General features: G+C 34.9%; 7 protein-coding genes and 1 non-coding gene across 9 annotated transcripts in view; 6 read left to right on the forward strand and 2 right to left on the reverse strand.

Moving 5' to 3' along the window:
• Positions 1 to 6171: 6171 nt before the first annotated feature.
• Positions 6172 to 8872, forward strand: LOC119636317 (vitamin K epoxide reductase complex subunit 1-like protein 1). Its single transcript, XM_038031619.1, has 3 exons — positions 6172 to 6592; positions 8473 to 8585; positions 8655 to 8872. The coding sequence occupies exons 1-3, from the start codon at positions 6426 to 6428 to the stop codon at positions 8870 to 8872; spliced, it is 498 nt and encodes a 165-aa protein (XP_037887547.1). The 5' UTR covers positions 6172 to 6425.
• A 4407-nt stretch (positions 8873 to 13279) lies between these two features.
• Positions 13280 to 16244, forward strand: LOC119636432 (pro-resilin). Its single transcript, XM_038031763.1, has 2 exons — positions 13280 to 14484; positions 15432 to 16244. Exons 1-2 carry the CDS (start codon positions 13426 to 13428, stop codon positions 15951 to 15953), a joined length of 1581 nt encoding a protein of 526 aa, XP_037887691.1. The 5' UTR covers positions 13280 to 13425; the 3' UTR covers positions 15954 to 16244.
• On the reverse strand, positions 14431 to 21386 carry LOC119636431 (arylsulfatase B). The gene is made up of 9 exons (XM_038031762.1): positions 21066 to 21386; positions 18412 to 18571; positions 18255 to 18342; positions 18025 to 18191; positions 17742 to 17963; positions 17198 to 17510; positions 16703 to 17137; positions 16452 to 16648; positions 14431 to 14494 (listed from the first exon to the last, which is right to left on the reverse strand). The coding sequence occupies exons 1-8, from the start codon at positions 21204 to 21206 to the stop codon at positions 16465 to 16467; spliced, it is 1710 nt and encodes a 569-aa protein (XP_037887690.1). The 5' UTR covers positions 21207 to 21386; the 3' UTR covers positions 14431 to 14494; positions 16452 to 16464.
• A 1976-nt stretch (positions 21387 to 23362) lies between these two features.
• Positions 23363 to 23435, reverse strand: Trnar-acg. Its single transcript has one exon. It is a non-coding gene; the product is annotated as a tRNA-Arg (tRNA).
• A 6663-nt stretch (positions 23436 to 30098) lies between these two features.
• On the forward strand, positions 30099 to 55104 carry LOC119636146 (pyruvate carboxylase, mitochondrial). Of its 2 annotated transcripts, XM_038031328.1 has the most exons (8): positions 30099 to 30117; positions 46915 to 46972; positions 48592 to 48710; positions 48766 to 50275; positions 52412 to 52459; positions 52851 to 53248; positions 53304 to 54593; positions 54667 to 55104. In XM_038031328.1, exons 3-8 carry the CDS (start codon positions 48612 to 48614, stop codon positions 54913 to 54915), a joined length of 3594 nt encoding a protein of 1197 aa, XP_037887256.1. In that variant the 5' UTR covers positions 30099 to 30117; positions 46915 to 46972; positions 48592 to 48611; the 3' UTR covers positions 54916 to 55104. The 2 variants fall into 2 exon arrangements, with proteins under 2 accessions (XP_037887256.1, XP_037887257.1); XM_038031329.1 differs by lacking the exon at positions 52412 to 52459 and having other exon boundaries at positions 54667 to 55103.
• A 3296-nt stretch (positions 55105 to 58400) lies between these two features.
• On the forward strand, positions 58401 to 59799 carry LOC119636496 (proteasome subunit alpha type-3). Its single transcript, XM_038031864.1, has 3 exons — positions 58401 to 58421; positions 58478 to 59046; positions 59110 to 59799. The coding sequence occupies exons 1-3, from the start codon at positions 58401 to 58403 to the stop codon at positions 59279 to 59281; spliced, it is 762 nt and encodes a 253-aa protein (XP_037887792.1). The 3' UTR covers positions 59282 to 59799.
• Positions 59800 to 67024: 7225 nt separating this feature from the next.
• On the forward strand, positions 67025 to 68580 carry LOC119636609 (nuclear inhibitor of protein phosphatase 1). Its single transcript, XM_038032082.1, has 6 exons — positions 67025 to 67150; positions 67213 to 67427; positions 67494 to 67711; positions 67778 to 67852; positions 67916 to 68381; positions 68438 to 68580. Exons 1-6 carry the CDS (start codon positions 67122 to 67124, stop codon positions 68542 to 68544), a joined length of 1110 nt encoding a protein of 369 aa, XP_037888010.1. The 5' UTR covers positions 67025 to 67121; the 3' UTR covers positions 68545 to 68580.
• Positions 68581 to 69980: 1400 nt separating this feature from the next.
• Positions 69981 to 71416, forward strand: part of LOC119636424 (WASH complex subunit 1) — a 1765-nt gene continuing 329 nt past the window's right edge. The window contains exon 1 of the mRNA XM_038031756.1: positions 69981 to 71416. This exon is cut by the window's right edge and continues 329 nt beyond it. Coding sequence (XP_037887684.1) covers positions 70166 to 71416 — 1251 coding nt within the window. The 5' untranslated portion in view covers positions 69981 to 70165.

Here is a 71416-nt window from a genome sequence, read left to right on the forward strand (position 1 = left end):
TGTTTATCTGAGATTACCTTCAAAGGGTGCCTGGACTGCTTCGAAGTCTATCGTTTTCTTTTTTAAATAAAGATTTAGATAAAATGTCGAAGATATGCTTAAGAGTATTTGTTTTATTCTATCATCTATTTTTTTATTCTTACTAATTATAATAGAAATACGAAATAATAGACATATGAACGAATAGCAACAAAATATTAGGCTTTTGCAAGATCAACTACAACGAAGCTTTTCGTTAAAAAAAAAGTTGAAGTTCGTGCTAAAAAATCCAGACCTATCTTGTGAGCTTATAAAGACTTATTTTCGTAACGTTCATGGCAAGTCCTTATTTTATACGAATTTTCATCATAAAATACTCAAAAGAACGCCTTAAGGGCATTTTAAAAGCTTATCTTTTGTATAGACGTTAAAATGGGAGCGTGTCCCTGCCCTTAATTACTTCCTTGTTCGCCAAACTACAATGCATTGCACATTTTTGCCGAGACATATTAAAAAAAAGGGATAATTTTTTCTGAACAGATTATTATACCGGAGTTGCTGGAAAAATGGTCCGACTTAGGGCATTTCGTTTTTGATTGAAAAATCACGGTGAATTTGTGAGCCATAGGTTGAATGGAAAAAGTCATGGACGGGCAATAAATAGACAGACAGTTACACATGCTAATACGATGATTGTGTATCGTGTCGCTGTGTGTACGTTGCATATATCCGCATACCGCAGCTAAATACACCCTCACCAGACAATAATGGAAGATGTAATGAATAGATGAAAAACCACATCGAAGTATCGATATGCTAATAGCACGTATCATTAAGCATTAAGCATTAACTTAATCTCTTTCTGCATCTTAGACAAAGATTACAATGAGCAAAAAGCATTAAGCGCAACTAACTGTAAATGATCACTACTGTATTGGCGTTTGACTCCATGCGCTGTTTAATTCAGTTTTGTATGTTTTGTATGTACATATAGATATGTACATCTATATACACATATATACATAAATATATATATATATATATATATATATATATCTATATCCATAGGTAGGTATAGATATATTTATATATTAGTTTGGGGAAAAAGAAATCCATTATTTTTATATGAACTTCAGGACTTTATTTAACATGCTCCGGATTGTCCGATTTGGGGCAAATATGCACCGTTTCGTTGTATGATTTGTTGCCATTTTAAAGGTAACTTCAAAATGCCGCTCTCATAGAAGTCCTATTGGTCTCTATTTGCAAAAAACTCTAGTAGTCGATTTTCACAATCCTCCCTAGATTCCAATTTTTTATCATTAAAGAAATTTTGCAATGCAAGAAAAAGATGATAATCGCTCAGTGCAGCCATCTACCGAAAAAATAATGGATTTCTTTTTCTCCAAACTAATATATTGTATGAATGCTTGGCTTGTTCAGTTGCTGGAGTTGTGGTTTTTTCTTTTTCTTTAATATTTATTCATCTTATGCTTTTTACTATCATTATTTTTGCTTATTTAACTGAGTTAAATGTGTGTCAAGTATCTCAATCCCTTCTAAACTGTCATTTTTAGTACCGTAATCATTGTACGAATGTATGTTGTGTGTTTTTTCTTTTTCTTTTTTTTTTTTTTTTTCATTCCAAATGTTTTTGTTTTTCAGAAACTGAACAAATAAATAAAAAATATACGAGATGAATAATAATTGCAATCGTTAATTTCAATTTTAACAACTTATGCGTTTCTCACCTCAAATCTACAGATAATAGTATATATTTACGTGTGTATTATGCTTTAAATACGACAGCAAGGTGAGAAGAAAGTAAACAACAACAACAACAGCAACTTGGCAATGTATGAAGACATGGTGGTAAAGCTGATCTCTAAGAATCTAAGAAGAAGAACGTGTTTCATAAACATACACCACTACAACACTACATCGCTAGTTGTACTGAGTATGCTAACATTGCACGAATTAATGTAACACCCCGAAGGAGTTACCTTTTATTATGTATTTATGATTCAAAATCATTTGCTGAATCACTTTAAGCTTAATGAAAATAATGAATTACATAGTGAGAAGGCTGTACATGTGTTTGGTTAGACCCATACTCGAGTACGCCTCTGTTGTGTGGTCTCCTTCATATGGGTGCTGTGTAGATTCAATTGAATCTGTTCAAAAGCAATTCTTGCCGTTCGCCTCTTAGGAATTTGAGTTGAGATCCGATCGCGTCTCTTTCCGCCTATGAAAATAGGTTGCTTCGGTTGACCTTACCATCTCTTATGAAACATAGAATTGTTCTTGACGTTTCTCCTTCATAATCAAAGTAATAAGTGGTGCTATGGACTCGCCCGCATTACTTGGTGAGATAAGCTTTAATGTCCCTAACCACCGTTTCTCTAAGCACTTTATCTTGATTAAGCTTAGTCAATGTAAATACAATTATGAGATGTTTAACCCGCTCAGAGTTGTTTGCAGACACCTAAATGACGTCTATCACGTATCCTCTTTATCGGACTCTTTAAAGTCCATTAAAGCTACACTGCTTAATATGCGTGATTTACCGAAGTCGTACTTAAACTAACATTCCACCCCTTAAAACTCCGTTTTTTATTTAAAATAATATTATGCTGGTTGCCAAGCTTATGCTTGTTTGCAATGGTTCAGGGATTCACTTGCAACCTGGATCTCTTCTTGTTGCGGGAGTGCTTCTGCGCTAGCTGTGTACAAGCTTGCCAACTTTTTGCATGCTTGCGATGACTTAGGGGTTGATTTGCAATTTGATCCTATACCCGTTGTGGGTGTGGCTCTATGCTAGTTGTGTACAACCTTTTTTTCCTTCTTATTTGTTTTATTATACTTATACTAAGTTTTAATATTAATTAATTTAAGTTAATTAACCTCGACTATTAATTTATTTTAGTTGAGTTTCATGTATGTGTAAATAAAGTAAATAAATAAAATAAAATAATTTGCGAATGCGATAAATGCTGTCTGAATTGCGGCAACACATTGTCAAAATTAAATTTTTTTTTTTTTTTTTTCAAAATTCCTCTGTTACACAGAACAGAATTGCGGATAGAGGAGGAAGGAAAAAAGCAGTAGCCTTTATATATGTTTGAGTTGAAATTGAAAACATCGCGAATGGCGGGAAAAATCACTGCAGATAAATCGTTCTAAAGAGAAACATTGTTTTTTTCGCAACTAAAGCAACTCATTTTTGATTTTATACTATCTTAGAAAGTGCACTAGAGAGAATTATCATTGTGAAAGAAATAGACACATGTGTGTGCGTGTTTAGTTCACTTAATCTTTATCTCAAATTACTATCATATATAAATTTTCAGGACAAACCGTTAGCTAGTAAGCCTTTTTTGCATATAAGTCTTAAACAATTTCCTGGGAATTCCTCTATGCGGTGATATCCAAAATATAGATCTGCGTGGTCCGAATTTGGTAAAGTTATTACCATTATAAAACAATTTTCACCATGTAATATTTTTACCATATAAAGATTTAGTTTTCGTAGGAACGAGAGGGAATTCAAAAAATTTCCCCAACCGATCGAAATTTCCAATAACAAAGTTCCAATACAAATTTAAAATTCCGAAAGACTTTTGTCAAGAAAATTTTGGAAAATTGTAATTTCTTTGAGAAGTGATCGGAAAAGTGGACCGATCCAAAACATTTTCGCCCTTCGCGTTCGCTCTTGTATCAAAGTACCGTCAGTGAATGTATCAAATTTTAGAAACAGAAAATAATTCCAAATCGATTGGTATAATAAAAGGTGAGTCTATCTTAAGGTCTTCTGAGTCCTTACATATGTCAAGCAAACTTGATACACTGTATACCACACTTGGTGTAGGGTATGATAAAATTAAATTGAAAATCTTTTTTTAATATATTCACTATTTAAATCCTACTCGTTGCTTACGGTTATTAAAAGCGAAAACTAAAATGTTTCAATAATTTAGTCTAATCAGCAAAGCATTGAATGTTTAAATTTGTTTTCTGATTTATATTGCAATTACCTGCGAAGCGTTGGGAAACTATTCAAAAATATGGTTTCAAATAACGTACACTACTGTACTGCATCGTCCGGTTGAAATTTGCGTATACATATGCTTATCTTTTTTTACAGTACGCCTTGGACAGTTTGTGGTCGAAGATTATATTGTGCTTGTGTGGATGTATATGACATCAAAAAAAACTTGAAATAGATCCACTTTTTTGAAATGATTGAATCACTTTCCAAAGCGATTTACGCTTGTCAGTCTCCCTGTCTGTCTTTTATTTTTGTGTTTCATCTACAGACCACAATTTTTCCGATATTATTATGAAATTTTACGCAAAGACACGATTAGGACTGGACCACATTTTGGACCAGTTCCCGTAAAAAAGCTTAAATTTGAGAAGGTCTTATATGAATGCCTTATAACCTGATCTAGGGTAATGAAATGTGGACCATGGTGGCTATTAAAGAATTCTTTTCAAATTCAAGTAAAACTTCTTTCTTATGCCACAACGTATACGCCAAGCCTTGCCTCCTTGCAGTATTTTTTTGAAAAAGGCTTAGGATAAGATTATTTTTACAGATACTTATTGATATTCGAAGCCAAGGAATTCCCTATAATCTCGGGTAGCCATTGTTCGAATACAATTTGCCGATACATTAGAATGTTAATAGTTTTCGCTTTGTCTAACAGCATTTCATCATTCCATTGAGGATATTTTAGTTTTAATTTTCGAGCTGTATGTGATTATGATTCGGCAAGAAAATTGCATAGATGACAACGGTGTAGGGATTGTTGATGACACGCGAATAACTGTTTATCCGTATCTGCTTCCTTTATAGAGCAAAATTTATGTATGCCTTCATTCAGGCACTAGAGCTAATAGTTCATCTCCATGCTTAAGAGAACTTGCTGGCTTCAACAAACCATCCTTGTAAGAGAATGCATAAGCTTTTGTTCTTCATCGGCAGGACCGTACAGTTGGGAGAGATCTAGAGTAGCCTTAGCTTCATGAAGCTATTTGGAATGCATTTGTAAGTCTAGTAAGTGCATGACAAGATTAAGTCGTTTTAGATAAAATACTTTCTCGGGAACAGCAAACGTGCAGTTGTCCCCAATTGCTAGTGTACTTCGAACATAAGTCAGGCTTGGAGGAGTATCCATGTCACATCTTAGGACGAGCAAAACTATCTTATCATTCAATTACATGTCTGTGATGTATCATCATCATTGAAAGATAATTGTCAGCCGTTGCTCGTTTCTTGTTTTTTTTGGTTCACAATTTTCAGTTTATTAGGTTTTGATATCTTAGTTTTTTATAAGCAAAAAAAAAAAAACATTTGTGACGTGTTGCTATTTAAAAAATAGGCGCCGTTTATCTTTTTTTTTTGTTTTCTCTTTTTTTTTTAAGGTAACAATATGTACGTAAGACACTCTGTAGGGATAATCAGACCATTGATTCATTGCAGTCTTGTGGCTTTGTATTGCTAAACTATTGCGATTGAGAAGCCTTTTGTTAAGAAAATTAAAAAAAAAAAATAAAGAAAAAAATGAGTGAAATACGTATTTTGAAGAAAAAATATGATTTGATTCCCTTTGTGTTTGCTTTATGTAAATTGTCACTTGAGTTCGTGATCTCATAAATCAGGTAAAAGAGAAAGATAACTAAGTAAACTTATTGCCACACGATTAGATTAGATTAGTTAGCTTCTAAGCTTCTCTCGTAAGCTTTTGACATAACCTTTTTGTTCCGCAGAAGTTAACATCTAACACGGTTATATATATTGTTGTTGTTGTTGTTTTATTTTTTATTACAGTTCATCTAGAAAACAAAAGCAAAAATATAATCTAATCGTGTAATGGTGGTGTCGTGTTAAAATTAGTGTCACACATGCCGTTATGTTATATTGAGTATGTGCATGAAAAGAAGTGGAAATAAAAACCGAAAAGACACAAAACACACACATACGCATACATCTTGCAAACGCTTTGCTTTGCTTTGCCTTTGTTTAAGAATTCAAGCATAAAATAAAATTTCAACACTTGTTAACTTTTATTGCCTACAAATAAGAAGATAATAATCGAACACAGAGAAGAAAAAAAAAAAAAAACAAACAAGAAAAGTTTAATATTAATAAATTCAAAATTTTATGTGGGAATTTCCTTTTTTCCGACTGACTGCAGGTGTCAATAGAATTATACGAACGAAAGAAGTTTGATAGATAAATTACTGCGCATGATCTTAATCATGATAACTCTCATGCAATTCCGATGAAATCATCATCAAAAAGGAGGAGAAAGCTTTTAAAAGAGCAACAATATCTACAACAAAAATCTACTCTTGGCAATGCCTAAGGAATCTTTTCAACCACAATTAGTTGCTTCTCACTCCTTTTACGGATTAAAAGTTTCTTTTATAAATTTGCGGATATGGTTTCGTCAATGATTTATTTAAAATTAAGGATATGCTGCTTCATTGGCCTATGTCTATCGATCTATGCGACTTATGTGGAAGTGAAAGCAGAAAATATTAAAAACTATAAGGCCTTGTGCGATTTAAGTCAAAAAGTTAGCTGTACAGCGGTATTCAACACACCGTAAGTTAAACAAATTTTTATAAAGCATCCGCTTTAGTAAATGATGATATGACATTTTGAATTTATTCCTTGTCCGTGTTTATGGTATACATTACGTTTACGCTAGCCCTCTAAAATGGTAACAAGCCGTCGAATAAGTGAAATTAGAAACTGCAATGAGAATAATTTATTTATTTATACATATTTAAAAAAAAAAAAAACAAGCAAAAACCCTATAGTGACACACCCCCCGCCCACCAATTTTTGAGATATTTCGATGAAATTTGGTAAAACCGTTTTTTTCTTAAAGACGAACGCTATTGAAAATGATTTTTATTGGATGTCTGTCCGTCCTTCTATGTTTATGCACAAGTACAGATCGTCATTTTTGAGAAATTTCACTAAAATACAATGTTTCGGTCAAAGAAGGAACGCTGTTTGGCTAAAGCAGTCAATTTTTTCGCCCACTTCCCATATAAGACTTCATTTTAAAAAGCCGTTGTAAGAATAACTGCGTTAGGCGCGAAGAGGTTGAGTATTCGTGTCGTTGACAGCTATAATATTCAATGAATTTTATCAATTCGTCTTTTCACTGTTTCAACTGGGAAACTTTCTTCATTTTCATGAGTAAAAACATTTACATCATGTCTATAGAACTTGTAGGATTCCTGGGCGAAAACCTAAAGTGATTATATATATATATATATCTTGAAGTGATTATATATATATATTTGAAGTGATTTTTTTAGAGAGCAAAACAAATGATAGTTGGACGTCAGAGACCCGAATCATACCGTGGGTACATCAAGCTTTCTCCGTCAAGTTATTTCAAATTTTGCCTATTAAGGATATGTGTGGTGAATCATTGTCCTCAGGAACATGTAGAAATCGATTCTCCGGCAAGGTTGCAACCCACTAAACACAACGCGCGAATTTGGTCTTTGCCACCAGTTGGGCAACTTCATTCGTCTTGAACCAAAATCTTTTTCGTATATTATTATCGTAGGTAGAGCCATTTTGATGGTTCGAACGTTCGGTTTCGTTTTAGCAGGAATTCGCAGATAAAAACTCAATGCATTAAAGTTTTCACTGTTTATATATACGATGCCCAAATCGAGCTTCTTTTTGTAGTCTAGGGCGAACGCTTCAAAACTGTTTTTCACTCAATATTTATTTCCTTAGCGATTTCATTAGATGGCACTTATCGATCCTTATCAATTTCTTGAAGAACGAAGAAACTTATCAACGAATTAGCGACCAGAGCATCACATTTTTCTCGACACTTCGAAATCGGAAGCAAGCATTTGCATATTGTTGATTCTGATAAAATATCCCCATCATATAGATCACAAAGTTTTTTTACATGAGAAGCTTGAGAAGCTTTATCGCCTTAATTAAAGTAATTTTATAAAATCCGAAGCATTTGCGTTAATTTTCAAAACGCTGCTACTTTCTATGGAATTAACCAGCAAACCGTAACGTTTCTTATTGTCATTAACTACGGATTTTCACACGTGTTGTGAGACTGCTTAACAAGATTAACTTTACCTAGGCAATGCATTAGGAAAAATGTCGCGGGCTTCTTCCTCGATCAATCATATTATTTCCGAGGCAGGTTAACTGCTTCGGGTCCTGAATGCTTTCTCGCAAATTAACTTGGTTTTTAAACTACAGATCTTTTTCTTAAGGTAACCTTAAAATGCATTTCGATTTCGATAACCTAACATATTGCGCCATATCGTAAAAACCTAGGTGTATAAATACTTTCATAAAAAAAGATCGAAATTGGTCCTTAATAAAGTTGTAGCTAATGTCAATGGCAATAATGATATGTAACTTTATTTCTGAACGGGAGGAGAGAAAATTTTGCAAAGTCGAATCTCTCTTTTTTTTGTTTGCAGTTATGGAAAAAGCTTTGGTTTGCTCTCTTATCTCTTTAATGATATTCCAAATCGCTGGAATCCTCCAAATGGTCTTTTAGGCACCGTGTACTACGTGAGCTTCATTTTTTCAAGTGAGTACATGCGAACTTGTAAAGAACATTTTATTATTATAAAAAAAAATTCTTTTTTTAACTTTGCAGCTTTCTTCGAACATAAGTCTCTCTTCAAATTGCAAATGACGCTATGTATTTGTTCAAATCTGTTGACCATATATTTGGCATATTTATTGTATTATATTTTACAGAATTTTTGTGTGATTTGTGTATCGATTTATGTGATAAATTTTCTTTGTTTATGCGAAATGTTTAAAATTTATAAGAAAGTGTGGTTAGTTAAACAAAATAAAAAAATCAAATAAATATTTTATCAATTTATCAATTGTAATCAAGTATTTAGAAGGTGGAAGTAAGGTCCTAGCATTACTGCAAAACTTTTGTAAGCTTCGCATTTTTTCCTTACGTATAAGTTCAACACTATTGGGCTGCACAGGCTTGGTCATTCATTGTACATTCTTGGGCGTATTAAACGTGTTTTTTGACAATTACTATGTTTCTGCGGTAAACATTCCCCGTTCGCAAAAATGAAGGTATTACCCACAGCTTTCCCGAAGAACTTGGAAGTGACGTAAATTTTTCCAAGGACATGTCTATAATATTGTTTTGTAAATAGAAAAGATCAGGCGCACCCTCTCCATATTAGAGAGCATGAAAACTTAGTTCTTTTTTTTTCTTTTACTCTTTTGGAATAACGATGATGGATTTTAAGGACCCGGTCACGACCGAATATAATTTTCTTGCTTTTTATTCTTCAATTTTACGCTTAAGGGCGATAAGAAGACTGAATTTTTGGAAAACTATTTCGTTACTATTGTTTACAGTTGGGAACGGTCACAAATAATCTTGGTGTCGAACGCGGTCGGACGCTCCGTTATTAGATTCCTTGCCTAATAGTGTAGCTCTCGCTCTTCTCGCCCAATAAAAGAGTTGCCAGTAAAGTAGTCATTCTTTTAATAAACTTCACAAGAAATGAGAGAAAAAAAAAAAATAAATAAATAAAATTAAAAAAACTTTCAGCAATGATAAATGCAAGGCCAACAGGTAAGAAAACTGTGGTCGCCTGTGCCCGAATTTGCCATATGCACCACCTTTGTCTTAACAGCAAATCGGCGAAACAAGTGAAAATTTCAATGTTCAATATTACTGAGTGGCGTTGTCCGATTTTTGTACAGGTACTGTGTGGTCAGCTGACTGTGGTAGTCTATGAACAATTAAAAAAAGCAGAGATGTTATCCGTTTGTGTTGCATTCTGGGCGTGTCCCTTAATCGATTTGACTCATTTACAGTATCAACCAGCGTGCAAAGATTTCCAATATTTTTGTCAAACTCGAAATTGACATCTTAATTTCTGCAGCCAGGAGAATGCTTACCCCTGACATTCCAGATAGACAGACGGATATTCTATAATTCGCAAATTTCTTCTGATCAAGCATATACATGTAGGCTTTCCTCGCTTAACATGATACTTGTAAAGCACGGTTTCAATGCAATGCCATTTCAAAATATCGAATATTTTTGTTTTTCAATTAATTTTTCGAATCGATCTACAGGGCGACCCAAGGACTAACGCTATTGAAAATGGTTAGAATTGGCTCACTTTCTCGACCACTCTCCATGTAACGCCCTATTTTGCAAAATCGTAATATGGCTAAAAATTCCTCCATCTGTCATAGTATTTGGACATTGTAAATTGGTTTGAAAAATTTCGTTCGACTGGAGCAAAATTTTTGAACCCTCTCTCATATGAACGTTCCTACTAAAACTGTGTCTTTATACAGTAAAAAACTACAATTGCGTATATTTTTTGGTGAAAATTAGTGCATAATGGCAATTCGACATAGAAATCAATCGCGCCGAATTTGGACTAGGTAGGCCTATTTTTTGGATACCATTGCATATAAGGATTCGAGAAATATCCGGTCTTTCGTGAAAAGTATACCTTTGCTTGAAAATTATTAAGTAACTTTTGGTGTATTATTAACGAAATAACTGAATAACTATATCACGCGAAGTGATGTAGGGGATCGAATACTCGATCTTACCCGAATATAATGTTCTTAATTATTTTTTTATAGAAACTTGAAGGTAACTTACGAAACGAAGTCGAAAAAAAATGAAAATATTTTACAATTTACGATTTCGTTTCAATATAACACAACACACATTGTATTAATTTATTCCAAGATATCTTATAAGACGGTTTTGACGCAACACGAATAAGATGTCGGTACAGTGTGGTACACACTTTTTTGGTTTATGTTTTACCTAAGCTTTAATTAGATTATTCGATGTGATACTTGTCATGGTTCCGATATAACGCGGTACAACTTAACCGTGTTAAGCGGCAAACACCTGTATAGTTTATAACTTCCCGACTTCCCGACTTCCCCTTCTTGCAGGCTTTCTAAATCTTTTGACAATGTGAATAGACCCCTGTCTTTTGGTGGTAAGTATAATAGCGGAAATAATTGAATCAGCGAACGTGACGATATTTATAATTCTAATTCGCATTCCCACTTGTGAGTAGGATATATAAAGTTTGTAAGAGTCTATGCGACAAATGTCTGCTGGACCATTTGTACGACTCCTACTCATAAAAGGTCTTATCTTGAAACCCTATGAAGCGTCGCACGACATATATTTTTATTTCTTCATATTTTTCGATTAAAATTGGTGAACAACACAATAAACCAATACGCAATATTTGGATGGAATGGGGCCCTTTTTTGAACGGCCTTTCGTATGAATGTTCATTCACAAAGTAATCACGAAAAGTAAGCCTTTATGTGGCGACAATATCTGACTTTCAGTCTTTTATGATAAATATTGGCAGCAAAGTTTTGAGTTGCCATGTAAATTTGCTGCAGTCCGGACCACGTACGTATCTGTCTTATTTCCTTACCTAGGTAGGTACAATTTTTAATATTTTTTTTCTATGACGAAAACAGGTAAAGGAAAAGCTCTGTCAAAAAAACTATGAAATTTGTCGAATATTTGCATTTTGAGCTTTTTGACTTTTGAAGGCTTCCTCTGGTATTATAGGTGTATGTATTAGATGAGGCGATGTAGAGTATTTAATGATCGGATAGAAGATATTCACTCCGTTTATAATACAATTTGGACTTCGGAGGGATGTTGCCCTATGTTCTGTCTTATTCTGTTCAATTTCTTTCTTCGTGAGCTTATCCTAACGTCCTTGCCATTTATCCACAAATGTGTATGTCTTGGACGCCTCTTACTTTAAACATTAAAAGCTAACATAAAAGTGACTAATATTGAGAATTTGTTTGCAGTCAGTGATGCTTATTGATTTCTAAGGTATCAATTTTCTGTTAAATAATTTTCAAGACAATGAATGGCTCAAGGACGTCTGTTGCTATATGAGGCAAACTTTACACATTTTCTCTTGAAGTGTAATTTTTAGCAGCAAATTTAACTAAACTTAAAATCTAGCGTGAATTGCATCCATTCGCGTACGTAGGTTTAATTTTATTGTTTCAAAGTATGGGTTCCCCTCCCTCCATTTACGTAAATAGTTAAGCTCGTAAAAGTCTTATGACTCCTTATTATAATAACGGTACGTGTGTGTATCTAATGAGCCGCAATGTTGACGGTTGCCTAATGAGATGGAAATCTAAAAATAATTTTAACCGTTGCATTAATTAATATTAGAAAAAAAGAGACCTACGTGCGAATGTGACGGTATGTCTGCATAAATACATATGTACATAAGTATGTGTAAAAATATATATGTATGTATATATATAAATTATTTTTAAAGATTATTTTTTTTTTTTTTTTTTTTTTGCAAAACAATCTCCCAGATTTGTCAATAGCTCCTACTTTGGCAAAATAAAACTTATGGCTCTTGAAAATATGACAACAAAATCTTCAACAATAACAACAAGAATAACAACAACGACAGCAACAACGAATATTTTCAATGAAAATCATCAAGGAGATCGTTATAAAAATTAAAAACAAAACTAGACAATAATACAATCACTGTTTGTAATAACGAACAAAGATGCTTCTTCTATTTGAGCCGATCATAGCTTATAAGTGTGTTGAATACTGCAATCTATGTAGAGTATATGCAGTTTTCGGTTTTTTTTTTTTTTTTTTTTTTTTTGTTAATTTTTTTTTTATTTTATATTTTTTTATTTATTTTTCGTTAACACGTGGAACAAGAGCACACACAACTTCTTTGATAACAATATGTCAGCTAAGCTATGCTGTGCGCTTTGTACTGATCTGTGTGTATACATCATACTTATAAGCATACATCTATCTATACATATATTCATTCACACATATGTTCTGAAGATTGCACATGAATGACTTTAGATTAAATAAAGATGAACTGTACTGAACTGCACTGCCAAACTCTGGTTGACTGGCTGACTTTAGAGTGGCATCAACATGTGGCACGAGTGATTGTTTTCATGTCAATTGTGCATGTGAGTATGTTGGTTTATATATATGTAGTATAAGGCTTCCTAATAAGTAACATACGTACAAAACGTTAAAACAAAATCATACCATCATTTACAATCGACAGATCCTCTCTAAACTTGGCTCAGCGTCGAATGCGGCGTGGATTCTGCTCTAGCGTTCATATAAATATTTGCGCGGTTTGTATTAAAACGTCAGTCAGAATTTTCGTTTTCATCTTATCATCTCCAAAAAAAAGTCAAGCTCCAGTACGGTATCGAGGTAAAGCGTTAGCTTGTGTTTAACAGGACCTTTGCCACAAGTTCCTGTTATTACCATTTTTACTTACAAAGTTGTTGATTGCTGAAGAGTGATTTTTCATTAGTTGTTGCAGAGAACTATAGAAAAAAAGTGCAAAAAAATGTTAAAATTTATTTGTGTGACATTATTGGTGGTTACAGTTTTAGCCCGTCCAGAACCACCAGTGAATACATATTTACCGCCTTCTGCTGGCGGAGGAAGTGGGGGTGGTTCTCCATTGGCACCGTCGGATACCTATGGTGCTCCTGGAGTAAATGGTGGTGGTGGTGGCGGTGGTAGCGGCCCGTCCAGCACCTATGGAGCTCCGGGTTCAGGCGGAAGTAACGGGAATGGGGGTGGTGGATTTGGTAAGCCATCTAGTACTTATGGTGCTCCTGGCTTAGGCGGTGGTGGAAATGGAGGTGGCAGACCCTCAGAAAGTTATGGTGCACCTTCCGGTGGTGGAGGAAATGGATTTGGAAAGCCCTCTTCAACTTATGGTGCACCCAATGGAGGAGGCGGTAATGGTGGTCCTGGAAGACCTTCATCTACTTACGGTGCGCCCGGTTCAGGGGGTGGCAATGGTGGTGCTGGCAGACCTTCATCTACGTATGGTGCTCCCGGTTCAGGGGGCGGTAACGGCGGTTCTGGCAGACCTTCATCTATGTACGGTGCTCCTGGTTTAGGAGGTGGTAATGGTGGTTCCGGCAGGCCTTCGTCTACCTACGGTGCTCCGGGTTCAGGAGGTGGAAACGGTGGTTCTGGAAGACCTTCATCTACCTATGGCGCACCCGGATCAGGCGGCGGAAATGGTGGTTCTGGCAGACCCTCTTCTACTTACGGTGCTCCTGGAAATGGGAACGGTGGTAATGGCTTTGGAAGACCGTCTTCCACTTACGGAGCGCCAGGTTCAGGTGGTTCAAATGGCAATGGCAAACCTTCTTCTACTTACGGGGCACCGGGATTAGGTGGGGGTGGCGGTCGCCCTTCGGATAGTTACGGTCCGCCAGCGTCTGGTACTGATGGTCGGAATGGAAACGGTCACGGTCAGAGTCAGGAATATTTGCCTCCAGGTCAATCTGGCGGTAGTGGAGGAGGCGGCTACAGCGGCGGCTCTGGCGGTGGCGGTAGCGGTGGCAATGGCGGTGGCGGTGGTTATGGTGGTGACCAAGACAACAATGTAAGTTCAACTATAAGATAACCATACCATATAGAAACAAACTAACGCTTCAATAGACTCAACTAAAATTTATACAGCGCAACACAAAAACTTCAAAGATCAACCAACTCAAAATAACCCAGAAAAAAGAAAACCAAAACATTAAATAGAAAAGAATTACAAACAACCTTTACACGTTGGCAGTTGACCTTACAACACCCAATAAGAAAGAAAAACAACAAGCATACAATAACTTTTTTTCGTAACACCATCATTCACGCTTTCAGGATGCTTTTTCTAATTGGTCTTTGGTTATGCTAAAATTAACTAAAAACAAAAAAAAAAAACCAAAGTTTCTCTTTACGTGTATTCATTCCGTAATTTCTAGGAACCAGCTAAATATGAATTTAACTATCAAGTTGAGGATGCTCCCAATAGCCTTTCGTTCGGTCATTCTGAAATGCGTGATGGTGATTATACAACTGGTCAATATAATGTTTTATTACCCGACGGCAGAAAGCAAGTAAGCATTTTAAAAAAATTAACGCATACATTGATCGTAAATTAAACTTTGTATTGTCAAGTTTTTGGAATAAGAATCTTGACGAAACTAACGGGATTTCCGTTAAATTGGCCATGCGTTACATTTTGATCTCTTTTGGAAATCATACGCTTTAAGCATTGGATTTTTATAGCTCTTCCAAACAATACCCCTCAGCAGTTTGAGCGATATTTTTTTCTCTACTCATTCTAAACTTTTGATAGAATGACCAACTTATAGAGTGCATCTGTCGGTTTCAAACAATGTATGTCGACAGTTAAGTTATGAACTTCGACAAGTCAGCCCGCAAAGAAATTCTCGCCATTAGCTTAAGAAAAGAAAATAAGAAGAAAGGACATTTCATAATTAAAGTCGGAAATGCATTCGCTTTTGAAATTGTTTTGTTTTATGATAATTTTGCTTTTAGGTTGTGGAATACGAAGCTGATCAAGAAGGCTATCGTCCCCAGATTCGCTATGAAGGAGATGGCAGCCAAGGAGGTTTCGGTGGTGATGGCGATGGTTATTCCTATGAGCAAAATGGTGTCGGCGGAGACGGTGGCGGTGCCGGGGGTTCTGGGGGTTATTCGAATGGTCAAAACTTAGGCCCTAACGGCTATTCAAGTGGACGTCCTAATGGTGGAAATGGCGGTGGTCGTCGCGGTGGCGGTGGCGGTGGTAGTGGCGGTGGACAAAATTTAGGTTCCAACGGTTATTCAAGCGGTGCGCCAAACGGTTTCGGCGGTGGTAATGGCCAAGGCTACTCAGGCGGTCGTAATGGAGGTGGAGGTGGAGGACGTAATGGAGGTGGATATCGTAATGGAGGTGGCGGAGGTGGAGGTCGTAACGGAGGCGGCTCTAATGGTTACAATTACGATCAGCCCGGAAGCAATGGATTCGGACGCGGCGGAGGAAACGGTGAAAATGACGGCAGCGGCTATCACTATTAAGTGTTGAAATGAAGGCAAAGAAAATCGGAAATGACTTTCTAGTTAGTGTTCGTTGATTTTCTGGTGCAGTTAAAAAACTGTGAATTTAAAGTGACATCAGTTTAATCAACCATTCTCTAGACTCTTCTTTTTTCTTTTTTTTTTTTTTTAGTTAATCTAGTTTATTTCTCGTAACTGTATAAAAAAATTGAAGACTTTCTTTTCTTCTCGTTCTTATTAATTTAAATTCTTAGCACTTTATGAAAATGCGTGGCATATTTTTTTTAAAAATAGTCTTTTTAGCGAGTTTTCTTTTAATTTCTATTTTTTAAGATTATTTAAATGAATTTTTTTTTTTTTATATAAATTAAAGACAAAAGTGTCCTTTAAAATGAGTGACGCGCAAAAAAAGAAAAAACCTAAAGGAAATAATAAATTTAAGTAAATGACCCTGGCATGTGTATGTATATATATTTAAAAAGGAAATGACAAATAAAAATGTTTTATAAAAAAATTTACATTTATTGTATAATTAAATTTTCCCAATGTAAACTTGAGTTTGCTCAAATTCATCATCATAATCTCCGAAATTGGTCCATGTGTAATTCCATCTACTAGGTGCAGCACGAGGATCTAATGGTTTATTTGAAGGCGGCACTGCCGTACTATTGTAGTAATCAAGTTCGAATAATACTGAATCCAATATGTTTGGATATCTAAATCGAAAATAAAATTACGGTATGTTATGCTTTGGTAGAACACGCACTTACTTGTGAGCTAAGCTATAGTGCTCGCATGGATCGTCCTTAATATTATATAGACAAGGTTCTTGTAAGGGGTTACATTTACTGCCCTGTTTTAAATAGGGCACTCTCACGTTACAGTTAATATTCGATTGTGACCGTAAGCGTATAATGTCAGCCGTTGTGGGGAGCATATTCAAAGCCTCTAAAGCTCGACCCGTCAAACATAAGCGTATAGCTTTGTAATCATAAAGTCTTGGATCACGATCGCCGGCTGGACCATACCAACCATCCCAAGCTCCCTGATAATTGGTACCCTTTAGAAGCTTCCAATCACCGACAGTTAAAGCCGAACTTCCCCAAATATCGTCAATATTATGAAGTATAATCTTGCGAGGTGAGGGCTCATCTTCAGATAAGGCACGCCATATACTGATACCATCTATTTCAGAGTGAGTAAGACTAAAAAAGATTCTCTTTTTTTCCCCAAATAGATTAATTATTACTTATTTTCGATCTTACGGCGAAACTGGATTATCAGTAATGGCTGTTAAAAGCGTTGGCAACCAATCTGTTATGTGCATAACTTGATCAGCTACGCGACGTGGTTTCTTTAAACGAGGTGACCACAATATACCGGCTCCTCTTACACCGCCCTCCCAAAGGGTATTTTTTACACCCCGTAAAGGCCAATTAGATGCATGATTTAAATTAAAACCCTCTGCTGGTCCCCCATTATCTGTACTAAAAATGATAATTGAATCATTAAGCATTTGTTGCTTCTGCAATTGTTGCACTATACGCCCTACAGATTCATCTACTTTTGTAACCATAGCTGTAACAGAAAAGATTTTACTTATTGTTATTGTTATTGTTGTAGTTGTTAAATAAATGAATCGGTTAATGAGCGAACGTTCACATATATGCGACATAATAATAATGTTAGCTAATGGTGTTTATGTTTTATGATTTTATTGTTTTGTCACAATATGATGTCAACGTGAAGAAATGGTCTATTGTGGGAAGGTTTCTTATTATACGCAAAAATAATCTTATCTTTGTTTACCAGCATATTTTCTTCTATTGTAATTCGAAATGTGTTGCATTTTTGCTACGGTTTCGTCAGGCGCCGATAATGGATCATATGGATTTCCTGAATGCACCGCTGCGTGCGCTACATAAAGAAAAAGAGGCTCGGACACATTGTGATTTGTTATTACTCTAATAGATTCTTCTGTTACCAGATCCGTTGTATATTTTCCGTGGAACTCATAACCAACATTTAAACCTAATTATCAAACTTACTATTATTAGTATGCACTAAAGAAGAAAAGAAATTATATAGAAACCATTTCTTATATCCAAACCCCATTGTTGGCTTTCCACTGCGGTATGATCGAAATAATCATGATGTCCCGTCCAATAGCCAACGTGGGATCGAAAGCCCCGATAGAGAGGTGAATAAATATGTTTATAATGACCCAAATGCCATTTCCCAGCAATGTGTGAAGAATATCTAGATCAAGGGACGTTTATATAAAATTCAAGTTAGATGAAAGTTTTGGAGAAACTATCTTACCCAAAATCATTGAAGTATTGTGGCATAAGTTTCTCTGTTAAAGGTAAACCTCGCGGTTCAGCGCCATATAAAACAGTATGCTGCATACCTGGTAGTTAAAGAAATCATACTTTAGTTAGGAGGGAGGAAATGGGAAAGTTGCTAATGATAGACTTACCCGTATGTATGGGATGTTTGCCCGTCATTAAGGCTGATCTTGAAGGTGTACAAATTGGATTAACGTAATATCGATTTAATATGATTCCCGAGAATGCCAAGGCATCAATATTCGGTGTAGGAATTTGAGCAGATCCACGAAAACTCACATCATTAAAACCCTAAAAAAGAGACGCGTTGAAGCGTTTCATTGCCATTTAGACTTTTCGACATCATATCCTGAGGTTTGCTCCAGTCCTCTTTTACCATTTAAGTTCGGCAACCCCTACTGGCTTACTATAGCGGACTACAGATTTTAAAACGAAATACTCGAAATTTTTGTGGAAATTCAAGCTTTATGATAAGCTTCATCAAGTTTGAAATCGATTCGAATAATTGTACTAACTAATAATTGCGTTGTGAAAGAAAGGTTGAAACAGATTAGTGTTCCTGTATTTAGAAAACATTAAAATCAAGTGAAAGAGTATTGCAAGTGAAGGCTTAATAGTTTTTTTTACGGAAAAAGAAACTTGCATCCAGAAACTTGAAAAGCCCTTCCTTTTCAAATCGTTTTCTGAGACTATCGATTAAAGATTCCATTTTTGGGATATTCGTATGAAAGAATGGAAACACTCTTTGGGCACACAAGAACACCAGGGCGGAAGTACACGTTAATGAGAACGAGCAGCTTACGATCATTACATTGGCGATAAGAGCTGTTCTTTATTAACTTTCCCTAAATTGGTTTTGTATTATTGAACCGAATCTCGTTTTTGCTGATAAATCAACCTATAACGTCTTTTTACATACTACAGCTTTTTCCCGTGTAACAAGCGCCGCATTTACATCAGCTGACGCTGGCCGCGTTTCTAAGCTGTCCTTTTATTGGATTAAAGTACGAACTATTTCTCATAGACATGCCAAGAATATCTGACTTTACCGTCAATGTTAATTGTTCGGCTTACTTCGGCTTGGGTCGTCGTAATGTATTCATCCATGACAATTCAATCACGCTAATCCTTAAATTAAGCAGAAAGAGTTCCGCTTCTTATAAGCGTTCATTATTAGGCACGAAGCCTATTCAATTTTTCTAGCAAATATATTTATGACGCTATCATTTTTCAAATTTTTTCTTGTAAGCAGTTTTATAATTTCATAAGAGTGCAATTATGTGACACAAAAATCATTGTTGACGAATAACATCAGGCAAGTAACGAGCGTCTTTTCGAAAAACCAATAAGCAATCAAGTCCATATCTCGCAAACGTCTTATCCAAATAAGTTCACCTCGTGATACAGCAAGTGCTATCGCAGATTCCATTTGAGTGTTTCGTTAATTGGGAAGGCCACCACATTGTAAATTTTACATAAGATACAATTTACTTATGACATATTTGGATTCTACTTTCCTCTTTAATGAACGGAGTGCAGGTTGAACTCGCTATGAAATTATAAAAGTGGAACTAACTACGAAGACCGTATAGCACGCAACTCATTCACAGTGAAGAAATGAAATGAATTATTGAAAAGAAAATTATGTACTAGACGCCTTTTTTTAGTCTCATAAATTCTTCTCAACGAACTGCTGTCTGCAGCATATTAAATAAGCTAAAGAAAATCCTACGTAGTTCTACGAGATAGAGAAACAAACTCAAACGTTTATTCTATACTTGTTAGCTTATTAGCACAAACGGTTATTAACACGGAAATATTATAAGCAGGAGTAAGAGATATAAAGAAAGCCAGTGACTATGGTGCATATATATTGCTTAACTGCTGTCTCAACAAAGATCGGTACGTACATAATGCGTTTTTCAAATCTAAATGATACGGTGTACAACATGACGTGGAGAAAAGAAATTGGTATTCGCGGTTGACGGAATCGTTTATGTATATCAAAATTTGACACTTATGCCTAAGAAATGCAAGGAATTTTATGCTGCAGCATTATCAACTCAATCGCATTTTACCTGTTAATCAATTTCATGCTAAGTATACACTTTTATATATTCTCACATATCGACTCATCGCATTCTACCCGCTTATCAATTTTATACTATGTACACACTTTCACATATTCCCACACATCGATCATGTTAAGTATACATTTTCACATATTTTGACACAATGTAATTTAAGTAATGACTTAGTTTGCTTAAGCTGGCAAAATTACTTAATATACAAGACACTGTCCACTTTTTAGTTAAGTCAGATTTAAGACACAGTTAAGCCAGAGTTATGTTAGAGAGTCAGAATTAACATACCATTATATAAATGTCAAATTGTTTTTCCATTTAATGTGTTCCACTCTAGTGCATTTTGTCTATTGATAGGATCTAAGTCGGTTTTACGGTCACTTTGTAGATAGCCTTTGCGACCGATTCCTGCTAAGTACGAATTTGTTTCTTATTCCTGGTATATTTGTTGGTTTACTATTAAAATTTTTGCATCTTTATCACAAATGTCTGTTTACGGAAGAGGTCGGGGGAGAGAGATTAAGTTAGCCTAACCTGCAGCTTTTCATGTTCACTTGCATGACCTGAGCTTAAATATAGCAGACAAAGTGCTCATTGAGAAAGGAGAGGACAAAGATATTCTTTCAAATTTCGAAAGACGAAAGGGAAACCTGTTTAGATATGCAATGAAAAAACCTTATTCTTGAGACGTCATTACTTACCAAATCATCAGCCAATATAAAGATAATGTGCGGCTTCTTTTTCGTTAAGGATTGAAATATATCTTTATCATGAAGATCATTTGAATTGATTAAACAAATGCTTTTTAACAGAAATAATATATATATAAACAATCGCGACATAATGACAAAACGCGAGACAATTTGTTTTACGGGAATTTCACGAGTCAATCATTTGCATTCAAGATGTGTATGAGTTAATGTTAATAAACTTTACGTTCAGCGTTATGAGCATGACTTTGATCGAATAATTTTTAATGTCACCATCAGTTCATCTAATTTTAATTATAATTCTGTTTTTATTTTCTTAATTCATTCATTATTTTTGTTTTTTCAATTTTTTCGGCACTTATAAAATAAAAGAAAATGATTTGTTTAATTTAAATTCTTTCCACTCGTTTGATGTTCTTTTCAAAATATCGCAATAGAAAATTTCTACGAGCTGCCGTTGACGAAGACCTCTAAAATGTAACTAAATTGCCAAGCATTGCTTGCATTTTAAAGTGTGTAATTAGTAGTGTTGTTGTAATTCTCGATTTAATATAGCGGTATGTGCTACACATAAATATAAAGGATTGTTTTAGAAATTACGACACGTGATCTCGGCTTATCTTATCTTATCCCAATCTTATGCTCATCAAAGGTAAAGCATTTTATGAATTGACAGACATTAGACTTCGTACACATAACTTATCATCTATTTTTAGAGTAAATTTGGTAGCAACCAAACAACTTCTTTTAAAAATATTTTAAACTTAACTATGAGACGCATCTCTCTCTCTCCCTCCGTACGACGCGTTGAATTATTGAAGTTTAACTGCCTTTTAATAGCCTGAGTAATTGAACTCAAGGTACTTACGTGTAAATAGAAAGTACACATAATATTCGCCTTCAAGCGAATACAACTTTCTTAGTTGTTATATACAACACCGTGAAATGGACGTCTGTCTAATTTGTCGAAACGTTTGCAACGCCCAAAAGGTGGCTTCAGAGAACCCAAAAAGTGTACGCACTCGTAACGAATCGACTTAATTTTCCGTCTGTCTGTCCATCTGCTGGTTAAAATAACATAGCTTTGAAAATTATTGCCAGCAGGTTTCCTGAGCAATGGACGTGGATGGTCCATGTTACAACATAAAGGGATAGCAGCCCGGCTTTCAAAAGCAAAGAAATTGGATTTCTTACACTCAACGGCATAGAGTGTTGAAATTTAACTTTTTTTTTTCTTTTAAGCTGAAGGTAGAAAAGATTCGGCCACAGCCGGACATAATTTCCTCGCTTATTTTATGTTTCTTTCGAATTGCGTTTATTCCGCCTTTGTTTATAATGTATTCACGTTCGCGTCAATAGAACTTTAACAGAGCAGCTGATAATATGTAAATTTTCAACACATATGTTTCTAGTTATTAAAATTGGTGTAACTGTGTGTATGTGAAAACCTCATAGAGTTCACATCGGCACAAGAACTTATTGAATAATTTACACAATTGAGATACGATCGCCGCAAGTAATGAAAATAAAAAAGAAAACAGCAAACGCTATGGAACGAATCTTGAATATGATCTATGTTCAGAAGAGCAGCTATGTTAAGTATGATAAATTAATTGATCTATAGCAACTACTCATCATACCGAACAAGCCTGGCCAATAACATGCTCCAGATTATAAGGTAGTAAGAATTTCTTTTCAATCTTTCCAGCTTTTTAGCTTGTACGTAGCCCATTGTTCCTCTCTTCAAATTTGATGATGAAATAAAGAACGAAAGATTTGAAGCTTTCAACCAAGTTTTTATGCGCTTTAGACTATAAGTTAGAAAACGAACAAAGCGGCGAATATGTTTAAAAGGAATTTTCCAAATTCGAAAATTGTCTCACTCGATTTTATGCTTATTGCAGAAAAGCCAATTAATTTACATTAATTGCTTCAACAGCTGATAAGCGGGATAGATCTGCCATCAATATTTATATCAATCGTTTTGTGTCTGTTGGCTACAAACGTAAAGATAATGTTAATATATCGACGATTGTCGCTGTTGAATACCAAAATATCTTTACACATAATAATATGGGAGATGCGTACGAAGTACTTGACCGTCAGCTTTCATTTACATTGATTCAATTAAGTCAATACCGTTTGTAAAATGTACAAATATTAAATCATAAGGTAACAGATAATCATACGAATTACTTAGGGTAATAATTACTTTACACTGAGATAATTACTTTACACTCTTACATTATTGCAAATTTTTGCGATTTGAATATAAAAAAAAAATTTTTCGATCCTGCCAGGAGTCGAACCTGGAATCTTCTGATCCGTAGTCAGACGCGTTATCCATTGCGCCACAGGACCATATGCCTAACTTATGAAGTTTGCTCGTACATATTATATAAAAATATGCAAACTTAAAATTCTATTTTTATTACTCATACACTTGATTGCAAAAGCTCTAACTCATGCACAAAAAACAGCTTTTCTGTAAAAAGCTGCCATATGAACTCAAAGTTAATTGCTATTTGTGGGAATATTTGTTTAGAAAACGTACAACTTTTATGAACTAAACAGATAAAAGACCGTTTCGCTTAAAGAAGCTCTTCACTAATTTTCCTTGTTTCCATGTAAAGTTATTCTTCTAATGGATGGGATCGCGTATGGGATCCTAGTTAACGTGATTTAAAATCGTCTAAATTTAGAAAATGTAGTCTTCTTGTCCAAAGGTTTATTATTCTGTAACCATAAATACTAAAAGTAAGACTTTGTTGTCGTATAAATACACTTCGCGAGAGCTCTTATATGTGATATGATTCGAAAAATAGAGCACACGTGTCCCAAATTTTTTGCCGTTAACTTTTATGTCATCCACTAGTTTTAATTATAAAAGATTAACAATTAGAAGTTTTGGCCTAATTTTTGCTTCTCGTAGAAGAGACATTTTTCGTCAAGACATTTGAAAATTGGAAAATTTATTTTTTATAACGACTATTTGAAAGTAAGACGCTAGACGAAGAGTGTTCTCAAAAAAGATTGGATCCAATCCATTTTCAATACCGTTCCTCCTTAGCCCGATACACGTCAGTGCAGAGCGATAGCCTGAACACAAAAATAACTTGATAAAAATCAAACAGATAGACGGACCGAGAAAAAAATTGAAATTAAAATGATTTTAAATCCAACTGCTTAATGCAAGTTGGGTCTCCATTGAGTCTTACTGGGCATTGCATATGTCTGCCCAAATTTAATATAAGCTGTACCACATGTGGCGTAGACTATAACAAGAATTTTAATCGCTGTGGTCTAAATTTTGCTCCCCTTGCTGAGATACGGCACGCCGCGTATGGTAACGGTATGTTTAATCTTTTTTTACGCAACTGCATGAAGACCTGGAGATAATCTCAAGGGTAATAGATTCAAAAATCATCATCAATCATTTCATCATCAGCCTGTCTGCTCGGGTATGGTCTGATCCCATCAACTTCCGATAGGGCTCCTTGATCTAAAACACCTCAATGTACCAAATTTCATCATTGAAAATGGCGGCCTTAAGATTGAGTACAAATTTATGGGGACAGACATCAACGGACAGAGAGGCTTGGATCAATTCAAAAAATGGTTCTGAACTGACGGGTATAATATAAGATGCATATAACCTGAGCTCTTCTGGATGTTACATACGTCCGCACAAACTTAACTACTGCTACTAAAAAAATTACTAAATTTGGATTGCGTCAGTTTCAAATTATTTTTCATACCTCTTCCCACATAGGGATTTACATTAAAAAAAACGCCTTTGTGGGGACACACCGTGTAATTTTTGATATTTTATGACAAAGATCACTGAAAATATTACAAAAAGTGATGTACGGTACTTCATATATCTCTGCCTAACTATAACGATTGCAGTTGTCTAATAGAGGTGGACGTGCTTTGAAACTAAATAACCTATTAAAAACATATGATAATGCAGCAAATGTAGCAATCTATGTAACTGTAGGTGTCCTATCATATAGCCGTAAAATAACATTACTTGCGGACTTGCAGACATTACACGTTTAAATTACAATTAAAATAGAAAAACAGTATAATGATGGCGACGTCTTCAAGTACGAGGTGTGTTCAAGGAAAAGCTCACTTTGTATATTTTTCGAAAAATATTTATTTATTGATCAATATCCGTTTTATGCTCTTCAATGTAATGATCTTTAGATACATTGCATCAGAGCTTTTTCCAATCCTCGAAACACTTCCAGTATGCGCTTTTTGCTATGATCCTAACCTCTTAGAGCGATGCGGTCTTTAGCTTCCTAATCGTGGGAAAACTCCGTCCTTTCGTGCGTCTTTTCGATTTTGTGAACAGGGACAAATCGCAAACGGAAAACGACAAATCTAAATCGTCGTCGTTGACGTCGTTCAACAGCTCCTGATCGACCCTTATGGAACGGTTCTTTTAGGTATAATTTAGCAATTTCGGAACAAACTGCATTGCCACACGTTTCATGCTCAAAATATCCCAAAAAATTGCATTGCATGAGCCACCCGACATGCGGACATCCTTAGCAAGTTCTCCAGTAGTGATCCGACGAATTTCCATAAAAATCTTCTTCACTGCTTCAACATTTTCATCGGTTATTGACGCACGTACAGGATGTGGTGGTCTTCCCGGCCTTTTGTGAAGAGCTTGTACAGCTTATAAAACAACTTTCTTTTGCTCAAAGTGGATCCGCCAGTTGCCACAGCCAGTATCTTAAGTGAGTTGGAGTCACCAAGCAACACAAAGTGCGTCTAACCTTTACACCTATCAAACACAAACTAAAAATGCGAAGGGGCTGATAATGTCAACATACAGTACAAACATAAGTAGCTCACGAAATTTGAAAAGTCATCTTTTTTTGAACACCCCTCGTGTATCCAAGGAGTAACGTAAAATATACACTCTATGGTAGCACATGTAATAATATAAAGCAAAAACTTATAACATTAGCTTTCAGAGATCCATTTTTTTTTTTTTTTTTTTTATGAATTCTTATCCACAGCAGCAAAAGGAAATAATATCTGTCCATGCTTTGGGTAACGATTCCATAAGACAGACATATTGTATTTATGCACATTTTAAATAAATCTAACTCATCAATATATTTTATCAAGGCTAGATATTTTTGCAATTAAACTAAATGAAAAATTTTTTTTTTTTCTGGCAATCATAATACTAATAGGGCCGCATTCTACTCAGGAATGTAATGAAGTAATTGAAAAATTCGCAGAGCACACCACTTGAAAAGTAAAAATTGATACTATTTTTAACTATTCGTTTCTCAATTCAAGTCAAGTCCCTGAAACTATTTCCTGGAAGTCCCTTAAATTAATCAAACTTGACTTTGACGATCTATTCACTTAATGAGGAATACTCGCTGCGCACGATTCTTTCAAAGTTTAGAAACTACCCAACGCCAAAGAAATCCAACGCAGATCGGAAAGTGGATGTGTTCAGAAATTCGCATTATAACTAAACAAAGTTTAGGGGATCCTGCAAAGTGTACATATTCTTGATCGTTGGAGCAAGGCCGATTCTCCGTAAGTGTAATGTCTACAGTAAACATTCACTTGGTCCCCTTTATACTACGGCAACAAAACCTCTATAAACTAGCGACTTGGGTGCTTCCCCAAGCTGTGCCTTCTCTCGCAAATTTTATATCTTAAAAATCTAGAAGGATTAATGAACGCTATTGCCTTATTGTATTATCGATTTCAAGACACTTAGTCAAAAAACAAACCTATTACATAATACGACGGTGACAATACGAGAATAGTTATGGCGCTGAATAACCCGACACGTTTCATTCTGCGTTTTGTCATGTCATATTTTCGCATAAGTCCACACATTTTTTTTGTTTTGTTTAAAATTATTAAAATTATTCCGGTGCTAATAAGTTCCGAATAAAACCTGATTCAAACGGCCACCTCGATGAACTCATTTTTTGAGAACTTTGTCCACTAAATTTGCCTTGCGACAACCGTGGATACCGTCCTGTTGTGTGGGAAACGGATTCTATCTACAAAAATATTTTCCCATCCAGACCAGGGAAAAGTTCACTATAAACGATCTACTGCCGAACTAAGAAAGCCTTAGAATTGGTCAATTTCAACAACAATCTCGTGAGCGACAGCAATATTTTCTTTACTTCGACAATTTTGTCTAAGTTTCAAAGTCTCAAAGAATCAATTTTTGGTTATTATATAATGCGTTCCCAAGAGCAGAGTTCGCCAAACATAGTATTTAAGGGCAATGACTAAGCTGACGTTACTATTTAACGAAATCGTTGGCGTACTTCATCAAAACCAATTTATAGAAATTGCTCAATTGTTTTCTAAGCGTCGTTTCGCGGCCCAGGTACGCATTACGTCAGCCTTTTGAAATCACATATCAGAAAATTCCAATTCTTTCCAATTGATCTGATGAGAAGCGAATGAAAATGTCACAAACAGGCACATTTATTCTGGCCATCACAAAAGTGACCGCAGGTGGACCACGCCCTTGTTTTTCAATCTCTGTTTCGAAGTATTGAAGTATTTGTAAACTCGATGGAAAATGTCACTTTTTTCCATACGAATGAGAAGTAAGTACAAGATGTGAAAAGGTTCCCAGTTTTGTTTAGGGCAGAATAGTGGTCTCAAAGAAAGGAAAAGAAAACTGATAAATATGTGGAGCAATTTGTAAACGACTTCTTTCTAACGAAAAATGAATAGTCCCAATAGTTATCGTCAATATTTGCTTGGTTTAACACTAAAACTGCCGCCGTTTTGCATACACATAGTTCAACATAAAGGGATTACTTTGATCCCCTATTTTTGTCGACATGAAGGTAGGAAACTGAAATGTTGCACAAACATTTCTTGATCGATTTAGAATCAGAATTGGCGAGCATTTTACAAAGGCGAACACGGTATGATGCACCAACCCAAGGAAGGTGGCGGGATCCAGAAAAGTCCTAAAACTGGGTGGCTAGAGTCATGGGCAACAGTCGCGATACGGGTTACCCACGCAAATAATAATAATAATATAGGAAAGAATATGAAAAAGATGTGGGCGGGGTTGTTCCAATTTTTCTTACAATCAGTTTTGAACCAAGGAATGCTTGTGCCAAATTTGGGATTCCTATGTTCACTTTCACGACTGCGGCCAGTGGACAAAAATAGGAGTACACAATGATCCCTTTTGATACAAATAGGTATATGTAATATATAAGTAGACCAGCAAGGAAAAAAACTAATTATAGGCATTTGAAGGTCTTTTCATATAAATAAAAGTTCACATGGTTTATGACCCGTTTTTTGAAGATCGAAAATTAAAAAGATCGAAACGACGTACTCGATATTGCTAGTGTTGAAGAGATCGAAACATTATAAAGCAGAGAAGCCCATACTAATTCTGTTTTCCTAACATATCCGATCGTTCAATTATCAGGAAACTTATAGAGCTCGAAGTCGGGAAAAAAATGCCCTCATACGCGAAAATTTGGAAACATATTCGATACCTATGCAAGAGATCAAAAGAAGATATATGTTTCTATTTATTTATTTATTTTTTTTTTTTTTTATGCATAAAATTGAATATATTTTAAAGTTAATTTTAAAATATACATGTCATAGATGACGACTAAATTTCTTACAATTATAATATATATATATATATATATATATAACCATTTCTACGACCGGATACAAGAACCTTTTATGTAAAGTAATCAAAACAAAATGTTTATAATTATGTTGATGTGTACTGCAACACAAAGTTTCACTTGCCTTCAACTGAAAATGATTCTCAATAATTCGAAAGATGTGAGAATAAGAGTTCAATTTGTTTACAATTTTTAATATTGTTCAAGTATTTGTATAAAAATTGCGTGCATGCGAGAGTAACCGTATAAAAATTTGCTTTCAACTCAAAATGATTCTCAATAATTCCAAAGATGTGAGAATAAGAGTCCAATTTGTTTACAATTTTTAATATTGTTCAAGTATTTATATAAAAATTGCGAGCATCTGAGAATAAGCGTATAAAAATTCTTTCGTTTATTTGTGTGGCAAGAACAAAGCTCTTAACAACCTTTCTATTTGAATGCAATGAATTTTTTCCGAAGAGAGCAAATAAATCTAAGAGCATTCAAAGAGAAAGAGAATATTACTTGCATACCAAGAAAGGTAAGATAATAAATTTCTCTTTCAATTTCATATATTAGGCTTAGGACAAAGTGTGTGCATTAAATTACTTAAACTACTGATTACCGCTGTATTAAGTTCTTACTAAGTTTCATTCTTCTGCCAACAAAATAAAAGTCGGAAATGTTGAAAAAATGTTTCGCATGTGAAATAAACATTAAAGCGAAATGTATTTTTCAGATTTTTCAGTCGGATGTTAGACTTCAGTGAGAACGGTCGATTTTCTAGTGGGCAAAAGTGTATAAATCGCAAAAAGAGAAACTAAAGTAAAATAAGTAAACAAGTGTTCCTTAAGAAAATTGCAAAGATTTTGGTGTGTTTTTGTTTTTTATTTTTATTTATTTACTTTTTTTTTTTTTTAGTGTTATCGTAATTAATTCGCGTCTTATACTTGCACGCAAACGTATAGAGAAGACAGAGATGCTGCTAATACCTATTTCAAGAGCGGCAGCTGTTTTATTGTTGTTGTTGTTTTTTTATCTGCACTCATTGTGTTTGTCAAATTATTAAGTGTTAACGATTTTCATGAACTAAAAAAGGAATTTATGCAATAATTTATTCACGTCAATGATTTTTAATTAACGGAAATTTTTATTTCTTTTATTTGATTTCTTTTTAAAATTTTTTCCTTCTTTATTCACGAATTTCTTCATATTCAACAAAAAGCACTTTTTAATTTATTCTGCATCGAAGAAAGTTTTGATTAATTATAAGAAGAAAACGTCACCGAAAAGAAAAACAAAACGAAAACGACACATTTTGTTAAGGGCTAACAAAAAAGCTTTAAGGAAATATACGTATCACCCCGCAACAAATAAAGGTAAGTTTCATACATACATATATATATATATATATATATATATATATATATATATATATTTATATATCATACATATACCCATACATATATGTATGCATATATATCGATATATATATATATATATATACCCAAGTTACCATATGTGTGTTTTTTATATATTCTATATATATTGCTATATAACATGCTATTAAATGTAGACATGCTCGCGAAAAACTACAAAAAGAAAAATAATATCATACGGTTTTGAAAAGAAACGTACGTAAGCTAATTAATGGAAAAGATCCTTAGATACGTGTGAATGCACACAACATTTGTGACACAATAAAAATGTAAACACATTTATACATTTACCGGTTTCATAATCCATTAACAGCAAGAAAAAAACAAATCATTAGTAAGCAAAAAAAAAAAGAAAGAAAGAAACATTTTATAAACTTATATAAAAGATATTCCCGAATGACTTAAGATTTTTTTGCTTTGGCCAAAGCAGCTTTATAAATTTTGTGAAAAATTTGCAAGGCATATTGATATGCCTCTAAATCAATGTCTGCCTCTCTATTGTCCAGTTGATGACATCACTTTTGAAAACACGATATTCTGTCTAGAACAACAACCAAACCTTGCTTTCATCAAGTTACGTTGTTCAAATGCGCTTAAATTGTCATCGAATTGAGATTTCTTTCTTATACCACCTCTCGCTCACTTTACACTCTACCTGTTGCATACGTGCTCGACCTTAAGAGGCTTTCAAAAATATAAAAAAAAGAGAAAGGGTAAAGTTGTCTTCATACGCACTTATTTCTATTCAATATTAATTCACCATTTTCATAGCACTTTTGGTATACAGGTGTCTCTTGTATAACACGGTTACTTCGTACCATGTCTTATACAAAACTTTTTTATTTATTTTGCTAAGCTAAGGTATAAAATAGAACAATATAATTTAAAATTAGATATGATATAAATTAAGGCAACATGTGCCATGTTTTAGGTTATGTCGAAACTGTATTTTAACAACAAGACTTTGAAACAATATAATCAAGGCAGTGACCCGTTGCGTTATATCGCAACCAAATCTTAAGGTGTAAAATTTTATGATAGCTCAAATATTTTTCCAAACATTCATGGAAAAGACAAAAATAATTTGAAGGTCTTATAAGAAAAAAAAAAAAACAAAAAAACAAAAATTATATTCGAAAAACCATAAACACTAATAATAACTAACAGTAATCTGATTTCTTTTCCCAACAATTAGAACAGAAAAAAAATGCAGCGGAACACATATTCGCCTTTTTGCGACCGTATTCTGTCAAAACCGCGCCGTGATATTGTACCCTGTTTGACAAGTATCGTGTTATACGCGGGCCGCTTGCTTACTATTTTGCAAATCAAAAAGAAAAAACATTAATATTTATTTTTTTGTTAATTTTTGTTTTCTAATAGCTTTTGTTGTATTTGCAATGTTTTTTTATATCTATAATTTATAATTTTGCAAATTCACTCATTTGTTATTTTTATGTTCTCGCTGCTTAAGCTTTAAATATTTATTATTCTATGTTTGTGTAAATCTTCAAAAAAGAAAAAAACACATTTTTCGTTGTCTTCGGTTTTCATGGTCTAACAAATGAAAATTTTCTTTTCCGGTTTATGCGAGGCATCACTAGTCATCTAACAGTAGATATCGGCTGTAGCTCTTCTATGGTAATATATGATATTCAATGACATCAATACAAAGCTCAATTAATATTTCCTCATTTCGTTGCAAAGAGTCTCCGCACTTTAATATCATTTTTGTGTTGAAATTGTTAGAAATTGTGTCGCTCTTCGACCAATAAGCTCTTAACATGCTTGCAGTTGGAAATTTTTACATGCCACCTTAAAAACTGCAAGCAAAATCTCACCAAGTCTGTTCGAAGATTTGCTCATAATTAGCCAAAAAAAATTTGCATTTTTTTCTAAATTATCATTTGATCCTTCTTCTTCATCTATGACAATGCATAGAATTACATCCCATAAGCCATTTACTATATACGATACCCAACGTACATAGAGCGATTAGATATCTACTATCAAATATGTTTCTTGCAACATAAGCTTGTTCATGAACCTATATAAATATCGTTTTTGAAATCGTAAAAATTTAGATGCTTACTAGCAATTCTACTTCCCATACGCGGATTAAGTTTAGAAGAAATTAAACGATTAGAAAATTCCTGCCTGTTTAGCACCTTTTCACTTGAAAAAGGCATTTATTGTGGAAAAGTGGTACAATATAGATTAATGAAAGTAATTTCCGTTGTCGTCTACAATATTTTTGGCGATATCAGATCGATAAAACCTTTTGTTGTGTTGACAGCGACCCATTTTCGCATTTCTGCAACTTTGTGGATTCGCTTGCCAGCCAAGCCATACTGCACCGATGTGAACAAGCGATAATCGGGAAGCGCCATATCTGATGAGTGCGCTGGGTGTGGCAGAGCGTTCCTTTCCTGGACAACTCTTGCCTCAAGTGGCCAAAAATGCCATTGTCTGTCAATTTTTGTCGCGACTTTTAAACGGTTAGAACCAAAGCGGATAGTTGGAAAATAATGGAGCAGCATTACCATAAGGCTCTGAACGTGTTTAGTGGCCTTTCGCGGCAAGATTTCTTGAAATAAACAACAAAGGAAAGGAATTTGGAAGAAGAAGAATTTTGAGTGCGCCCGGATTAACGTCGGCCTACGCTGAATAAATCAATAATATTAAATGGAAAACTGTGATTTCATGTAGAGGAAGGTTCAAACCATCGAACTGAATCATTATGTACATTGGTGTTTCCCATTTCTTTATCATTTTTATCTGTATATATATGTATTGTATAATAGATATCTGCAAAAATTTTAATCAGCGAGTTATGGATATCTATATATAGCTTGTTTCGATTTAGAAATTTAGAAAATTGCTCTTGTATAGCTTTGCCATAAAAGCAACTTGTTGACAAGTGGATGCATATGTAAATTGCATTCGTAGGTCCATTTATGCTCTAATTGCTTAAATTGAATATACTTGAGTTTGCTTTTAATATATTTTATGAATAAATTCGTTTCAAGAAACGAAATTTTTTTTTTGCTCTAAACAGCTCTCGATCGACGTCACTCGAAGAGGAACAAATCCAATAATCTGGCATAACGAAAGGAAAGATAGCCGGCAAAATTTTAGCATAAATCAAGTGTCATATTGTAGTTCATCATATTCCTCGGAGAAGGGTTTTTTTTTTTTTAATTTCTTCATATTTTTAGAGAAATTTCCCATGAAAAACTTGTTCAAACACATTCCTTCAGACATTCAGTCGAGATAATGTATTACTCCCTTTAGTTTTCACTGAATTACGTTTAGTTTTATTTATATATAACACACCTGAAACCGATCCATCCACACAAAATCTTACTCATTCAAAAAAAAACAAAAAAAAAAAAAAAAAAATATTATGATTCTTAACTTTCACAATAAAAACATTTAATCAGTAAACAAAAAACAAAAGCAAACATAAATATTAAAACGTTTTCGACCAATCCAATTGAAAGTTATTAAAGGTTATTAGCAAACATCCAATCGGTGTATAAACACTATATATTAAACGTAAAGCAACCTTGACTGCGAGCAATAACACATCTATAGACACATACTTATGTACACAAAATTTATCACTTGAAATACACTGTTGTTTTAAACGTGAAATAAAAGTTAAATACAAAAAAAAAATTGTCAAAATTGCAAAAAAAACGCAAAATTTAAATACCGGTTTTCTCAAATTGCACTGCATGCCAATATACGTGAAATTTCAATTACAAAATACACACTTAAATTAAAACAAAACAAAAAAATAAATAAATAAAATAAAACTGTGTTAATTAATCTTCGATTGAAATATCAACACGAGAATCGTTAATCTGTTAATTTATGCATAGAAACTTTAAAAGAAAACTCATAACAAAACTATTTCCCTTCATTCTACCCACTCACCCCTCATACTAGACTCTTCATTGTATTTGCAACAACTCGGACAACGTTTCCGAGAACCAAAGCCAGTTCTAAATTCACTTATTTATAAGAAGCTTTTTAAAGAGCAAGTCTTCCATGAAATTAGTTCCCAGCTTGGATATGATAGATAAAAAATAGAGTAGAGTAAGAGCCATTGAATGAAGAAACTTTTGGAAATTCCCAATATCACATTTCAATGCCTTCACTGTGACTAATCCATACTTAAGATATTTCACATCGGATTTTACTTACGTTTCCACTTTTTCAATAGCTCGTACTAGTGAATATGTTATCGTTGATCGCATATCACCCGCAAATGTGTTAATGTCTAAAGTTTAGTAACAATTCTTGCAATTAACTATATGCCTAATGTGGTCAATTCAGACCGAACGTCAAATACTCTACGTCACTTCGCCTATTACTGACATTATCATGTCATGCAAATACGTTAAGTAAATTTCAGAAAAATGCTTTACATAAGGGGATTAGGTATTTTTCATCTGTTATTCTCATTATTATTTTGTCATATAATGATTTATTTTTCATATAGTATGAACGGAGTAACTGACAATACTGACAATCTGTTATTGTGATTATTATTTTGTCATATAATGACTCATTGTTCACATAGTAGCAACGGAGTAATTAACAATACACTAACCTGATGTAAATTTAGTGCAGTTAAATTCTTGGCCAGAGAATTTATTCCTATCTCTTTACTTTCATCCAGAAATTAAAGGTTTATTCGTCATGAACACCCCTAAATGAGAGAAAGCCCGTAAAATAGATCGTTTTAGTACAAATTTCGTAAAGTACATACAGATGTCATTATTCTAAAACAATTTTCTATGTAGGAATTTAACTCTTCATTATTTTTTCTCATAAAATACTAAAGGTGAGCCTTTATTGCCACATAACGACCTATTTCTTCTAAGAAAATTTATATGAGCAGAGGTCAAAGAATGCTGATTAGTATCCAATCCAATATTTGTCACATTCAATTGTTATGTCAAAGTCATTTTGAATAATTTTTGTCGATAAACTTTTTTCGTAATACAACATTTTCAAAATAGAGCCATATAAGCGAAAAAGAATCTTAAAGACAGTTCGGTCCAAATCATTTGCAATAGGACTTATGTTCAAACGTATTAATGTAAAGAATTTGTTTAAAATATCGCGAAAATTGCGATCTGTAGGAGGGGCCGACACTGGAAAGACAGACAGACATAATAACAGGCGGCCAACAAAACTTAAACCGATTCAGAAAGTTATTAGGAAACGATAGGCATGCTAAAAGATAAATCTCTCCCAAGTCATTGTGGGTGTCATCTACATTAGCGCATAAGAGAGGTTGTATTCGTCTTTTACCAAACTTTTTTATATCCGCCATTAACTTAATTGTTGTGTTGAAAAGAAGGGGGCTTGCAATGATTTATGACAATTACAAGGCACTTTTTATTTTTCATTGATAAATAAATAACTTACGTAAATAAGAAATTTCACTACAAGAAACTCGAAAAAACTCGATTATAATGTATTACGCAATATTTGAAAACGTGATCTATGGAAAAATTTTTATATTATATATGACCGGCGTAAAATTGTGAATCAATTAATCTATCCGTTCGAGAGAGACGTATATGCTCTTATTTTTACGATAAGTCTTGAAAATGGGCAGGATACGTCCACTTTAAATCTAAAAGCTCTTTACTTAAATCGCCTAAAAAACTTCAATATTACAATGGGTATCATCATGCCTGCTAACCTATAATTTGTGCGAGATATGAGTTAATTTAGTAAACTTTAGTATGTTAATAAAAATATTTCTTAAAATCATACAGTGTAAAAAAAGTTCCGTTTGATCGACTATGACGGTCATAATTAACAAAATACCTGATAATTGCCATACATTAACTTGAGGCGGCACCTATCAAAGATTCGCCATCAGCCAAATGTCTGAAGAGAAAAAAAAAAAATAATAATAATAATTAGCTTAAACTGCACATAAAATATTGATGCGCACATTAAACGCCTTTCGTTCTTTTTTTCGAAAAAGGTCTAAAAATTGATTCAAACACTTTGGCGACAAGTTTACAAGCACAATACTAAGAGATGGTAAACCGTTCAATTTCCTACTTGCATTAGTTACGTTCGACAACAACAAACTTCGGGACAGCATTAGCTGCCATTAGCATCATTTTGACAAAGGATTATGTATTCAATTCGCTTCAATCCAAACAATGAATTTTCTATCTGAGACCAAATTTTATATGTTTCCCTTTTTGGCAACTATGATAGTGACGCCACACCTGATGTCAATTTAACGCATTCAGTATAAAAGCATTTTGTATATTACCGATAACAATGGTAGTCGTGTATAGAATTTCGAAATCATTTTCCTATCTTTCATATGGGTCTTGTTGCCCGAAATTTGGTTCCAATAACTTGATTCTTCTTGTCCAGTTATCCATGACGGCATCTAATTGGAAGCCTATGCATGAGCCAGAATTGAGAACCACCATCTTCGTAGTTTCGATATAAAACACTTACACTCAAATTGTATTGAGGGTAATTATCTTTCATCAATAATTGCAGAGTAATCGCCTTCTATCATACATGATAAGTTAAGTTTCATAAGTCTTCCACACCTTGCATTGAACGATCGTTCCTTCTGCGAATGGAAGAGTTATATTTCTTGGACCGGCGGAGAGATGAAACTTTTCCGCCAGAGCGGGCAATTGGAAAAAGCTTCTATGTCAAGCTAAGGTTACTGCCATCTAGCTGCTAGCAGTTAGGACATAAGAAGTCGCTTCCTTTCTCTAAAGCAGTTTTATTAGCCAATTACCTCGCCATCAAATCTCTGTGGCCTGCCGGATGCGTATGATTAATTATCGCGCACAAATTTCTTAAAGATTAAAATTCAAAATCTTATACAATTCACGATCGACGATAACGTGACGATCGCTCGATACTTTTATTGCCGCTAGCGCGATTAAACTTTTAATAAAAAAACATTTCCCATAATTTACGAACCTTATCATATCTTGTCAAGTTCAAGTATATCAAAAGTATCTGAAATCTTCTATTCCTTATATTAATGCCATATCCAAATATTTAGATAAGGACGATTCAAATACTTTGAATGATCAAGAACGCCTAAATTTGTTGTAGAGTCTTCGAAATCTATTTTTGGCTTCTGCTGATGGTGTCAACAAATTATCACAGGTGCAGCGATAATGGACATAGACTATGCGTTATGCAATTGGGAAATGACTTTTTGTGCGCTACATCACCTGTAAAAGATGGAGGCTTGGTTTGTGTGAATGTGCTCAGCATCCAGGAGGATTTGATATAAACTTTTTCATACTTCCTGATGGCAGTCGTGTTGTAACAAGTCACTCTCTTCTAGACCACTTTGGGAGATATGTATCTAGTTTATGCGAAGGTATGCAACGCCCACAAGCACTTAGGATATATCCACGTTATCCAATTGACGAAAATATTATTTTGCATCGACTTTTTTCGAAATGCATAGGGTGTTCGAAAAACGTTCCGAAAATTGCCTCACGTTTGGAAACAAAAATACGTAGTCTGGCTTTGGACGGACGAAATGATTAGATAAACGGACATGCTTAAATCATTCCGAAATGTTTTCCAAAAGAAATATTGAATCTGTCTATTTGAAATCCTTCTGATGCTTATGCCGCATGAGCTTATATCCTTATAAGCACAAACTTATCCTTGCAAGACTTAATAGAGCAGTGTCATGTGATTCTTAGCATTTTATGAACCAATATGTTCCATTGCAATGTTCCAGCGATTTGAGATAAAAATTTAAAAAAAAATTCAGTTTGGATCGCATAGCTCTATTTTTCGGATCGGTGTAGCTGTTCATAAGAAAGGCAAAGTTTTAAGGTAGGTTATTGAAAGGTCCTCCTTACTCAGCTATAACATTTTAACATCAACGAAGGATAGTGGTCTAGTCATCTGGTGTACACATCTCTCATATGTGGTAGGGTATATATACTCATAATCAGCGTGAAATTCTGAATCGATTTAGCTATGTCTGTCCGTACATGTGTCTTTTTAGGCTTGTATTGTTGACACTGTCCTGGTAGCAAAAATTAAGATGACGACTTTAAAGTTGCCGGAAACATGGGAAGTTCTTGCCCGCCTACAATAAAGCCTAAACTCAAACAACCTCTGCTTCTCTAAAGCAAACATTTATGGGTTTTTTTTTCAAAGGTCAAAAATTATGAAAGATAGGCGGCTGAAGTTTCCGGATTTATTTTTTCGAAGGTCTTACTAATCACGTTCAGAAATAGAAAAAGACGCCCGTATTTAGTTTGTTCACTTTTTTCTTGCTTTCTACTTATTACTCAAAAGGGAACTAAAACACGCCCATTCATTATTATGAAAATACCAAAATTTAGTTTGTTTAGTTTTTTATGTTTTTGTGGAAAGAACATTTCGCATTGTGTTGACTTTTATACCCTGCACCACCTTTTGTACAGGATACATCACGCAGAGAGGCTTAAGGTAGGCTCATCATTTATTATACCGATCCATTCCGAATCATAACCTGAATTGATAAAATCCTGTCTGTCCATCTATCCTCCATGTAAATTTGTGTTCAAGCTACAGGTCACAATTTTTGAGATATTTTTATGAAATTTGCTGCAATGACTTTCTATTCAAAATGGTTCCGATCAGTCCTCCACTCCCCATATAACACTCATTCTGAAATGTCATTGTATGGAAAACATTGCAATTTTCAAAATTTCTCGGCAAAAGTGGCTAAGTAGTGGTATTTCGGCATTCTTAGTTGGTATGCACAACTTTGGACCGGCTGGAGCAATTTTTGAATCTCTTCTCATACAACGAAAACAGAAGTTCAGTAGGCAAAAAGGTATAATTTTTAATGCTTCGTGATGAAAATTATCTAATTTTAGTAATTTAAGAATTTCGGCCAATTTTCTGAAATCTATACTAATAAGGATTTTCACGGAAATTGATCCTTTGTAGAACAGGAAAGCCCAAGTTTTAATTTGTGATTATAATAATAATAATATCTTGGAAAAACAAAAATTGCGTTAGAAAATGAGGTGCAGGGTATTTGATAGTCGGCCTAGTCCGACTATAATATTCTTATTTGTTTGAGACAAAAAACTTCAAACAGACGACCGCGCCCACCATGTATTATAAAGTATTAAAATGGTGATGAGTTCGTGCACGACTCGCGGTCGCAGTCGATAATAATTTTCTTACTTGTTCATGTTTGTATTAATGTCAACGCATTCTCTGTGCTTAATTTCAGTGCCACGCGATTATGTGGCCTCAACGTAAAATTTGAGATTAAATTTAAATGATTTGTTTATACAGATCGCAATTATCGTTCCGTAAGACAGACAGACGATAGGCACAAATATATTTGATTAGGTCTACGTATAGGTTATGAAATTTTCACCGACTATTCTTGCACTTCACCGGCAGTTGATCGTGCGTAGTGGATATCGAAAAGTGTATCGATTACTTAATGTTGATATTTATACATCAAAGCGTAAATCAAATTCGTGACCGTTTCAGTTTTAATACACGTGCCTTTGCGATTTTTAAAAATCAATTACACATAAACATATCGCAGCAAGAAATAAGTAAATAAATAAAAGAAGAAAAAAGGAAAGTGTAAAGAAAGCGAACAAGAACAAGATATACCGCAATGAAAAAAGTATACGCGGTTATGGGCACCTAGAGGGCAGTTGGGATAGTCGTTTCAGCTTCAGTTTGCTAAGCGACACCTGAAAACATAGTCACTAAATTAAATGTAAAGATAATTTATTATTCTAGTCAATGGTCATGCGCGCGCAAACATCTATACAGACATGGACGATAATATCGATATTATTTAACTCGAAGCAATTCAAAGGGCGTGTAAATAATTGAATGAAGTAAATAAGTTTTTTTTTTTCGCCCATCAAAAATTGCATTTACTAAGAATCTTTTCTTGTTTTTTTTTTTCTTTTTTAAAAAGTCTTGTGCTGTCGTATAACTGATTAAAATTGACTTTGAAAAAATAAACTGAGATTTCATTTATTATGGAATTATCAAAATTTAGCACAGAAAACTTATTGGAATCTGACCTTTGTACTGTATTCTATTTGTACAGTATTCTATATTTTACTTTATATGTATAAAAATAATAAAAAAAATTCTAAAAGAAAAATTTATTAAAAACAGAAAATATGTGTGCATATATGTGAATGCGTTTTCATCATGGAGCCCCTTTCGCGCTTGTATATATTGCGCTAGATGATAATATTTAACGAAAGAGGTTAATGTTTACATATATATGCATTTTGATGGGATTTTTATTTTTTTCTATTTACAATATTGGCGATAAGATATGCTAAGACTGGTTATATAATGTTACTAAAATAAAGAAAAACCTTTTATTTTCAAACCGTATGTCTCTTTAATATTTGCACAAGAAACAATAGAATAAAAGCGAGCGAAATGTACGATCACCTCAGCAACTCAGCAATTCTCAACTAGTAAACGCGACGAGTATTAGAAAAAGGTCAAAAATATGAATTTTCAAATTTATTCACTAAATATTTGAATTTGTAGACAAAGCTTCGGGAGGAAATTTTATCAATTCTTGATCATAATAATCTTCTATCGTATCCGTCTTTTCGTTCATCTCTGGGGGAAGCTCTCAAAGCCACCCAAAAAAAAATTAAAAGTGATATCTAAAACTTACTATATATATAGATATCTATATCTTTATATATCTTTAGCTTAAAACTACCGCAAATGTCTTGAAATCGGTACAATACGCGTAAAAGTATCCCTATAATTGACAGAAAAAAGTTTATTTTTATTTGCTACCAAATGATATAGAAATTTATTTCAAGTCGAGCGGATTATCAACACTACCATAATTAGCAAAAAGGCCCGCAATTTTTTGCACATTAAAGCGGTAAATGAAACGCATCAGCTTTCTTACTCTGATGCACTCTACGCGCCCTCTAAAAAATATTATATATTGCGTATATGTGTAGTCACCAGTTATATTATCATCCAGTGATTTAAATACCGGCTAAAAGACTTCGATACGAAGTTATTCATTACCAATCTTGTCAGATGAAGTTGCCATGGACCGGGTCACAATTCCTGAGAAATAGTACACGCTTTATACTATTCTCAGGCAGCAGTTTCGGTCATTTAAATCGTTCAAAGAGTTTGCCAACAAATGCCCTGACCTCAGAGTTTTAGATGGTTAGACTCGATCTTAACATAAAAATTAATCTAAATTGGTTATCAATACATGATCAACACATCAGTATACATGAAAAACAAAAATATCCGACGTTTTTCCTTTCATATACATTTCAGAATATCATATAAGACTTTAAAAGAAAAATTGTTGGTGTTGGGAACACAAGGTCTTCACTTATCCTCGAAGGTAAACATCGTATATGATAGTATAATCAAAACATATATATGTACAACGGTTTATTATTCCTTCCAATTAGTTTCATGCAGTTGCAAGAATTTTCACTCGCACATACACACACACACACACACACACACACGTTTATTACATTTACGTCAAAGTTTTCTTTCAGTCTCCGCGAATGGCTTTGAAAACTTTTTTAAGTCTTCAATTCGCATCAAAACTATGTGCGGGAATATGTTCTTCGAGCTTCAAGGATAGTCAGAAGTCAAGCGGCAGTAAACTAGGCGAATAAGGCAATTGGTAAAGCAAAAGGTATAAATTGAACTTTTAGTGAAAAAGTTTAGACAATTGCGGGAAGCTATGAAATTCTGGCGAAGAAGTTGCGAAGAATACCAATGCAGTGCAAGAAGAGACGTCTGTGCACAAGTCTGAGGAACAAAGCATAATCTTTGGATCATGTTTCCGGATTTACTAAAATATGGGTGAAATCTCGAAAGCAAAATAAAACCGGATCAAAGCCGAGATGTATGAAAATATGAGAATTAAATGCGAATTACGTCATACGTAAGATTCCTTTTTTCTTGTAGGAAACGTAATATGCTGAGTGCAAGAAAAATTGGGAAATAGTGACAAGACTTTTTTTAGTCAGCATAGGGAACCGTCAAGAAAACAATACCTTTTAGCTGAGGTGCAATAAGAAAAGAGCTCGACTTGATCGCGCAACTTTCTCGTATACGATACGATATACCTTTTGGCTTGTCTTGCAGGCTAATATGATTAGTATAAGAAAATGCACACCTAGCCATGTTTGCTAATAAACCAATGATAACAATAACAATGATAATAACATCAAAGCTGTTTTGGAATAAACAATACGAACTTCTTATCTTTATCAAATAGTGCACTTCAATGCAAAGTCTTAAATTTGAAATTATGGAGACACTTCAATGGCATGAGTTTTGATGCTAGTAGAGAAGTATTTGTCACTTTTTTTTTTTTTTTTTGTTCATTAGTGACAAATGGAAAATTGTTAACAACGTATTAAGATGTGAGAGAATTAGTTAGCTATTCTCTTCATTAGCGCTATATATATATACATATATATATATATATAATAAATACAAATTACAAACAATTCACACTTTCATGTAATAAATTTAATAATAGAATTTCTTATCTGAAAATTAATATTTGTTTATTACACTTTACGTTCAGTTAGTCGTTTATCAGTCTTTCTATAGTGTAATGCAGTTTTATTGGAAAGCATATGCTTTACAATTAATTAAATTTAAAAGATATAAGACATTGTGCGTTTGTTTAGTTGCGGAAAGAAATCTATTAACTTTGGCGCCCGTTTGAATGTTAGTATAAAAATTAATGAACAATTGTTGTAAAAGCCGCAGGTGCCGAAAAGACTTGTGTCCAATTCAACCTCACGTTAGTTTGAAGCGTTTCAAAAGACAATTCTGAATTTAATGCGAATGAGAAGCATACAAAAATATCATGATATTGCGATAAAATGATGGAGTACAATAAGTTATCACGTGTCTGCTTAAAATCACACGAGTAGAAAATCCTATCTCCTCCTCTTTTCCTTGCACCCTCGTCTTCTTTTTGAGGGAATCCAGCAAGATCGTAATGATCACTTTTCACGTTGATTCATTCGAAAATATTAAAAGCTGATTTGATGCAATCTGTGTGACTTGGTTTCATTAGAACATGACTTCATCTTCAATAAAGGAATACAATTGTTGTCTGCAAAAAACTGCTGATATAATTGTGCCTTCTTATGAGTTAAGTGTTAAGTAAAAAATGCAAAGGTCATTAGTTGAACGGTGCTCGCCAAAAATATGCCGACGTGTTACTCTTCTGATTATCTTCTCCCACAAAAGTAGCAAACCTTTATTCACTACAATACTTGGACTAAAACATTATACCCGACAAACTTTTCTTAAATGTGAGCTTGTCAATAGGGCCATCGAAAACTTTTTTACGAAAAATATAACTACTCTTGAGAAATGTCTGTAGCTTTACAGACAATCATCACTTTTTGCTTGTAAGTCAATTTATCTAATGGGCTTTTAGATGAACTTCTGATGTTGTTTGTAGCAACTTTAAGAGCAATGTTTACCATGAACTCTAAGTTGTAGTTTTAGGCATGTTATAGCTGCAGCCAAGGGCAGATTACGCCTATTTTCAAAACTGATCTATGGATATCAACTAAGAAATTAAATTGCAAGCATTTACCTCAACATCAAGTTTTGCTACCGCAAACGTGTATTCCAACAGTAATATAACTGGCAACAGGACGGATGGACATGATCTCGAAAGACTATATCTCTAGATGTACAAGAGAGACAAGCAAGTTTAAAATATTATTTCCAAGCAAAAATTGAACACTCAAAAATAAAAAGAAGCCGCTGATATTTAGCAAAGGAAGTATTCGCTACGCTGTCTATTCAATTGTAATGCACTGTTCTTAAAAAAAAAAAAAAAAAAAAAAGAGTTGCAGAAAATAATATTTTAGCTGTAAACGTATAAAACTTTGCCATGAGAGATTCTCTCCAAACAAATAAAGCTTTCTCGTATGTCTCGCTTTCTAAATGTCAGACGCACATGTTTTACTATTTTTATGTTCCTCTTTACTTTTGTTTTTTTTTTTCTTTCTTTTTTTTTTTTTTGGCCTTATTCAAGTCTAAAGTTCAATGCATTTCCATGCATATTAATGCCGTATATAGCGCTAAGAAAGAGAAATAAGCAGACAAAAAATATAATCGTTTTTATGAGCAGAAATTTAACGCCAATAATAAAAGAGAAACAAAAAAAGGGGCTCGTCCAGTCAATATTTAACCGAAGAAATTTAAAATTGTTTCACATTAGTAACACAATAATTTTCCCCATAATTCAAATATTTATTTTTTAATGATATCATTAAAGTTATTTAATGGCAATTAGTACAATTTTATAAATAAATAGTTTTTGCATTTTTTTGGCTTTCTCTTACATAATTCGAACGGTATTACACAAGAGAAATATTCATTTATAAAGTATTAACATCAGCTGCACTTACTGATGATTAGATGTAATGAATATTACCGATCCTCTGCTTGCTTATGGCATCCAGTATTCAGTTATTCGATTCACTTCTGTAGGTTATCGACTCCTATAATGTAGAAAAAGTGCTGTGAAGAGAACGAGAGAGGGGCAGAGAGACAGTGGGCAATAATCATTTTGCTTCATCAGCGTTACCTGAATAAACTAACCTTATTGTACTTTATATTTTCAAAATAATTTGATAGAATCGAAATAAACAAACTGCTATCAGTTTCTATCTCAATAGGAGACAATATAGTAAAATTTTTTTAAAATCTATTTAAACTTCCTCGTCGAAGGCAGAGCACGTACCTATTAAACATGCACATATTATTCTGAGCCCACCCCCCTCCTCCATCTCACTTTCTTTCTCTCTCTTTCTCTTTCTCTCTCTCTCTCTCTCTCTCTCTCTCCCTTTCTTTCTTTCTTTCTTTCTGTCTCTCTCTTTCCGTCACTTCTCACCTGTTCCTCACCGCCTCCTACTCCCGCTTGATAACTTCAGGTGTATGGGGGAAGTCGTTAAACGCTCCACCCGATTACGGCCCCTAGCTGAGTTTAATTCATTCTAATCGTAATCGTCTTGTATAAAGTAGAAATTTCCAATTATAAAAAAGGAAAAATACGCCACGAAACCTATTCGGCGAGTATGACATTTTATCCATGGCATTGTTAGCGCCAGACTATTAAATGGAAGATCGTTTTTTGGAAAGTGTCTGTATGTGTGTACCAATTGTTATCATTAAATTAGTACATATTCTTTCCTCATACCCGACGCGTAGAAGAAGAGAAGAATAACTTTATGCTTGCATTTGAAGAGATTTTGAATTGGCTTAAACAAATGAGTCCATCGTCAGTTCTTAAAGGATGTCCCGTAACGCAGCAGCATTCTAACTTTCTAATAAAGCGGTTTTCTTTCCCGCTTTGCTTAAAATGCGTAACGGGACGGCAACTAAAAAATGGGGCAACGAATGTTTGCTGACAGTCTTAACAAAGTTTATTCAAAAATCTGCGGAAAATGTCGCCAATATTGTGTGAGGTTTTCTCCACGTGTTCAAAAATGAAAAGAAAGTTCAAGGGATCATACGACGATTAAATTGGTCGCCGAGTAATAAATAAACTTTTCTTGTTTTTTTTTTAGTTCGAAAAACTCGTCCTTCAAAGAAATTAAGAGGGCCATGTTAAAATGATGTTTTAGTATCCACCATCGAACGATGGACTGTATTCATTTTGTGAAAACGTTTGCATTGCCCGAAAGGTATCGTCACACATTCCACGAAGTACATATATTCCTGAACAGCATAGAATTCTGTATCGATTCAAGCATGTCGATATAGGCAGTGTCAATCGTAAGCGTTGTCCTGGTCGCAAAAATTAATTTAATTTTCAAAACTTCTCACCTTACAAGTGATTAATTTGAAATACTAAAGTCAGCTCAATACTTACTGTAATCCGATAGGCCAGAAGTTTAATAGTCAATAGTGTTGAGTCTATACTAATAATTACCGTATCGTCTCCAAGTTTAAGTTACGTGAAAGTAATGCGGATGGCGACATTAACGAGACGAGTATTAGTACCGAGGGTGAAGTTGAACTGAATCTGCTAATAGCAAATAAAAATTTTGATCCGAAAGTAAAATTAAAATACATTTTTCTAAAAATCATCTAATAAATTTGAAGTGCGTCTTAGCGTTCAGTACGTCTTATAGTCCGAAAAATACGGTATTAAGATGTTTCATTAATGGATTATAAATAGATTCACTTCCTTCTTTGGCAATCTCCTAGAGTCCTACTACTCATAAAAGAAAAACTGATAATCATTTCACGATCTTGATTCATTTTGAAATATTCTATACTTTCGCTTCTCCTTCACGCTAAGCAGTGAGCTGCACACACTTCCGAAATTTTATTAATGCAGAATCGAATTTTTTGTTTCCTTTTTCCGTTCTACTCAAGTCAAGTGACACAGAAATCTACTTAAAGTCTATACTGGTAGCGACAAACTTTGTATGCCGTTTAGTGAGCTGCATGTGTTTATTGCTTTCAGAAGTTAGAATAATAACCTTTAAGTTTTCTATAAAAATAGTATTGATAACCTTTACTACCATTCCACATATGTATACATATATATACTTATGCATGTTTTCAATTAAGACTTGCACGAATTTTGTAACAAAAATTATAATAAAAAAAAATTAATTTTTTTTTTTTTTTTGTATATCATTGCAGTTAATTTATAACCGACGACTGCCATTCACTTTTTAGTTGTATAAAATTAAGTAATAAGGTAAGTTTGATGAGCGTGAAATACACGCATGTTAAAAGTTCTTACATCCGTACAAAGATTTTTAGGTGAAGACAAATTAAAACAAGTAAGAAAGTTATATTCGGCAGGGACCGAATCCCGCATACCTACCACCACTATGTTTTTCGCATTCTACTCTCCAAGTTCTTTTATTTGATACCCATATCGCTGGTATTATTAAGAAAGAACTAGTCGGGGTTTTAAAATTAACCCATTTTTAGGTAGATAATATATCTTGATTTGAGGAGTGTACAAATTAGTTTTAAACATTCTGCCTTGATATGAGATGCAAGCATAAAACCTCACAAATGTGTAAAAAAAAAGAATTTAATCACTTGTAGCTTTGTGTGAGCAATTCGGATGTTTTCCACTTTTGCACATAAGAAGTAGAGTGCTTCGTAAAGCAAATGTGGGAAATGGGTGCCTTCTAACTCTTATAATTGCCGAGTAACGAGCAAAAATTCAAAAATTTTTGTTAAAAAACCCAAATTGCGTTCAGTTCACGCCCCACTCCGCACTTCCGTTCTGAACAATTTGGCCCATTTTCAATACCAACCTGCGTGCAGAAACTTCCAATGTTTCTATCAAACTTGAAATCGATATCTTTATTTTTGCAACGAGCAGAGTAGTAACAACAAACATCACATGGGCACAGAGATGGACAGACGTGGCTAAATCAATTTAGAATTTCACCCTGATCAAGGTGTTAAACATATATTATAAAAAAAATCAAAATGAGTACACCCCCATCTTATAGTGGTGGGTATAACAAGTGAAAACATTATTATCGAACCAGACGGGTTAACAAACACCTTACACGACATCGCCTAACCTAGAACAAAAATGGCAACTTGTTTCCAAGTGAAGGCACATTTTGGACTGGGATCCAAAAAATACAAATACATAGTCCAAATTTGCTACAGTCATTTCTTATATCAAAATAAAATCTTTTTGCCTATATGTACGCTTAGTTTTCTTAGCAGTGATTACACGGAACGGGATTCAAAAAATTCACGCTTTCGCAATGCTATTGCTCAACGGTTGATGATTGCAAACATATTTCGTAAGGCGACTTTTTCAAAATAATGGAGCGTAGTCGTAAAAATGATCCCACCTAACCGATTTTTCAATAGCATTTGTCACACGTCAGTTTGCAAATGTCGTCAAAATGTAGCTTGAACACAAAAACACGTGGTAAGACAGATAGACAAGCTTAGTATAATAAGAAGTGGGTCTATGTTAAGTTCTTCTGGGTGTTACGTACGTCCGCAGAAACTTCATGTACTCTGTACGATAGATAGGCAGACGGATAAGCGAACATGCTTAGATCAATCCAGAATTTAATGCTAATTGGGAATATACATATGTTGGAATTGTGCGTCTCTTCTGGATATTACAAACCTTTTTGGCAAAGTGTATATAACCTCATCCTGCAACGGCGGGATTGCTGCTTAGATTGTTATGCAGCCAGTCTCCAATTCTGGGGCTTGCTGCATATCACAACCAACATTAAATCCATATTTATATATTAATTATATGTTTGCAAAATTTTCTTTCATCTTAAGTTTTTTTTTATTCGTTCTTATTTTTACTTGAATTAGGTTCCCTAAAGTTCGTAGATATGCTGCTTGCTATCGCCAACTCGGCTGTTAAGTCTCTGCGTCAGACAACACCACGAGTGCGAGTCTTTCTAATAAGCAAAAATGCCTACTCTAGTCAGGTGAGTTTAGTAATCGAGAACATATTTGTCTATTTTGCTAACAAAACTCTCTTAGGTCGAGTATAAACCCATACGTTCGGTTCTGGTGGCGAATCGCGGAGAAATCGCGATTCGTGTTTTTCGTGCGTGCACTGAACTGGGTATTAAATCGGTAGCCATTTATTCGGAGCAAGATAAAATGCACATGCATCGTCAAAAAGCCGATGAATCATATCTGGTGGGCAAGGGCTTGCCACCGGTTGAGGCCTATTTGAACATTCCAGAAATTATACGTGTTTGCAAAGAGAACGATGTGGATGCTGTGCATCCTGGTTATGGCTTTCTTTCGGAGCGTAGTGATTTCGCACAAGCAGTTATTGATGCAGGACTACGTTTCATTGGTCCGTCACCGAAAGTAGTACAGCAGATGGGTGATAAAGTGGCTGCCCGTACAGCAGCTATTGAGGCTGGCGTACCTATTGTACCCGGCACAGATGGTCCGGTGACTACCAAAGATGAAGCTGTTGAGTTCTGCAAAAAACACGGTTTGCCAGTAATCTTCAAAGCTGCTTACGGTGGAGGCGGTCGCGGCATGCGTGTCGTCCGTAAAATGGAGGAGGTAGGAGAAATGTTTGAACGTGCAAGCTCTGAGGCTAAGGCTGCTTTCGGTAATGGTGCTATGTTTATTGAGAAGTTTATCGAACGGCCACGTCACATTGAGGTCCAACTATTGGGAGACAAAGCAGGAAATGTTGTGCATTTGTACGAACGTGATTGCTCAGTTCAGCGTCGTCATCAAAAGGTGGTAGAAATTGCCCCCGCTCCCCGTTTGCCTGTCGAAGTTCGAAATAAAATGACAGACGCGGCGGTACGTTTAGCTAAACACGTTGGTTATGAAAATGCGGGCACCGTGGAATTTTTGTGTGATGAATCAGGCAATTTTTACTTTATTGAGGTCAATGCTCGTTTGCAAGTCGAGCACACAGTCACCGAAGAAATTACCGACATTGATTTGGTGCAGTCACAAATTCGCGTTGCCGAAGGCATGACGCTACCTGAGTTAGGTTACACACAAGATAAAATTCAACCGCGAGGCTTTGCTATCCAGTGCCGTGTGACAACAGAAGATCCTGCCAATGATTTCCAACCAAGCACAGGACGCTTAGAAGTATTCCGTTCGGGCGAGGGCATGGGCATACGTTTGGATAGTGCCTCCGCTTTTGCTGGTGCTATCATTTCGCCCTACTACGATTCATTACTAGTCAAAATCATCTCACATGCCAGCGACTTACAAAGCTCAGCCTCAAAAATGAACCGTGCCTTACGAGAATTCCGTATTCGCGGAGTAAAAACCAATATTCCCTTTTTGTTAAATGTTTTGGAAAATCAAAAGTTCTTACACGGTGTTTTAGACACGTACTTCATTGACGAACATCCACAACTCTTCCAATTCCGTATATCACAAAATCGCGCCCAAAAATTATTAAGTTATCTGGGTGAAGTATTGGTTAACGGACCACAGACCCCATTGGCTACACCCTTAAAACCAGCTGAAATATCACCACACGTACCCACCGTGCCGCTGGGTAAGTGCAAAAGTTTTGAACTTGAGCTTTCGAAAAAATGATTTCCTGCTTTTCAATATGTGTTTCATAATTCTTCTTAGCATATGATTAACTTGCAAAAAAACAATTCTAAAAATTGTAATTATGTATTAGGTAATACATTTTTCCCGAAGTTATCCGTCATGCGCAATATAAAATTTCTACATTTATTTTAACATTTGATGTTGGGGTGCTTTTTAACTAGCAAGCTCAAGTTTCAGATAAGATCATCTAAAACTTGCCCTGTCCGTAACGGAATTCGTTTCTATCTCTATACGCGCTTGAAAGAGAGATCGCAATCTGCAAAAACATTTTGAATCTGTTAATAAGTTTTTTTTGGAAGAGAGCAAACAATACTACAAACCATTTCCGGTGTGATAATTTATTGACGAGAAGCTTGTATTTGATGAATGATTTTTTGTACGTTACACTGGTTCTTCCTTTCTATTGTTGATCATGAGTCGGTTTACGGTCTCGTTATCGAGCTAGTTTTACGGCGATTTCACGTTTTGTATTTGATTGGCGAGCAACTTTTAAGAGATATTAGGTTGATGGTACTCGATGGCCTATAAATGTTTGCTCAACATCGAATCTCCCCTCTCTGTCTGTCTACGCACCACTACGCGTTTCGCATTCTACTCTCCAAGTTCCTCTATTCGATACCCACATCGATGGTATTATTACGAAAAAAATAATCCACCAGGTCGCGGTATCTATCATAATTATTTTAGAATGAATCCATTTTTAGTCAGATAATATATAAACATAATATAATAAAATAAACATAAAACCTCAAAAGAATGGAAGAAAGTAAAATTCAATCACTTGTAACTTTTTGTGGGCATGACCGATTTTTCCGTTTTTGCACGTAAACTAAATGTGAAAAATTTCAATCTTCTAACTCACATAATTTCTAAAAAACGAGCAAAAACCCACAAATTTTTGTTTAAAAAAATGGAGTTGTGTTCAGTTTACGCTCCACTAGGCGCTTCTGCTCTGACCAATTTGACCCATTGTTAATAGCAAATTGCGTGCAAAAACTTCCAATGCTCCTGCCAAATTTAAAGTCGATATTTGCATTTTTGCGACCAGGAGAGTGGCAACAACAAACACCACACCGATGAACAGACATGGCTTAATTAATTCAGAATTTCACGCTGATCACGAACGTATATACTTTCTAGGATCTCTGAAGCTTCCTTTTGGGTGTCACATACATGATGAAGAAAAAATGAGTATACCCCCATCCTTCAGTTGTAGGTGTAAAAAAAGAATTAGATAATTCCAAATATTTCGTTCGAATTGCAACGAGCGAAAAGACAAAGTCGATACGAAAGCTCTCGAATACCATTAACCCAAAAACCGATCGTTTCGTGACATACAATAGCTTGATATCGTAAACCGATCTCACACATTTTTCCATTAAAATTTCTCCCTACTAAGGGCGTTTTAAACCTTTAGCAGTCGATCTCGTTGTGGTGTCGCACATTGTTATATGTTGACTAAAGTTTGCTACTTGCTGCACGCTTCCCAAACACTATAACTAGTTAAATCCATCAGAAAAAATGCCATTTCCAATATCTTAGAAGACAGCAAAATTTATATAGCTTAAATAAATCGGCTGTTAAGTGCTTAATATAAGATTTTTCATTAAGCACGCCGGGCTTCTTCAGCAATAACACAATTCACCGCGTAGGTATAGTGCGCCAGCTTGGCCAGAAGCGAATTTTAGTAAAGAAAAAATTTGTATAATTTGCGATCTTGTTGAAGGGGGCCCTAATTACTAAATACAGAGTGGATTTTAAAAAATTTTTAATAAATTTAAAAAAAGGATTTAAAAGCGAGAAAACATCCCAAAGCTCTCTTCTATTTTCGTATAAGTTATTTTTTATGTTTTTAAAACTATTCGTTATAAACTAATGTTTTTAACTGTTAAACTTTTTTGTTATTAATATCATGTCCTCACATATGCACCACTATTTTCATCATTCCGTTGAAATACAATATCAATGTCGATACGATCCGCGAAAACTTTCTTTTTGAAAACTCATCTCCGAATTACTGAAATTGATAAACCAATTAAAACGAATAAAACCTTGTGTTGCAAAACAATTGAAGATTTATCACCCGAGGCCGTAGAGCGTGAAGAACGTGGTGAAGCTAAAGGTATGTTGTAAAGTACACGACTATAAATTAAACAGTAGAAGTACCGAAAATTGAATTTTGTAAATATTTCTGTAGTCGTTGGACGTATTGCATATAAATATATATATATATATAGTTTGGAGGTGTCTATCCATCAAAATATATTGTCTCTTTAATGTTTCGGCAAGAGGATTTACATTCTATTCAAAATACACTAATTTTCATCACTTTCTACTACTCCTAATGTAAAAATGAACAAACCATCTTTTGCTAAACCATACTAAAGCTTCTAATAAATGTATTCATTGAAATTCGACGGATATCGCATATGTATGACTATCTATCATTCTTTATTCTATATTATTTTGATATTAGCAAAGATGATTTTACACTTCATTTAACTTTTATTTAGTAACGGAGCCCCCTAAAGGTCTTCGCCAATTACTAAAATCTCAGGGCCCTGAAGCGTTTGCCAAAGAAGTGCGCTCCCGGAAGAATCTCATGCTTATGGATACTACTTTTAGAGATGCTCATCACTTGTTAATGGCTACGCGAGTGCGTTCACATGACCTTTTAAAAATTTCTCCATATGTAGCCAATAAGTTTCATAATTTGTACGCCTTGGAAAATTGGGGAGGTGCTACGTTTGATGTTGCTCTGCGCTTTTTACACGAATGTCCCTGGGAACGTTTGGAGGAGATGCGTAAACTGATTCCCAACATTCCATTCCAAATGTTATTGCGAGGTGCTAATGCTGTTGGTTATACCAACTACCCGGATAACGTGGTCTATAAATTCTGTGAATTAGCGGTAATTTGTTCTTAAATATTATCAAAGAGAGAATAGCTAATTATAACTTTTTCAGGTCCAAACTGGCATGGACATTTTCCGTGTCTTTGATTCTCTTAACTATTTACCCAATTTAATTTTGGGCATGGAAGCGGCAGGCAAAGCTGGTGGTGTAGTAGAGGCAGCTATATCTTATACGGGTGATGTTAGTGATCCGAATCGCAGCAAATATGACTTGAAGTACTATACAGATTTATCAGATGAATTGGTTAAGGCTGGCACACATGTTCTTGCTATTAAAGACATGGCTGGCCTATTGAAGCCTCAAGCTGCCAAATTATTGATCTCTGCCATACGCGATAAACATCCTGATGTTCCTATTCATATACACACTCATGATACTTCAGGAGCGGGTGTGGCTTCTATGTTGGCTTGTGCGGAAGCAGGAGCCGATGTAGTGGACGTAGCCGTTGATTCTATGTCGGGCATGACTTCCCAACCAAGCATGGGCGCTATAGTGGCGTCTTTGCAAGGTACGCCCTCAGATACCGCATTCGATTTGAGTAGCATTTCCGAATATTCCGCATTCTGGGAACAGACACGTACTTTATATGCACCTTTCGAATGTACCACTACCATGAAATCTGGCAATGCTGACGTTTACATGAATGAAATTCCTGGTGGCCAATACACCAACCTACAATTCCAAGCCTTCTCTTTAGGTTTAGGAGATCAATTCGAGGATATAAAGAAGTCTTACCGCGAAGCCAACTTACTCTTAGGTGACATAATAAAAGTGACTCCCTCTTCCAAAGTGGTCGGAGATTTAGCCCAGTTCATGGTCCAAAATAAACTGACAGCTGACCAAGTGTTAGAGAAAGCCGAGGAGCTATCCTTCCCTAAATCGGTAGTGGAATTTTTGCAAGGTTCTATAGGTACTCCACACGGAGGCTTCCCTGAACCATTCCGTTCTCGTGTCCTCAAAGATATGCCTCGTGTCGAGGGACGCCCAGGCGAAAAGCTACCACCTTTGAACTTTGACAAGTTAAAGAAAGACCTTAAAGAGACTCATCCTAACGTCAACGATCGTGATGTTATGTCTGCAGCACTCTATCCGGCCGTCACTGAAGAATACCTACACTTCCGCGAAGCCTACGGGCCTGTTGAAAAATTAGACACCCGTATATTCTTGATTGGTCCTAAAGTTGGTGAGGAATTCGAAGTCAATTTACAGAAAGGCAAAACACTCAGTTTGAAAACTCTGGCCATGGCTGAAGATTTAACACCCAATGGTGAACGCGAGGTGTTCTTCGAAATGAATGGCCAACTGCGATCAGTTTTAATACGTGATAAAGAAGCTGTTAAGGTATATTTAAATATTTTATGTTATGTTTATTTTATGTTATGAAAAGATCTAAATGCTATCTTTTCATTTATAGGAACTACACATACACCCGAAGGCATCCAAGAGCAACAAAAATGAGGTAGGAGCACCCATGCCTGGTACCGTAATTGATGTTCGCGTTAAAGAGGGTGACAAAGTAGAAAAAGGCCAACCATTGCTCGTATTGTCTGCAATGAAAATGGAAATGGTGGTTCAGTCTCCAAAAGCGGGCGTTGTCACGAAACTGGAAGTCAGCAATGGCATGAAGCTAGATGGTGACGATTTGCTGATGCTGGTGGAATAAAGAAAATATAACAGTGAATAATACAGTCCAGTTATGGATTCCTACGAAAGTTCAAATGTACGATAACAAATGACATATATAAGTAGATATCTAAGCCGAACACAAAAATTTCTATCGTGTCCAAGTGTTATTTCTTGTTTCCTTTGCACAAGCTATATTTGTTAGAAATATTTTTCATTTATTTTTCTATTATTAATATTATTTTTAGAACAATGTCTTATTTAGAAATTTTTATGAATTTTTGAAATAAATTTTTACAAATCCAAAAATCAAAAACTGTATCATTCATTAACAAGCTTTATTAACCTTAGAACTAATTTTATTAACTTTAGAACACTTCGAAGGTTTATGATAAACATTGTTTATTGTTGTGTATGTACCCATACATCAAGCGGAAAAATGTTGGACAAATTTTTTGCATAACCAACCAAAATTCTGGTCAAATTTCTAATTGATGTTTATTTATATTTGTAAATCGACGCTCCTCCAGCCCTTAGCGAGCTCAACTTATAAAATTAGTTTAAAAATTGAATTCAAAAAATGTTATATGTGTCAATGAAACAAACTTCTTTTGCAGTTTTTACCAGCTATCGCAATGGATATTTAGATAAACTGCACAGCATGGAATATGATTTGGTTGTTTGGAGAAAAAGTTATATGAATTCTTTATTATCTCATAATAATGTTTCTACACTTTTACTGAATATTCCACGCTTGACGCACGAAAGCGAACGGGCTCCATAACTACTACGTACTCAACGTCTTGCAGATGTACAAAAATTGCTTATGTACTTTGCTATCAAACTTAAAGAAAATTTTGAAACGCCCTAAATACTACAATATTTACAACATAATTTAAAAGCAGCATATATAAAAAAACATGTCGAATCGTACAACACGTAATAATTCTGCTGCTGACTTCGTGCTCTCTGTCATCCGGTTTTGCATAATTACCATTCGCAATAACGGTTAGAAAGTTTTTCGTTCTCAATAGAAAGTCTACCTCAACCATTCCGTCAGTGAAATTAATCAACAGTTTCAACCAATTTAAAGTTTTTCTCGAACTTTTTCTAACGTTTCATTAAGCCAATCAGAATAAAGGCATTATTTACTCATGCCCAGAATGCACAGAATGCTAAAAGAATATAAAAGCTCTTTATGACAACGGCTAAAATCGAAGCAACTTGTCGTTAAATTTTTATCGGTGAACAATTATTGCTTTACTTTTTCTCCTTCTAAAAATTAACCAATCCAAAACTGTGCAGTGTATTAACGGTGCAATGGGAATACGAAGGTCTTTGTCTGAACTTTAATACGAATTAACGAATAATTCCACTAATCGATATATTTGTTGTTTTCTTCGCATTTTCTCGCGTTCAACTTGAAAAACTTTTTTGGTTCGGCACCATCCACTCACCTGATGGGTACTCGTTGCGTTACTCTTAGTGCCTGCACGCAATTAGAACGCGTTTTAAGCATATGGTAAACAACGTAAAGAAAGTAAACAGCGAAGACACGTCTTGATGCTTGAAAAATGAAATAGCAAACTAAACAAGTTTAGGGACAGCAGTCGATGGGATTAAAGAATCACTGAAATTTGGCGCTTTGATGAAATCTTTCGATAGTGATGCATTTCTCTCCACCAGTAGAGTAGTTTTTGGTTGTTTTGTAGCGCAATTGTGTAATAGATGTACCGTCTAAAGATGATATGCCGAGTACAGCTAGGGTTTTGTTAGGTGCAGCTGGGAAAAAGAAAGTCAAAAAAGAAAGGCGCCATTTGACATATGCAATTGGCTTCAAAAGCAAATCGTCGTAAAGTTCAATCGTCTTCCATAAAATAATGTGCCTAATATTTATACTGTTAAGGAAAAATTTTGACGTGTACAAATAATTTGTTTACGGGAAAGATTCCAAAGTGTGATCAAGTGTTGTTGGTGTATTTCCATATGCTGCTCGGCTTCAGTGCGATAAGTCGAGCTGTCTCTTAAAAATGCCAATTAAGCTCGGCATGAGACAGTCCCTAACTAAAGTTACAAGGCGGATAGAACGTCTTTCCTTATAACAGCGAGTTGATACGCTTTGATTGAATTGCATAAAAACCATTACTTTATTCAGTTTTTACCCGGCTATTTATAGATAAGTTCTTATACTATATTATGCTTACATCTACAAAAATGATAATTGTTTTGATTGGGGGCGCCTGGCATCGTAATGCAATACTTAGCCAGGTGAAGTGTGACATAATTTTTAGTTTCTTTTAGCAAAAGAATTATGCTGAATTCGCATAATTCTGTCACAATTCAAAGTGGATGCATATAACGATACGCGATCACACTACAATATACTGATTAACACAAAACGATTGTTCGTTAACATTTAACAATATATTACATACCTTCAAATTTATTTTTAATTTCTTTTTTTTGGGTCTGCGGTTTTAATGGTCTAAGCCAATAATGAATGTGACTTGTATGCCCAATCAAAGAAAAATGTCTTAAAATTCTTTCTATTTTGCAATTTTGGTTTCACGGCTAACTCAAACTTTTTTGGTCAATAAATTTTGTTTGTTAATTCTTTTTTTAATTTTTTGATGTGGTCAGCTGTTTCCGAGTAAACAATTTTCTGTTACAAATGCAACTCTACACTACCAAACTAACTCAGAACAGCCAATATTAGTGCCAAGCGTAAGCTCTCTTCGCTCTCTCTTCGCGTGGGAGACTGTATTTAACGGCTGTTGTGCCTACGTGATTCCAAAACACCGATAATCATCAAGCAATGCTGCATGCTATCAAATAGGCGATGCGAAACCAATCAAAAATCGAAAACATAAGCTGACTTTTAGATACGTAATTATCCCCATGATTAGGCCTGTTCGCGTATTGTTGACAGAAAAAAACAGTGATTTATTTATAAAAACAAAACAAAATCATTCCTATTATCATAACCAAAATAACTAAATGGCTGCTATATATCTACTTTTGTCGCCCATACGTTTCCTTTCAAAGTAGCACGATGATATCAAAGATGGCGATTAATTATTAACTATTGTGCATCCGTACCAGGAATAAATAAATTCACTTCCTTTTTAATTTTGTGTTTAAAAATTAAACTTGTTAAAGAAATTTTCTGTTTTATTAATTTCGCGTTTCCTTATCAATGCAAATTCTAAGCACATTCTAATCGCACGGTCGTTTCTGCAAATCATATAATTTTACTTTAGTAATACAACATATGCTATTTCTTCCACTAATATGCCGTCATTGTGTTTGGTGCTTTAATTATGTGCAAGTATTCAGTGACACTCTGCTTAAAGGTTTCAAAAAAGTCTGGCATCATACCTACAATGAAAAGTCAAAAATTTTGCTTTGTATTATATATAACCTCACAAAAAACCTAAACAAAAAGGCAAATTGTTAATATAGCTTAAATTGCATTCGAAAGACTTTTAAAATTTAAGAAGAAAAGAGGATATATAAAAATATAAAATGAGTTCCATTGGTACTGGGGTGAGTGGAATCAAGGAAATAAGAGAAAAGGTGTATTATCAATTGTGTCATTTCAGTACGATCTATCGGCTTCACAATTCTCGCCAGACGGACGTGTATTTCAAATTGACTATGCTTGCAAAGCTGTGGAAAAAAGCGGTACCGTTGTAGGCCTAAGAGGTAGAGACGGGGTCGTATTAGCGGTAGAAAAAATCGTAACCAGTAATTTGTACGAAAGCGATGCAGGAGCCCGCATTTTTACAATAGATAAGAATATTGGTCTTGCGATTGCTGGCCTGCTGGCTGATGGCCGGTACATTGTTGATATAGCTCGGCAAGAAGCAGCAAATTACAGACATCAATTTGAACGCACCGTCCCCTTAAAACATTTATGTGAGCGCATAGCAGCTTATGTTCATGCGTATACTCTCTACAGCGCTGTACGACCATTTGGTGTTTCTGTGCTGTTGTCAGCTTGGACAGAAGAGCATGGTCCCCAATTATATAAAATCGAACCATCTGGTTCATCTTTCGGCTATTTTGCGTGTGCCAGTGGCAAAGCTAAACAACAGGCTAAAACTGAGATGGAGAAATTTACCTTCGCAGAAATGTCGACGGAGGATTTAGTACAAAACGCTGGTAAAATGTAAGGGCATTTTAAAGTACGTAGACAATGTGCTATGAATGTTTACATAAATTTTTCTTTCAGAATTTATCAAGTGCATGATGAACTGAAGGACAGAGACTTCCGTTTCGAAATGAGTTTGGTTGGCAAAGCAACAGACGGCGTACATCGCATTAATCCCAAACCCTGGCATCCCATGGCCATTGAAGCAGGCGAGGCCTTTAAAAATGAGGATGATAGTGACAATGACATTTAAAGTTTCGTTTTCTTTCTCCACATATTCGTCAAAATTGTTTAAATTGTTGAAAATGCTGTGGTTTAATAGTCCAAATACAAATTTCATCAATTTTCTAAACGCAATATTTCCCTATTTAGCTAAGTTATGGTTAGAAGTGAATTCAGAAATTAAACTAAAATATAAAACCCCATAAGCTTCATAGATATAAAAAATTTAACTAAGGATTCTTTAAAATCAGGTTTACACACAGATTATTTATTATATTATCATGGTTGCAAATGAAAAAGTGCTTCGATAAAGCGAATATCGTCTGAATTACGTCTACGTAATTTGCCACGATCACAATACTTTCAATGACGATAGTTTTGATCTGACATCTAAGAAGAGCCACACGCCTACATACACACAAACACACACATACAAAAGCGAGCAAACAATATGTTGCTCACAATTCAATTGCCTTTTTTTCCCTTGGCCTTTTGATTTACTTGCAGGCCTAGTAAGATACTAATTTGGCGGAAGATTCTAAGGATGTCTTTTAATGCAATTTTTTCCTTTTTTTTAATTCACGAGTTTACTACTTTTGGCATCTTTAAAAAACCAACAAACATTGAATAACTTCTACAGAGCATGAATCTGAATTTCAACCTTTTATTAAAATAATTTCATTATTTGATTCATTATTATGTCACAGTTTCTGTCAAAAGGCAAAGTTTTCTGATCGTTACTTTACGAAATGAATAGGGCGTGTTTGAGCAGTGTATAGGCAGACAGTAGTTCAGTATGGAAATTATAAATGTCAAGGTAGTTATGAAGCTATCACATATTAGTTCAGTTAAATAAAACAATAATTTATTTAATTCAATTTGTTTTTTTTTTTATGTTTTTTGTTTAATAGATTTGTTTAATAGATTTGCTGCTATTGCTGCGATTGAAGATAATGATTTGAATTGTTATTAGCGGCATGAGAAGAGAAAACATCATCGAAATTTGGAGGCATTAGAGGCATTGGCATTTCAATTTTTGGAATATTCTAAAAAAAAAATGGAGATAAACACGCATATAATAACATAACATCATGTATATCTATTAAATCTTATGAGTATTTGCTCGGTCCGCTGTTCTAAGTGCGCCCGTTGCTTTTGGGGTCCTGAAGCTTCATGGCATTTTGCTGAACCATTATGCAAATCCAATATTTCCAACAAATCCATACATAAAATCCAACATCTACCATGGTAAACTATAAATTAATCATCGCCTTTTCAGATGTCACGGTAATGGTAGAAGTATTAATAATTCTGTTTATAGCAAAAGTTAATGTTCATCTTGAAACACTAGCCTGCTTAATTAGAAAAGGGCATATGTCTTTTTAGCTAACGATAAGTTCTTACTGTTCCTTATCCTTTTGTTTGGTCGCAATTATCTCTGAAAAAATCTTGTTTCAGCCAAAGTTTGTAACATTATTCTTATATCACTATATTCGCGATTACAATCTACTAATACATCTCAACATACAATGGCTTCAATAGTGTCTTAATCTTAAAAATAAGTATATGCATAACGCGAGTTTCGCAAATAGTCATCACATTCTATTACGTGAACATTTAAGATTCATTCTCATTGCCTTAGCCCTATCCAATTCAACATCTCCACCAAAAGAAAAAAAATAAACATTTAAAGAATATTTTGCAGCTGTTAATGAGAGAGACATAATGCATATTATTCAAATATGTAGTGTGGATTATGTGCGCATTTTAACTACATAGGTAAAATAATATATTTGTTGTCACATATTTTTTAGTTCTAAAAATTCAATCGTTATATCAAAACGTTTTTTTTTTTTTTAAATTGATTACAAAACTTTTTATTAAATTTTATTAACTAGAATAAACGCGTTTGAAAAACCCCTTAAATAGGTCAAGTAATCAGTTGTAAAAGGGAATGTCAAATTTAAAATAAATTTTGCTATTTTTTTTCGCAGGCTACTTGACAACTTGTGTGTAGCCTGAATGCTTAAGTTCAAAAAATTTATGAAATCGGCATAGCATGTGTACCTCCACGATGTTAAAACCCATGAGAGACTAATAGACTTTGCAACAGTCCTTGCCAATGTAGTCTTTATGGCCAACAATTTTTGTACATGCGAACAGGAAAAGCGCCACAAATATCACATACAACTGTTCGTTTAGTGCTCTTGTAGCGCAAAGGCCGTACGTCAAACTCACTTGAGCCATTAAGTACGATAGCATGATGAACGAATACGCACAATTCTTTTCAAGTATTGAGATTGCAATCAGCGAACCCATGTTTAAGAAATGATTCAAAAATTTTACAATTGTAGACATCTTAGCATCAAATTTGTCACCGAATTGATTCGCCATAATATCGATTCCTAATGGTATTACGGAATACGCATGTGCCGCGGCATAAATAGGTTTGACTTCGTGAAATATTTCGATGTTCATTAACGCTAGCGGAGCACAATTCATCAGACTTGTGAAAAATTGCTTTACACGGTTCAGTGTACATACCGGTCCGCGTGGTTGGCCCATAAATCCGCTTACCAACGCTATTACACATGCCGTAGAAGCGAATGGATACTGATCGGGTGGTAATTTCCAAATAGCATAAGCGGCCATCGAAAACAAAATCGCAAAGGGAATTTTCTTGAAAAACATTCACTGTTATTTAAAATAATTTTCCCTATATCCTCACTAAATAGATGCGTTTATTACTCGTAATTATACTGATTTTCAATTTGAACTTTTGAATACAATAAAAAATTAAAATTTTCGTTAAAAATTCCAAAAAATTTTGATTCTCTTTTACGCTTTCGAGCGTCAAAAGATGTCAAGTGTAACATTTTACGATTATCTATCGACTTGATTATTGGTAATTTAGCTCTGAAGGAGCTCAGCAATTTTCTCAGTAAATATAAGTTGGTTTGTTTTTCCCAGAGAGATTTTGCTATTGTAACGAATCTTTTCGATTTCGCAATGTGGTTCAAATATTCCTATACTTCCGTGAGACACAAATTTGAAGTCAGTCGACCTCAGTCAGAAGTGCGTTTCATCTACGTCATTTTTCGGAACTAAGAAATGCAATATTAGATCAACTATGGAAAGGAATTCCCAAAATTAAATACCCTCGAAGCCGAAACTAATATTCCGGGCAAATATATCAAAACATTAAGTAAAAGTCCACCGAAACAAACAGTAGCTGCAAATTCTCCTACTAAGCCAGTTACTAGCGGCAATAAATAACATTAAGTCAAGTCAATACGGCAAGTTTCTGCTCAGTTTCATTTCCGACTTTAATCCGGAAGCATCCAAAGACCACTCGATGCCGATGTTTTGCAGCTTCAGTGATACTGCGCCTTCCTCTCAACTACCATAAAGTCTTTACGATACAATGCTTCTGATTGTTGTATTCTAAGTGAACGTTTTGGATCGGATAATCCAAATAATGGATATTGTATTCTTACCATAGTCGGCATTCATTTCAGGCAACTAGCAAACAGAACACCTCCAGAAGTTCTAACTATCAAAACAACTAATCTAAATCCTTACTTGGCAATCGTTTAATTTTACTATCCAATAATAGCGGACGTCCAATAATTTCGCGGCCAAATTCTAAAAAATAAGTGGCTTTGCAGGCAACTATCGAAATGTCGCTTAATGCGACCATTTCAACGGGCGGAATTAAACTTCTGGTTGCTCCCGCCACATAGCACATGCAAAGAGAATACCACAGCTAACATCCTCCTTTCTCAAACGTACGCTCTGAACGCAGAAAATTGTACGTCCTTCGGTGCAGCGCGTTGTGGTTACCTGTTACGAATTGACACTTCTATTGTAAGCGCCTTGAATACAAACCCATAGTGGAACACGAAACTAAAAACATTTTTCCGAAAACTTCAAATTTCTTAACCGGTTCACTAATCCAGCAAAGTACAACTTCTTCATCGAAGCCGACAAACAGCTTCACAACGTTCTATACTAACTACGCAAATGCTAACAACAAAAAGGCATTATGCAGCTAATGGATCAAACCTTAAGACATGCGGGAAAACGTGGCGTAATGTCATCCTTTCATACCTTTCATATTTACTATAGCCTACATTCCCATAGCTGTCATTGGAACTGATTTTTTAGGGAAATTCGATCTACCAGTTTATGTTAAATGGAAACAATTAGTTGATCCATTAACGAGTTTGTCCGTGAATGTACTCGCTGTTCCACGTAGCACTCCTTCTTCCAAACTTTTCGGAATAGAAACTCAATATACTAGTTACTCAAAGATTTTCTGAATTAAACACATCATTGTCTAAAAATTGGTTTCTAGAAGAACACTTCCTTTCCCCAAGGCCAGACGTCTTGATCCAATTAACCATAACATAGTCAAGACAGAAGTCGAGTTCTTAGTCAAGTCCTGTATTTGCAGACCGTCTCATTCATCAACGACTTTGTTTTTTTTCTTGTTTATTTGGTTAACCCACTTTTTTCTAGTCAATTTTGGTTAGTTTTTAATACTTTACGACGACGATTAGCAAAACATTGAAAATTACATAACATACCAAAGGAAGTCTTGCAAGTAATCACGTATGAAAAATTTAATTTCCGCTGTTGTAATCAGCTGTTTGGCAAAAACGGTTGAAAGCGAAAGCTAATTTTCAATTATACCCGAATAGCCCTCGTATGTACGACAAATGAAAAAAATTGTCAGCTTTTACTGTCATGAAAGCTAAAAGTCGTCTAAAAAATAATGCTTTTTTTTCGCAATTGTTTTCAAATATTGACCTGGAATTTTGTTGCGGAAGTGTTGCTAACTTTAATGTAATGTCTTCATTTGGACGTTCTAAAACACGATAAATTGGTACAAAAACTAATGGTTGACGAAAAGAAATGCTATTTGTTTGGACGAAATGCACAAATGAATGATTTCTAGTAGCCAAAAAGGCCCTTATGATTGACGTTCTTGCGGTGATTACATACATCTAAATGTAATAAGAATTTAAATATGGGGAATAAGAAATTCTTTCTCGTCAAAACGTACTACTATTCCAATAGCAGAAGAAGATATATTTAAAACGGTAATCACCATGCCATTCGGAATATTTGAATTCGAGCGAATGCTTTTTGGACTTAGAAATTCTTCGCGAACATTTCAAAGGTTCGTAACTGAGGTATTCAATGGAGTGGATTTCGTTTTCGCCTATATTGATGATATTATGCTCTTCAGCAGTGACGAGGACAGACATCCTAAACACAGCTTTGGAAGAGATCAACAAGAGTTTTATTAACTCACGCTGTGATGGACCAATAATATAGGGCCAAAACCAAGACCATCAGGTAGGGCATCTTCGATCGAGAGTTGCTCACAATCTATTTCACAATCAACCACTTCAGTTACTTTGTGGCAGAGAGACAATTTACGATATTTACTGACCATAAACAAGTTGTTAAGACGTTAGACTGCAATACTGACCGCTGTCCGAAACAGGCAAGGCCTTTCAAATGCATTGGACCAATTAGGAAAGATCTTAACCTAAAACCAATGAAAGTTCCATGCATAAAATACGAAATTTGATGTGAAGTGTTCGTGAAAATCTCAAGACCTCAACGAAGAAATTAATAGCTGAATGGTATTTTTGGCCAGAAAAAAAAAGGGAAAGACGAAAACATCAGCACGCAAAATAGAAATTCCCAAAGGATTCCGAAACGTCCATATAGACATTGTTGGTCCGCTTGCTCAATGTAATGGTAATCGCTATATACTTGGCATAATTGATAGATTCACACGATGGTCCGAAGCGTATCCTTTCTGAGAATTCTTTGTAAACAATTACATTTCACTCTTCAGGTTATCGCAAACAATCAAAGGTGATCAAGGAGCACAGTTTACTTCAACCCTTTTCACAGAATTTACAAAATTACTTGCTAATCATAATATCACGACCACCGCTCACCACTTCAAGGCAATGGTGTGATAGAGCGCAGCACCGGCTGAAATGGTTTACAGAGAAAATCTTCCATTTAAGGATGAAATGCTAGTCTAAAATATAGACGTTAACGCAGATGAACCCGCGTCTATATTACAATTAAAAGAAAACTTCAAGAAAGTCGAATCGCAAGTACACCATTACAGGAACCCGCTTTCCAATCTACATGTCCCCAAAACGTTAATAACGTGTGAACAAGTTTCTGCCCGTAGCCCAAGCAAGCGCTCTTTACAACGTCCTCACAAGGTTATTGAAAAAAATTCCCAAATTTTTAAAAATATTAATGACAAACGACATACGAACTGTAGCCGTAAAAAAGACTAAAACCCGCAACCACCCAATTCAACAATTTACCGACAACGCAGACAGCCACGATAACACCCACATTTCATTTACTTTTTCTCTAAGAGAGGGAGGGATGCAGAGTGTTTATATATGTCTAAATTTCTAAGCTTATAAAACTAAAAATGTCAGCATTGCTTTTTATTTATTGTCATAAGTTTTTCTTGTTTCGTTATTAAAAATCGTAAATTTTTTGAGTAGTCTCCAAATTTTCTAAAAATAAATGTGAACGAATAACTTTTAATAATTAGGAATAAACGGAAATTGAATCGACCGTATTGTAGCTGGAGATAAGCTAAGCTGCACTGTTATCATCTTCTTCTAAGCACATGTGCATACAGATATACTGATCACCATACACATCATAAAAGTCTGAGATACATCGCAGTCGATTAGGACAGCCGAGGAGGTAAGTTCTCTAGTACTAAGACAAAAGTTTGACTGGACCCTTCAGACGGGGGTCAATTATTATTACTGAATAGCCACTTGGGCGAATAGGCCTAAACGGTACTAGTAGTACGTTGGAGTCATAAATCCTTCCTGGGGATTGGCTGCTTTACCACAAAGCATTTGTTCCCAAGGCCAGAAAGTATACTTTAAACGGCGAGCTCGAAATCGAATTCGAAACTAAAGTAAATCTCCCACATAGGTGTGCTTGTTATTTATTTCCTGCACTCTTAAGTCATAAGGACATTTTCCATTTATAAACCAACTCTCCTATAAGCAAATAAAATTAAACTTGCAAAGGCAAACGCGAAGATCCAAGTCTTATAGATTTTCTTGTCAATGAACTTCTGGAAAGCTTATACCGCGACTAAGAAACACAGTTACACAGTTAGTATTTACTACATTTTTAGATTTTTTAACCTTTTTTTGTATTTATTAGTTTAATATTTTTTAAATATATTTAAAATGAAAGCTAAACATATATAAATTTCTATAAAAATAATTATTAAACCTTGAAAAGGGATCACGGGTATTGAAATTTTTTCTTGTTTGTTTGGTTAACCCACTTTTTTCTAGTCAATTTTGGTTAGTTTTTATTACTTTACGACGACGATTAGCAAAACATTGGAAATTACATAACATACCAAAGAAAGTCTTGCAAGTAATCACGTATGAAAAATTTAATTTCCGCTGTTGTAATCAGCTGTTTGGCAAAAACGGTTGAAAGCAAAAGCTAATTTTCAATTATATCCGAATAACCCTCGCATGTACGATAAATGAAAAAAATTGTCAGCTTTTACTGTCATGAAAGGTAAAAGTCGTCTAAAAAATAATGCTTTTTTTTCGTAATTGTTTTCAAATATTGACCTCGAATCTTGTTGCGGAAGTGTTGCTAACTTTAGTGTACTATTATTCGAGATTTGGTTGTTTTACTGAATTTTCAATATACTTAACTTTATACGTCCATATATCAGCTAAAAACGGGGCTGTTATAGTACTGACAATATCACAAAAGAAAACTTAAAAAGATAAAATTTTAAAATTTATATTTAATTGACATATTTATTTATGGCAAACAATTATGAAATACCATCTTGGTAAGTGTGGCCACGTTTCGTATTGTGAAAAAAATAATCAAACTACCAGTGATTCATTCAAGGGCTGGAAAACCTCCTACTGGTCTTCATTTGGACGTTCTTAAAGAAGATAAACTGGTACAAAAACTAATGGTTGACGAAAAGAAATGCTATTTGTTTGGACGAAATGCACAAATGAATGATTTCTGTATAGATCACGCTTCATGTTCTCGCGTGCACGCTGCTTTTGTTTATCATAAGCATTTAAACATTGCCTATTTAGTGGACTTGGGTTCAAGTATATTAATGCATGAGACATTTTTTCAGCTAGGCCGCAGTAATTCTTCCTCTATATATATATTAGCTCACGGGACTTTTATAGGAACATTACGAATTGAACCAAACAAACCTACACAATTGCATGTTAACAGTACATTTCATTTTGGTGCTTCTACCAGGCGCTACATTTTACGTGAAAGACCTTCGGCAGGTCAACGTAGTAACATTATGGAGGACATACCAATGAATGATGCTAATGAAGGCGCGCTCTTAGGTTTGCCAGAGAGTCAAACAGAATTGGATGTATGTTGTTTCGACAAAAACATTGAAATGCTCGAAATAAAAGAAATCATTACTTTTCTCTTCCAGAATTTAACGGAATATAATACGGCACACAATCGAAGAATCTCTATGCTAGGCATAACTGACGATAATATAAGAAAGGTATCTCATTTTCGTTGATGTAAGGTATAAAATTTAAAAGAGACCTTTTAAATCAATTTGCAGACTAAGTCACGTAAACGTCGTTGTGTTATTTTTAATGATGAGGAAATCATTATTAATCCCGAAGATATAGATCCAAACGTCGGGCGTTTTCGTAATCTTGTACAGACAACAGTAATTCCTATTAAGCGCGCACGTTATGAAGGCTTGCAAATGGGTTTAACCACGCCTACGCAACATATCGCATTAACCTCCATGCAGGACCATATAAAAAATTTACAAAACGCGATTTCTTCCACTAGTACCACTTCTGCTTCACCGTCTTTGTACCAAGGACTACCAGCTGCTACCCATGACGGTCATATACAGCACGTCGGCAATGACTTTACTTTGGCAAGCCCACTGGCATTAGGTTCGAAATTAGGTTTATTATTACCGAATCCAGCACCTGATGTGACGCCTGTTGAGGCATCTTCTGTGTCGCCCATAAATACACCAGCCTTAACTCGGAAAATAGCTTCGGCAAACGGTAGATTTGAATACAGTATACTTATCTTATTACCAAAACTTTGCTTTCCATTTTAGTACGGTATGACGGATCAATACATACAGAAACAAACGACGAACCTCAGAAAAAGAAATACGCTAAAGAAGCTTGGCCTGGCCGCAAACCGATGTTGGGAACGCTTTAAACTTAAAACTCCTTGCAAATAGTTTTTAGTTAGTTTACAATAATTATTTAATTTTGTTTATATCAGAAGATGCATATGGTTTCTTTAAAACTTTCTCAGAGAGAGGAAAAATTTTAATAAATCATGGCATATATTAAGAAGCCTCCTAGTTAAGGAATAAATTTTATGAAAAGTCCAGCAGTTTCCTAGAGGAGTATTAAGAAGGGAGAGATTTTGAAATGTTACAGGTCGTCATTATATTCCAAATGCAACGCTTGTGCACACAAATTCTCAGCCATTGTGGAAATATGACGCACTTTGAAAGGAGGTGATAGAATTGTTCGCTTTGCACCGTAAAGTCCACACAGTTCATGAACAAAAAATGGAATGCGGTCGTAAGAACCATTCCTAAGCCTGATAATGCGAACAAAAGAGGTCTTTAAGAAAAAGTAGAAACTGCATCCTTAGCGGAGGGAAAGGAAGATGTGAAGACTATTCCAGACAATAATTCTGCAACCTGACCCAGCACTAAAAATGAAGCTAATTCCTTAATTTTAACTCTAAAAGCACCGGTGTCGTCATCTTTTACTCATCTCAAATTTCAGCAAAAGCTAATGTGCATGTTAAAGATTGCAAGTCGTGGAATCTTTGACCGGTTGTTTGATAGAAAAGTTCCGCCGATATTAAAAAGAAATCCTCTCGGGGTATCGTAGTGCAGAATATTGGAAACATCTGAGAAGAAGAAGTGCTTTTGCATTTCATTCCAAAAAATGACGAAAGGAAACCTTATTTTTGGTCAGAAATAGAAATGGAGCAAAAGTTAGGGAACGCGGAATATTTCATAGCAGCTGCAAGCGTCGCTTTTGAAATGCAAGACTTCTTCGTTTCGGTAGCCTTATGATGGTATTTATTCAGAAATATATGAAGTTGTCTGAAATTAAATGGAAAGGTGAACTCTTTATCTTTGCGTTTTGCAGACTTCTGGAGGTTGTTGGGAATATTTGCATATTTAAGCCGTGGGAAATTCTCTTCTTTGCGACTGGCAACTTCATTATCAGCTTATTTATTACTTCATTTATTATATCAGTTATTTCCAAGTTGTCAAGTTCTCCGTCCGTTATCTCTCTCAACTTTTTCATTTCAATTAGAAGCTCGCATTCTTTCCTATGATGTTTCCGCCAGACTTTTTCTTTTTGTTCAATGATAACTCTTTTTTTCCGACCGGCTGTAGCTTGCTCCTTAAAAGATTCCTATAAATTAATAAAGAAGTGGGATGAGAGCATATGTTATTTGTTTTTATTCCTTACGATCAATCATCAGTAGCCTTGCGTCAATATGTTTTCCCGGCATGAAAGCTTTCACCTGCATCTAAATCAACTTTTTCCATTTTTTTGTTTCTTCGACGCTTTTCTTTTTTTCATTGCTTTCACTGCTGATCACATCAACTCTTTATGTTATATCGCTTCTTACGCGTTAAAAAAGTTTAAGCAAACATATGGTCAAAAATAATAAATAGTTGAAAAAAGAAAGTAGAGAGATTATAAAAAAGGAAAAAAAAGGAAATATTTATTTTTGTGAACTTCACATCTTTTATAGAAATATTGCCAAGGTTCGTGAGGAGTTCAATTTTAGTTCATTCGATATGTTCGCAGTGCCAATTGTGCCACCTGATCTGCGACACGAAGAAACAATAATCCAAGCAGCATATGCTCTTGATTGTCTACAGAAAACAATAAATCAAATTTTTATTCGGATCGACGAGCGTATCGAATTTAATAATGTCAAAGTGAAACAGTTGGGTGAACGTATCCACAAAGCACAATCGAAGGTGAAAAGTCTCTTGGGTACACACAAAGCTCTGCGCATTTATGCGCCATCTAAATTCCCGGGAACGCAAGCATTCCAGAATATACCAATAACGTTTGATTCGGATCTCTGGGCAGATATGTCCAAGAAAGACGATGAAGCTACAGCGCAAAATTACAAAGTGGAAAGTAAAATGGACCCCTGTACGATGACTATGAGCGAAAAATTGCTTTTTTTCCATGTACGATCAACAGGGCGCGATATGCCCTCCAATTTAAAGGCGCAAAGAATAAAAGTTAATCAAACGCAAGGATTGGGAAAAGTATCGGGTAATCTGACATCAGTGCCCGCGGTATTACTTTTCAATACTGATGTGAGTGTTTACGATTTAGATAACATGCATGAAAAGAAAAATAATTACCTCAAGTGTGCCCAAGGACTTCAGGGTCAACATCAACAACTTCATTACGGTAATCAAAAGCACCTCTTAGAACCTGCTCCGCATTCGTTAGCTCACAGAAATGAAAAATTCTCGCCTGCCGGAATGTTACGATATACACCCAAATTATCAGAAGCTCCAGATTTGGACTTACCAATGGATTTGCCGGATTTGCCAGGAATTGCGGGGGATTTACGTTATGAAAATCAAGAAGGTAAACAACCAATTGCCCCATCCTCGATTTTAGCGGTAGAAAATTTACCAGATCTACCTAAGCTTTTATCCCAAGATATTAAAGCGGGACAGGCCGACAAAAAAAATGATCAAGAAAACGAGGAAATGCCCAATTCTACTGTTCTGAAAGTCGAAACATTACATGAATCGTTTATCACACCACCACCGCCGCCGCCTCCACCTATTTCTACGCCCTTTGCAATTTTACCGGCAACCAATTCCGCAAAGACAAATTTACCCATCCCATCTAACAAACCGCGAACTGAACTCCTGGAAGCAATACGTCAAGCAGGCGGAATAGGTAAAGCCCAACTAAGACCTACTGCTGCCACTCCTTTAAACACGAAAAGCAATCAACCCAAAAAAGGCTCAAATCCGCATACAAGTGATAGCTTTATGGCGGATTTGCACAAT

This window comes from Glossina fuscipes, unplaced genomic scaffold (genome assembly GCF_014805625.2).
Source record: "Glossina fuscipes isolate IAEA_lab_2018 unplaced genomic scaffold, Yale_Gfus_2 28, whole genome shotgun sequence".
In the NCBI taxonomy this organism is placed as follows: domain Eukaryota; kingdom Metazoa; phylum Arthropoda; class Insecta; order Diptera; family Glossinidae; genus Glossina; species Glossina fuscipes.

Excerpts from the sequence above, each read along its gene's own strand:
- LOC119636609 (XM_038032082.1), top strand. The coding sequence starts at position 67,122 with ATGGCAAACAATTATGAAATACCATCTTG. Across the intron at positions 67,428-67,493 it reads TTTAGTGGACTTGGGTTCAA|CTCACGGGACTTTTATAGGA; the intron begins GTATATTAATGC and ends TATATATATTAG. Across the intron at positions 67,853-67,915 it reads CTGACGATAATATAAGAAAG|ACTAAGTCACGTAAACGTCG; the intron begins GTATCTCATTTT and ends ATCAATTTGCAG.
- LOC119636317 (XM_038031619.1), top strand. The coding sequence starts at position 6,426 with ATGGTTTCGTCAATGATTTATTTAAAATTAAGGATATGCTGCTTCATT. Across the intron at positions 6,593-8,472 it reads ACAGCGGTATTCAACACACC|TTATGGAAAAAGCTTTGGTT; the intron begins GTAAGTTAAACA and ends TTTTGTTTGCAG. Across the intron at positions 8,586-8,654 it reads CGTGAGCTTCATTTTTTCAA|CTTTCTTCGAACATAAGTCT; the intron begins GTGAGTACATGC and ends TTAACTTTGCAG.
- LOC119636496 (XM_038031864.1), top strand. The coding sequence starts at position 58,401 with ATGAGTTCCATTGGTACTGGG. Across the intron at positions 58,422-58,477 it reads TGAGTTCCATTGGTACTGGG|TACGATCTATCGGCTTCACA; the intron begins GTGAGTGGAATC and ends GTGTCATTTCAG. Across the intron at positions 59,047-59,109 it reads GTACAAAACGCTGGTAAAAT|AATTTATCAAGTGCATGATG; the intron begins GTAAGGGCATTT and ends TTTTTCTTTCAG.
- LOC119636431 (XM_038031762.1), bottom strand. The coding sequence starts at position 21,206 with ATGTCGCGATTGTTTATATATATATTATTTCTGTTAAAAAGCATTTGT. Across the intron at positions 18,343-18,411 it reads CAAACATCCCATACATACGG|GTATGCAGCATACTGTTTTA; the intron begins GTAAGTCTATCA and ends TTTAACTACCAG. Across the intron at positions 17,138-17,197 it reads ACTGATAATCCAGTTTCGCC|TCTTACTCACTCTGAAATAG; the intron begins GTAAGATCGAAA and ends AATCTTTTTTAG.
- LOC119636146 (XM_038031328.1), top strand. The coding sequence starts at position 48,612 with ATGCTGCTTGCTATCGCCAACTCGGCTGTTAAGTCTCTGCGTCAGACA. Across the intron at positions 48,711-48,765 it reads AAAATGCCTACTCTAGTCAG|GTCGAGTATAAACCCATACG; the intron begins GTGAGTTTAGTA and ends AAACTCTCTTAG. Across the intron at positions 53,249-53,303 it reads ATAAATTCTGTGAATTAGCG|GTCCAAACTGGCATGGACAT; the intron begins GTAATTTGTTCT and ends TAACTTTTTCAG.
- LOC119636432 (XM_038031763.1), top strand. The coding sequence starts at position 13,426 with ATGTTAAAATTTATTTGTGTGACATTATTGGTGGTTACAGTTTTAGCC. Across the intron at positions 14,485-15,431 it reads GTGGTGACCAAGACAACAAT|GTTGTGGAATACGAAGCTGA; the intron begins GTAAGTTCAACT and ends TTTTGCTTTTAG.